The following is a 72,089-nucleotide window of genomic DNA, read 5'->3' as shown; positions in this document are numbered from 1 at the left end:
GGTTATTTGACACGACCTTGGTTAACATTTACGCCCCCTCTGGTTCTAGCAAGCGGCAGGAAAGGTCTCGTTTTTATAAAGAGGATCTGATTTACCTTTTACGAAAAAATCCTGCGACCTTGATATTGGGGGGCGATTTTAATTGTGTGTTACAAGCTAAAGACCAATCCCCTCATTTTAATTATTGTTTCGAGCTACATTCTCTTGTACGTCAATTACGACTACGCGATGCGTGGGAGGTTAAACACCCCACTTTAGTTAAATTTACATTTTTTACTGCCACCTCAAGTAGTCGACTTGACCGATTGTATATTTCTGATCCCCTTAGTGTTTCTGTTTTAGATGTAGATGTTATTCCAGCCAGTTTTACGGATCATTGTGCCCTTTCTGTTATAATTAATTTGGAGCGTCAACCTCTTAAACTTTATAGGCCGCTGTGGAAATTAAATGTCTCCTTGCTCGATGACCCTGACATCGAACCTCTAATACAGACGGCGTGGGACTTTTGTTTACGTTCTCAGCGATACTATCCGTCTAAGCTTCATTGATGGATCCACTGTGTGAAGCCAAAACTACGTCGCACTTTAATGTCCTACAGTTATAATAGAGCGCGAGATCTGAAACTGACTTTTGAATATTACTATTCGGTGCTTCGCGAACTTTATGATACTTCTACAATGACATGTGCCCACCTTTCTGAGATTCGGAAAATTAAGGCCAAGCTACTTAGTATTAAGCGGCTTCAGATGGAAGGATTGAAGATTAAATCTAAACCACCGTCCACGTTAGCACATGAAATGACTTCTATGTACCATCTGTTTCGTCACCACAAGAACCGTCGACGTGTATTGATTGACGGCCTTATGGCAGCTGATGGTCGCCGGCTTACCTTACAGAATCAAATAACCCATGAACTTACCTGCTACTATGAGACGTTATATACTGCGGCTGATTCTGATCCGAATGATGTTGACGAGATTTTAACTGCTATCCCATCAGTTTTAACAGAGGACCATAATGCGAAATTTTTAGCTCCTTTTACTGCAGACGAAATTTCAGCTTTCATTGTTTGTTCAGCATCTCACAAATCTCCTGGTCCTGATGGCCTACCTAAGGAGTTTTTTGTTCGCTTTTGGCCTATTATAGGGCCTGTTTTTACGGATATTGTGAATGAAATCTTGAATGGTGGCACAATTCCAGCCGATTTCAAGAGAGGTACGGTTGTCCTGATACCTAAATCTGCTGGTTTGAAGACAGCTAGTGACTTTCGTCCTTTAACCCTATTAAATTTTGACTATAAGACGGCCGCTAGGGCTGTTAATGCACGTCTATCCCTCTTGCTTACACCTGTGATACCTCCTTGTCAAAACTGCTTTCCAGGGCGCTCTATATTGACGTCTCTGGCGGGGTATCGTGATGTCGTGTCGATTGTCGCTGTCACCAATATTTCCTGTGCGCTTTTATTTGTTGATTTTAGTAAGGCCTTTGATCGTGTGTCCCATTCGTTTTTAGAGCTTCTGCTGCGTCGGCTCGGTTTTAATGAACAGGCGCTGCTGGTACTTAAGAATATGACGACTGGCATTTCTGCTAAGATTGACATTAATGGCCAGCTGACAAAGGTCATTGATATTCAACGTGGCTTCCCGCAAGGTAGTCCTTTATCCATGACCCTTTATGCTCTCTCCCTTCAACCAGTCCTTACACGTCTCAACTCGACACTTCGTGGTCTTACGATCTCTGGGGTTACCCAGACGGCAACAGCTTATGCTGATGATTTGGTTGTTTTGCTTCGTTCCACCGCAGAAGTGCCGCAGTTGAAAATGGAACTCGATAAATTTTCTGCGGCCTCAGGTTCTCGTATCAATCCCCGTAAAAGCAAGCTCCTGAATTTGCGGGGCTTTGAACGTGTGGTTGTTCCGTGGGTTACAGCTGTTGAACACCATACACATTTAGGTATCTATCTTGAACGTTGTCCTCTTCGGATGGCTGCAAAAAATTGGCAAGTGGCCATTTCCAAGCTGCAAGGTGTTTTATTAGAACAGTCATGGCGTTCGATACCGCTACTGCAAAAAAAGCGTGTATTAGACACTTATGTTTTATGTAAAGTATATTACGTTGCTCAGCTGTTTCCGCTTCCCCGAATGCAGGGTGCAAAAATGGTCCAGCTTATTAACAGATATATTCGGCGGGGGCATATTTTTAAATTACGTTGTGATGTTCTTACGAAGCCGCGTCTTGAGGGCGGCTTGTCGTTCACCGACGTCCGTGTCAAGGCTGCTGCCCTTTAAGCGAACCCTCCATCTTTTATTATCTGAGTCCCCGACTGTTACTTCCCGATTATTCCATGTCGTTCGTCCTGCGAGCTTGTCACCGCCCATTAACGTTGGGCCTCTAAATGCGAAGCTACGGCATGTTCGGGACTTCTACACTGAGATTAGTTACCTAGATCTCCACTTACAACGTCGTCCTGTTATTACTACGCTAACCCTGCTTGACAAATGGCGACGGTCTTCTTCTTCCAACCCGATTGTTTTGCATTATCCCAGTTTTAATTGGCGTAACATATGGACGAATATTAGCTTACCCGTTCATTCAGCAACTGTTGCCTCCCTATGGTATAAGGTAGTTAATCAGCTGATTCCTACGAACGAACGCCTTCATCGTATAGGTTTATGTGTCTCTCCGCTTTGTCAAACGTGTGGTTGTGTTGATACACTCCAACACCGATTTACCTGCGCTGACCGTCATCGCATGTGGCACTGGCTGCGCCGACAATTGGCTTTACTCACCAGGAGCTCCGAATCGGCATTTAAGACTGATATTCTCTGCTGGCCGGACACGGTTTTTTATCCTCGGACCAAGAACAACACCGTTATGTGGCTTCTTGGCCGTTACATTTTTGCAGTGGTTGATGATCATGGTATTACCGATTTCATTTCGTTTACTGGTTACATGCTTCATGAGTACTGGACGCAAAAGTCTTTCCCACACCTTAAGAGGGACTTTGCGAATATGCTTACTATTGTTTTCGAAAAGGAAGGAGTTGGTTAAGTTTCAATTTCTATTGATCGCTCCTGCGCCTGAATCATTAATGGAACCGGTATAGGGGCATACTGAGCTAACTTCATGACAGGAAAGACATTCTCGCTAGTTCTTAGGTACAATCTTGGCAGGAAGGCAAAATAACTGTTTCGATAGACAACGCTTCATAAGTCCCGTGTTCACATATAAGTATCACAAGACTCCGAACCAAAGACAATTACAACGTATTGGTGACACTGTGCTTCAGTGCAGGGAGGAGGAGACGTCATGGCCAGGCCTCGGGATACGACCCCTGCCCAATGCGCCTCCACCTACCTGCCCTGGGTCATTACAAAGGAAAAACGAAAAAACAGTGTTAAAAAAATATGAATAAAGAAAAACCTAAAAAAAAAAAAAAGTGGTAGAGCACTGGTCCAATAAACCAGGGGTCGTAAGTTCCATCCTCACAGGAGAAATATGAATTTTGGAAAAAAAAAAAAAAAAATGGATAAGGCGTCGGACTCCGGATCTGAAGATTACAGGTTCGAATGCTGTCACGCTCGTGTTTTATCAGTTCTGAAAAAGAAACATACCGTTTTAATGTAGCATTTGAGCAGTACGAAACTGTCTGAATGTTGCTGTTGACCATTTTCTGCTTGGAGATGCTCTTGAGCTTGAAACACACACTACAAGACCGGTGTTAACTAGCGAAATGGTCGGCAGAGTGCCGTCACCGCGAGTTTCCACTGGCACTTGCACATCTAAAACAACGTCGGAAAGTAACTCGTTCGCCTTTTGAGTCACATCAAGTATGAGTGTTAATTTTGACGCCACTAGCTCTGCAGGTTGTCATGCAATTCCTTACCTCTCAGAAATGATTATGAAATAAAAGTGAAGTACGTGACGAGTGTGACGTTAGGAAAACATTAGGCAGCATGGAGAGATTCTGTATTGGACCACCCAAACCCAAACGAGTACTGTGTGACGTGCCGCCCGGCAAGTATTCACCGAAGCAGCCCGGCTAGCTCAGTCGGTAGAGCATGAGCCTCTTAATCTCAGGGGCGTGGGTTCGAGCCCCACGCTGGGCGAAACGGAATTTTGTTCCGCTGCAGATGTAAATTACCGTTTTTCTGATTAACGTGATGTAATGGAAATAGCAACTTTAAACTTTGCCTACGTCTCTGTCAGTCGCAAGGAAACTGTATTTGAAGGTGAAGGTGATTTTGTAGACATGTGTGAAAGACATGTTCTGAAATGCAAGTGTTGTTGTTTGGAGAGGACATCGGTTACGTGTCAGATGTGTAGCCAAGCAGTAATGGGTCGCCATAGCTGCAAATATTAGTCGGTAATATGAAGTGTTGTCAGCTGAAGTCTGATGATCCAGACGACCGTAAGGAGGAAGTACGCAAAAGTACCGCTAGGCCGCGCCTCTTTAGCTCAGTGGTAGAGCACTGGACTAGTAAACCAAGGGTCGTGAGTTCCATCCTCAAAGGAAGAAGTCGAATTTTGGAAATCAGTTGCGCGTCGTGGCCGTATAGCAAACAGTATCTGTTATGACGAACAATTAGCGACATGCCTTTTATTAAGAATTACTCTCAGATGTGATTAAGGCGAATGGCGCAGATAAAGCCTTTGCCAAAGCGGTTCAGCATAAGGTGGGACGAGGCAGTCTGAATTACGTTTTATAGATGTATTTCTCACATATGTCAGAGCCTCTAGCGGTCGTCGTCGTCGTCGTCGTCGTCGTCGTCGTCGTCGTCGTCGTCGTCGTCGTCGTCGTCGTCGCCGCCGCCGCTTCTGCAGAAGTAGCAAATGGCCATCGTGGCAAATGCGGCGAGGCACGCCCTGCCTTCGATTCCGTATACACAAAGTGTGTGGTCTAGTTTCCCAGTCTATATTTGGTCGGTCACGTAAGAGGTTGAATGTAACGAATGGGTGGGAAAGAGCAAGGGCAGCGGCTGTGTAGAACGAAAACACAAATTATCAGGGGTGTGAGCGTTTCGAGATGAGTCATATACAAGTTGCACTTGGTCGTCAGTGACTGTGTGGCCTAATGGATAAGGCATCGGACTTCGGGTCTGAAGATTACAGGTTCGAATGCTGTCACGCTCGTGTTTTATCAGTTCTGAAAAAGAAACATACCGTTTTAATGTAGCATTTGAGCAGTACGAAACCGTCTGAATGTTGCTGTTGACCATTTTCTGCTTGGAGATGCTCTTGAGCTTGAAACACACACTACAAGACCGGTGTTAACTAGCGAAATGGTTGGCAGGGTGCCGTCACCGCGAGTTTCCACTGGCACTTGCACATCTAAAACAACGTCGGAAAGTAACTCGTTCGCCTTTTGAGTCACATCAAGTATGAGTGTTAATTTTGACGCCACTAGCTCTGCAGGTTGTCATGCAATTCCTTACCTCTCAGAAATGATTATGAAATAAAAGTGAAGTACGTGACGAGTGTGACGTTAGGAAAACATTAGGCAGCATGGAGAGATTCTGTATGGGACCACCCAACCCAAACGAGTACTGTGTGACGTGCTGCCCGGCAAGTATTCACCGAAGCAGCCCGGCTAGCTCAGTCGGTAGAGCATGAGCCTCTTAATCTCAGGGGCGTGGGTTCGAGCCCCACGCTGGGCGAAACGGAATTTTGTTCCGCTGCAGATGCAAATTACCGTTTTTCTGATTAACGTGATGTAATGGAAATAGAAACTTTAAACTTTGCCTACGTCTCTGTCAGTCGCAAGGAATCTGTATTTGAAGGTGAAGGTGATTTTGTAGACATGTGTGAAAGACATGTTCTGAAATGCAAGTGTTGCTGTTTGGAGAGGACATCGGTTACGTGTCAGATGTGTTGCCAAGCAGTAATGGGTCGCCATAGCTGCAAATATTAGTCGGTAATATGAAGTGTTGTCAGCCGAAGTCTGATGATGCAGACGACCGTAAGGACGAAGTACGCAAAGGTACCGCTAGGCCGCGCCTCTTTAGCTCAGTGGTAGAGCACTGGACTAGTAAGCCAAGGGTCGTGAGTTCCATCCTCAAAGGAAGAAGTCGAATTTTCGAAATCAGTTGCGCGTCGTGGCCGTATAGCAAACAGTATCTGTGATGACGAACAATTAGCGACATGCCTTTTATTAAGAATTACTCTCAGATGTGATTAAGGCGAATGGCGCAGATAAAGCCTTTGCCAAAGCGGTTCAGCATAAGGTGGGATGAGGCAGTCTGAATTACGTTTTATAGATGTATTTCTCACATATGTCAGAGCCTCTCGCGGTCGTGGTCGTCGTCGTCGTCGTCGTCGTCGTCGCCGCTTCTGCAGAAGTAGCAAATGGCCATCGTGGCAAATGCGGCGAGGCACGCCCTGCCTTCGATTCCGTATGCACAAAGTGTGTGGTCTTGTTTCCCAGTCTATATTTGTTCGGTCACGTAAGAGGTTGAATGTAACGAATGGGTGGGAAAGAGCAAGGGCAGCGGCTGTGTAGAACGAAAACACAAATTATCAGGGGTGTGAGCATTTCGAGATGAGTCATATACAAGTTGCACTTGGTCGTCAGTGACTGTGTGGCCTAATGGATAAGGCGTCGGACTCCGGATCTGAAGATTACAGGTTCGAATGCTGTCACGCTCGTGTTTTATCAGTTCTGAAAAAGAAACATACCGTTTTAATGTAGCATTTGAGCAGTACGAAACCGTCTGAATGTTGCTGTTGACCATTTTCTGCTTGGAGATGCTCTTGAGCTTGAAACACACACTACAAGACCGGTGTTAACTAGCGAAATGGTTGGCAGGGTGCCGTCACCGCGAGTTTCCACTGGCACTTGCACATCTAAAACAACGTCGGAAAGTAACTCGTTCGCCTTTTGAGTCACATCAAGTATGAGTGTTAATTTTGACGCCACTAGCTCTGCAGGTTGTCATGCAATTCCTTACCTCTCAGAAATGATTATGAAATAAAAGTGAAGTACGTGACGAGTGTGACGTTAGGAAAACATTAGGCAGCATGGAGAGATTCTGTATGGGACCACCCAACCCAAACGAGTACTGTGTGACGTGCTGCCCGGCAAGTATTCACCGAAGCAGCCCGGCTAGCTCAGTCGGTAGAGCATGAGCCTCTTAATCTCAGGGGCGTGGGTTCGAGCCCCACGCTGGGCGAAACGGAATTTTGTTCCGCTGCAGATGCAAATTACCGTTTTTCTGATTAACGTGATGTAATGGAAATAGAAACTTTAAACTTTGCCTACGTCTCTGTCAGTCGCAAGGAATCTGTATTTGAAGGTGAAGGTGATTTTGTAGACATGTGTGAAAGACATGTTCTGAAATGCAAGTGTTGCTGTTTGGAGAGGACATCGGTTACGTGTCAGATGTGTTGCCAAGCAGTAATGGGTCGCCATAGCTGCAAATATTAGTCGGTAATATGAAGTGTTGTCAGCCGAAGTCTGATGATGCAGACGACCGTAAGGACGAAGTACGCAAAGGTACCGCTAGGCCGCGCCTCTTTAGCTCAGTGGTAGAGCACTGGACTAGTAAGCCAAGGGTCGTGAGTTCCATCCTCAAAGGAAGAAGTCGAATTTTCGAAATCAGTTGCGCGTCGTGGCCGTATAGCAAACAGTATCTGTGATGACGAACAATTAGCGACATGCCTTTTATTAAGAATTACTCTCAGATGTGATTAAGGCGAATGGCGCAGATAAAGCCTTTGCCAAAGCGGTTCAGCATAAGGTGGGATGAGGCAGTCTGAATTACGTTTTATAGATGTATTTCTCACATATGTCAGAGCCTCTCGCGGTCGTGGTCGTCGTCGTCGTCGTCGTCGTCGTCGCCGCTTCTGCAGAAGTAGCAAATGGCCATCGTGGCAAATGCGGCGAGGCACGCCCTGCCTTCGATTCCGTATGCACAAAGTGTGTGGTCTTGTTTCCCAGTCTATATTTGTTCGGTCACGTAAGAGGTTGAATGTAACGAATGGGTGGGAAAGAGCAAGGGCAGCGGCTGTGTAGAACGAAAACACAAATTATCAGGGGTGTGAGCGTTTCGAGATGAGTCATATACAAGTTGCACTTGGTCGTCAGTGACTGTGTGGCCTAATGGATAAGTTCCGCTTCAGACGCCGTGCAGTGTGGACGTGCCTAGTCTTCCGCTCCGCCGTAGCGTTACGTATAGTGGGATATCGTTTGTTTACGTGTAGTGTTGTACCTTCTGTAAGTTTTTCTCCGTCGTTGTTTCGTTCCTTGTGTTACTTTCTGTGTGTATTTCAGTGTTTTTGTGTAGCGGTTTAGACCGCGTAGTTTTTGAAAATGTCGTCTCAGGTTATTCCTCGTCAGGCTACAGTTAGTTTTGCTTTCGACAAGTCCACCCGCCATGTGCAACCTAGTTCCCTTGAGATTCATGATTGGTTAGTAGATACCTTTGGCATTAATTCGGATCAGGTGCACACTGCTTATTTTGATACAGAACTCTATGTTTTCTTTGTTAAATTTATGGACCCCCTTCAGGTTGATAAAATTATTTCCAAATTTGGTCATCAGGTTCTCTTTCGGCATCGGGATGATTCTGTCAGTACCGTACTGCTTTCAAATGCTTCCATTACGTACACCAGTGTTCGTGTTTACAACCTTCCGCCGGAGGTGGATAATGTGTATCTTAAGGAAGGTTTACTCAAGTATGGTGATGTTAAGAGTATTCGCCTTGAACGCTGGTCCAGCCAACATCGTCTGCAGTGTTACAGTGGCATTCGTTCCGTCGAAATGCACGTGAAGCAGAATATTCCCTCGCACCTGCAGATCGGTGGATATCGTGTCCATGTAACATATAGTGGTCAGGTTGGCGCCTGTTTTTTGTGTAATGAGAGTGGCCACGTGCGTACCAACTGTCCGCGGAGGGTTTTTGAGTTAAAAAATTCTCTCGAACAGCGTCGCAAGTTAACGGTCGCTGACCTCGTTGCAGGTGGTTCTGCTCTTGGTGTCGAACAGTCCAGTGGTAGTAGCGCCCAGCCGCAGGTTTTCCACGCCCCTGACACAGAATTTCCTCCTTTACGTGCCAAATCTGATGTTGTTCCGTCGGTTCCTCAGGTGGGTGTGCCGCTTTTGAATAATAAACGGCGTCGCGCACAAGATGGAAATAGTACGGATGAGGATCTCCCCGAGATACCCCAATCCGAGAGACCGACATCCTCCGAGCCACAGAGTAGTGTAGATGCTCCCTGTTCCCCAGAAGTAGCTGTTCCGGTAGCGGCTGCTGACGCCCCTCCGGCTTCCGACACGGCTTCTCTCGAGTCGGCTCGTCGGTCGGGCCTGTTGGCGCCGCCTTCCGAACCGACTTCGTTGTCACAACAAGTTGAGTCGCAACAACTTCCTGCTTCGCTGCCCCACACCTCTGCCAGCGGAGCTGCTCCGCTTCCTTCCAACTTAGCAGTTTCTGAGCTTCCTGCTCACGTTTCGCCTCCGTGTAGTCCATGTTTGCCGGAAGCTAATACTGGTGTAGACCAGTCCGTTTCGTCGGATGATTCCCCCGCGACCCTGGACCCTGACTGTGGACCGGCGCGGGTGTTGTCAGATACAGAACTTGACCCTCCTACGTCATCGGCGGCTGCCGCTTCCTTGCCCGTCAGCCGACGCAAGTTGCGCGTTCAGCCGAACGTCAATGCTGTTCGTAAAAAACCGAAACGTAAGGGACCCGCGGTAGGGGGTAGCAGTCCCCCTCCCTCGGATGCCTCCGTCTCCCCTGCTATGGACTGTGATGTTGATGCGTCGGTGTAGGTGATTTCTTCCCTCGCTTTTCTCTCCATGGTTCAAGCATACACCTTTATTACCTTAAATGTTAACCGTATTGAGTCTCTCGTTCGCAGTGCCTCTTTGCGGCAGTTTCTCTACGACTCCTGTGCGGACGTAGTATTTTTGCAGGAAGTATTGTTTTCTGATCTCTCTCTACCTGGATTTCAAACTGTTTTTAATGTCACACCGGAGAATTCAACAGGAACTGCTCTTTTCTTTCGAGAAGGTATTCCTATTACTGACATTGAATTCCTTGACTCTGGCCGTGGGATTGGTTGTCGTCTTTTTGATCTCCACCTAGTTGTTTTGTATGCCCCCTCTGGTTCGGGTCGCACTGTGGCTCGATTGCGCTTTTATAAGGAAGAGCTTATTTATCTTTTGCGCAAGAGTCCTCGGAGTTTCCTGCTCGGAGGCGATTTTAATTGTGTTTTACGCCCTGAAGACCAGTCCCCCAATTTTAATTATTGCCGAGATTTACATGACTTGGTTCGTACGATGCACCTGCGTGATGTTTGGGAACACAAATATCCAACCCTGGTGAAATTTACGTATTTTACCGCGTCCTCATGCAGTAGACTCGACAGATTCTACTTCTCTGATTTTTTATGTGATAACATTCTTTCTGTCGATGTTATTCCTACTAGTTTTTCTGACCATTGTGCTTTTACTGCAACTGTAAATCTTCGTCACCAACCAGCAAAGCTTTATCGTTCCCAGTGGATGTTAAATGTTTCCCACCTTGCCGACAGTGCCATTGATAAAGTTGTAAGTGCCGTGTGGGAGCGATGTCTTCGCTCCGTCCCGCGTTACCCCTCCTTGCTCGTTTGGTGGACTGCGTTTGCCAAGCCCAAGATTCGTCAGACTTTGATTTTTTACTGTGCCGCAAGGGCGCGTGATTTTAAGTACACGTATGAATTTTACTACTCTGTCCTGCGTGAACTGTATGACGCGGCGGGTCCTTCTCCTCTGCGGATCCATGATGTTCGTCGTATTAAAGCCAAGCTCTTGACCCTCAAACGACGACAGTTGGATGGTCTGCGAGTAAAGTCGAAAACTCACTCTCTTGTTGAAGGTGACTGACTTCTTTGTACCACCTGCTGCGGCATCAGACTCGACGTCGTCGCTCCTTCATCTCTTCTCTTATGGTGGATGATGGACGACAGCTTATTGCACAGGAGGATATGACTCGTGCTCTTCATCAGTATTACGCTAATCTCTATTCTGCCGATGATTCTGGTGCGTCACTTTCTGATGATGTCCTTGAGGATCTTCCTGCGACGATCACGCCTGACGCGAACGGCGACTTTCTCCGGGAGTTGCAGGTAGATGATGTTTTTGATTTTATTGCTCACTCTCCGTCCGGTAAATCGCCGGGTCCAGACGGCCTGCCTAAAGAATTTTATCTCCGTTTTTGGCCTCTTTTGGGTGGCAATTTCACTCAGATTTTAAATGAGATTGTCAGGGTGATGGATGTGCCTGCCGATTTTAAAGTAGGGAAAATTGTTTTAATTCCGAAGTCCACTGGTCGTTTATCTACTGCCAATCTTCGACGGCTCACATTGCTGAACTTTGATTACAAGACAGCTGCTAGAGCACTCAATAGTCGATTGTCTTCACTGCTTCGGGGTGTGATTTATGCACATCAATGTTGTTTTCCTGGTAGATCTATTCTGACCCCAGTAGCCGAATATCGGGATGTTGTCTCGGTTGCGGCGGTTACAAACGTTCATTGTGCCTTTGCTTTCCTCGATTTTTATAAGGCTTTTGATCACGTCAGTCATGTGTTTTTAGATCATGTTTTAGATACAATAGGTTTTAACGCTTCATCACGTGGTGTTCTTGGTAATTTGTATAGGGGAATAACTGCTCGGGTGTCAGTCAATGGGCAGCTGACGCCGCCCTTTGCTATCCGCCGAGGGGTACCTCAGGGTAGTCCGCTCTCTATGTCGCTATTCATATTGTCCCTGGAACCGCTGCTTCGGACTCTCGCTTTCAAGCTTCAGGGTATGACCCTCTCTGGTGGGAAGCTCACTGTTAAGGCGTACGAGGACGATGTCGTTGTTCTCCTCCGTCAACGTGATGATATCACATTGTTGAAAGGGGCAGTCGATGCATACTGTTGTGTCTCTGGAGCGCGTCTTAATCAGGGTAAGTGTAAGTTCCTTGATATTCGAGGGTTTCGCGATGCTGATGTTCCTTGGGCCACTTTTGTCGATCGCCATACGTCATTGGGGATTACCATTGATCGGTGTCCTATAAAAATGGCGGCTCTTAATTGGAAATCTGTCACCGAGAAGATACAGGGGGCTCTAATGGTCCATGAGCAGCGCTCTGCTACCATTTTGCAAAAAAATCAGAATTTTAGACACATACGTGTTATGTAAAGCCTATTATTTTGCTCAGCTGTTCCCCCTTCCCATTATGGTGGCGAAAAGGTTGCGCCAATTGTGTAGCAGGTTTATATGGAAGGGTCATCTATTCAAGTTGCGTTACGAGGTTATGACGAAACCGCGTATCTCCGGAGGCTTGGGCCTCACTGACATTATTCGCAAGGCATCTGCCTTGTACGTCCGCCGTACGACTCTCATTGTTACGCAAGAAGTGACTTCAATTACATCCAGACTTTTTACTGTTGTGCGTCCGAAGAGCCTTGCTCCACCTGTCGACGTCAGTCGCCTCAATTTTAAGTTGAAACACGTCCGGGAATTTTATATTGCGGTTAGTTACCTCGGTGACGTCTTCTTGCGACGACCGGTGCCAACGACCAAGAGCTTGATTGCCCGTTGGGAGGGGCTGGCCGGTCCCAATCCAATCGAACTGGCGTCTCCATCAGTGTCCTGGAAGAACGTCTGGAGGAATGTTAGTCTGCCGATCCACACTATGGCTGTGGCGTCCACGTGGTGTAGGGTAGTTAATGGTTTGGTCCCCACCAACGTACGACTGCACCGTATTGGTCTTTCTGACACGGACAACTGCACTCGGTGTGGTCTCCAGGACACACTTGAGCATCGATTCACCTGCAGTGGGCACCTTGCTAATTGGATTTGGCTCAGGAAACTACTGGCTTTGTCACTAGGACAGCCGAAACCGCTTACACCATTGATATCATCGTACGGCCCGATTCTTCCTTTTATCCGCGAACGAAGCTCAATACCGTTATGTGGTTGCTTGGACACTTCGTACATTTTGTTATTAGTTGTCATGAAGAGGATGAACACCTAATGTTTCGACAGTACATTCTTACTCCTTACTGGAACCGATTGCGCATGCCAGGACTCCGTGAAGATTTAGCAAATATGCTTAGCCTGACATTTGAAAGGGAGGGTGTTGTCTAAGGTCGCCTGTGTTAGCCGATTTCCTATATACTGTTTTCGGATTTGCCACATTTCTGTAAACTACTTTTCTAAACCTGGACTGAAGTTTTGTGGATATTTAGGACGAACAAGAAAAACAAACGTGAGACCAAGAACAGCGACAGTACGGGAAAGTACGACGCCGTAGTACAGGTGCCATTCGGAAATAGGACGGTGGAGTCATCGTGGCCGGGTCTCGGGTTTCGACCCATGCCCGCTTTCTTTCCGCAGGCCTGAATCTGAGTGTCACCCCTAAACTTTAAACAATGGCATGTCAAGTAATACAAAAAAAAAAAGTGGAAGAGCACTGGTCTAGTAAACCAGGGACATGAGTTCAAAAAAAAAAAAATGGATAAGGCGTCGGACTTCTGATCTGAAGATTACAGGTTCGAATGCTGTCACGCTCGTGTTTTATCAGTTCTGGAAAAGAAACATACCGTTTTAATGTAGCATTTGAGCAGTACGAAACCGTCTGAATGTTGCTGTTGACCATTTTCTGCTTCCAGATGCTCTTGAGCTTGAAACACACACTACAAGACCGGTGTTAACTAGCGAAATGGTCGGCAGAGTGCCGTCACGGCGAGTTTTCACTGGCACTTGCACATCTAAAACAACGTCAGAAAGTAACTCGTTCGCCTTTTGTGTCACATCAAGTATGAGTGTTAATTTTGACGCCACTAGCTCTGCAGGTTGTCATGCAGTTCCTTTACCTCTCAGAAAAGATTATGAATAAAAAGTGAAGTACGTGACGAGTGTGACGTTAGGAAAACATTAGGCAGCATGGAGGGTGTCTGTATGGGACCACACAACCCAAACGAGTACTGTGTGACGTTCTACCCGTCAAGTATTCACCGAAGCAGCCTGGCTAGCTCAGTCGGTAGAGCATAAGACTCTTCATATCAGAGTCGTGTGTTCGAGCCCCACACTGGGCGGAACGGAATTTTGTTCCGCTGCAGATGTAAAAAACCGTTTTTCTGACTAACGTGATGTAATGGAAATAGCAACTTTAAACATTGCCTACGTCTCTGTCAGTCGCAAGGAAACTGTATTTGAAGGTGAAGGTGATTTTGTAGACATGTGTGAAAGACATGTTCTGAAATGCAAGTGTTGTTGTTTGGAGAGGACAATTGGTTACGAGTCAAATGTGTAGCCAAGCAGTAATGGGTCGCCATAGCTGCAAATATTAGTCGGTAATATGAAGTGATGTCAGTTGAAGTCTGATGATCCAGACGACCGTAAGGACGAAGTACGCAAAAGTACCGCTGGACGCGCCGCCTTAGCTCAGTGGTAGAGCACTGGTCTAGTAAACCAAGGGTCGTGACCTCCATCCTCAAAGGAGGAAGTCGAATTTTGGAAATCAATTGAGCGTCGTGGCCGTATAGCAAACAGTATCTGTGACGAAGAACAATTAGCGACATGCCTTTTATTAAGAATTACTCTAAGATGTGATTAAGGCGAATGGCGCAGATAAAGCTTTGTCAAAGCGGTACAGCATGAGGTGGGGCGAGGCAGTCTGGAATACATTTTATAGATGTATTTCTCGCATATATCGGAGCCTCTCGCGGTCGCCGTCGTCGTCGTCGTCGTCGTCGCCGCTTCTGCAGAAGTAGAAAAATGGCCATCGTAGCAAATGCGGCGAGGGACGCCCTGCCTTCGATTCCGTATGCACAAAGTGTGTGGTCTTGTTTCGCAGTCTATATTTGGTCGGTCACGTAAGAGGTTGAATGTAACGAATGGGTGGGAAAGAGCAAGGGGCAGCGGCTGTGTAGAACGAAAACACAAATCATCAGGGGTGTGAGCGTTTCGAGATGAGTCATATACAAGTTGCACTTGGTCGTCAGTGACCGTGTGGCCTAATGGGTAAGGCGTCGCTCTTCGGATCTGAAGATTACAGGTTCGAATACTATCACGCACGTGTTTTATCAGTTTTTAAAAAGAAACATACAGTTTTAATGTAGCAATTGAGCAGTACGAAACCGTCTGAATGTTGCTGTTGTCCATTTTCTGCTTGGAGATGCTCTTGAACTTGAAACACACACTACAAGACCGGTGTTAACTAGCGAAATGGTCGGCAGAGTGCCGTCACCGCGAGTTTTCACTGGCACTTGCACATCTAAAACAACGTCGGAAAGTAACTCGTTCGCCTTTTGAGTCACATCAAGTATGAGTGTTAATTTTGACGCCACTAGCTCTGCAGGTAGTCATGCAATTCCTTTACCTCTCAGAAATGATTATGAAATCAAAGTGAAGTACGTGACGAGTGTGACGTTAGGAAAACATTAGGCAGCATGGAGAGATTCTGTATGGGCCCACCCAACCCAAACGAGTACTGTGTGACGTTCTACCCGGCAAATATTCACTGAAGCAGCCCAGCTATCTCAGTCGGTAGAGCATGAGACTCTTAATCACAGGGTCGTGTGTTCGAGCCCCACGCTGGGCGGAACGGAATTTTGTTCCGCTGCAGATGTAAATTACCGTTTATCTGATTAACGTGATGTAATGGAAATAGCAACTTTAAATTTTGCCTACGTCTCTGTCAGTCGCAAGGAAACTGTATTTGAAGGTGAAGGTGATTTTGTAGACATGTGTGAAAGACATGTTCTGAAATGCATGTGTTGTCGTTTGGAGAGCACATCGGCTACGTGTCAGATGTGTAGCCAAGCAGTAAAGGGTCGCCATAGCTGCAAATAGTAGTCGGTAATATGAAGTGTTGTCAGCTGAAGTCTGATGATCCAGACGACCGTAACGACGAAGTACGCAAAAGCACCGCTAGTCCGCGCCTCTTTAGCTCAGTGGTAGAGCACTGGTCTAGTAAACCAAGGATCGTGAGTTCCATACTCAAAGGAGGAAGTCGAATTTTGGAAATCAGTTGCGCGTCGTGGCCGTATAGCAAACAGTATCTGTGATGACGAACAATTAGCGACATGCCTTTTATTAAGAATTACTCTCAGATGTGATTAAGGCGAATGGCGCAGATAAAGCCTTTGCCAAAGCGGTACAGCATAAGGTGGGACGAGGCAGTCCGAATTACATTTTATAGATGTATTTCTCACATACGTCAGAGCCTCTCGAGTTCGTCGTCGTCGTCGTCGTCGTCGCCGCTTCTGTAGAAGTAGCAAATAGCCATCGTGGCAAATGCGGCGAGGCACGCCCTGCCTTAGATTCCGTATGCACAAAGCGTGTGGTCTTGTTTCGCAGTCTATATTTGGTCGGTCACGTAAGAGGTTGAATGTAACGAATGGGTGGGAACGAGCAAGGGGCAGCGGCTGTGTAGAACGAAAACACAAATTATCAGGGGTGTGAGCGTTTCGAGATGAGTCATACACAAGTTGCCCTTGGTCGTCAGTGACTTTGTGGCCTAATGGATAAGGCGTCGGACTTCGGATCTGAAAATTACAGGTTCGAATGCTGTCACGCTCGTGTTTTATCAGTTCTGAAAAAGAAACATACCGTTTTAATTAGCAATTGAGCAGTACGAAACCGTCTGAATGTTGCTGTTGACCATTTTCTGCTTGGAGATGCTCTTGAGCTTGAAACACACACAACAAGACCGGTGTTAACTAGCGAAATGGTCGGCAGAGTGCCGTCACCGCGAGTTTTCACTGGCACTTGCACATCTAAAACAATGTTGGAAAGTAACTCGTTCGCCTTTTGAGTCACATCAAGTATGAGTGTTAATTTTGACGCCAGCAGCTCTGCAGGTTGTCATGCAATTCCTTTACCTCTCAGAAATGATTATGAAATAAAAGTGAAGTACGTGACGAGTGTGACGTTAGGAAAACATTAGGCAACATGGAGAGATTCTGTACGGGACCACCCAACCCAAACGAGTACTGCGTGACGTGCTGCCCGGCAAGTATTCACCGAAGCAGCCCGGCTAGCTCAGTCGGTAGAGCATAGGACTCTTAATCTCAGGGTGGTGGGTTCGAGCACCACGCTGGGCGGAACGGAATTTTGTTCCGCTGCAGATGTAAATTGCCGTTTTTCTGATTAACGTGATGTAATGGAAATAGCAACTTTAAACTTTGCGTACGTCTCTGTCAGTCGCAAGGAAACTGTATTTGAAGGTGAAGGTGATTTTGTAGACATGTGTGAAAGACATGTTCTGAAATGCAAGTGTTGTTGTTTGGAGAGCACATCGGTTATGTGTCAGATGTGTAGCCAAGCACTAATGGGTCGCCATAGCTGCAAATATTAGTCGGTAATATGAAGTGTTGTCAGCTGAAGTCTGATGATCCAGAAGACCGTAAGGACGAAGTACGCAAAAGTACCGCTAGGACGCGCCTCTTTAGCTCAGTGGTAGAGCACTGGTCTAGCAAACAAAATGTCGTGAGTTCCATCCTCAAAGGAGGAAGTCGAATTTTGAAAATCAGTTGCGCGTCGTCTCCGTATAGCAAACAGTATCTGTGATGACGAACAATTAGCGACATGCCTTTTATTAAGAATTACTCTCAGATGTGATTAAGGCGAATGGCGCAGATAAAGCCTTTGCCAAAGCGGTACAGCTCACATCTTCGGCGTAACTCGAGAGGGTTGCGCCCTTCGATATTATTGTCGTTAATATCGAAGTGCTAGGAGTTTCAGTGATCGCTGCAGCTGCCGTTGTCCCGAGCCTTTGCCGCCATTGGTCCCAGCCGCCGCTGCCGCCGCCGCCGCCGCCGGTCTCCCGCCGACGCCGGTTGCCGCCATCGTATCCGGTTCCTGCCGCTGCTGCTGTTGCCGACCGCCGCCGACGCCGCCGCCGCCGCCGCCGGCGCCGCATCTGGTTCTTGCCGCCGCTGCCGCTGCTCGCCGCCGACGCCGCCGCCGGTTCCCGCCGCCCTGCCGGTTCCCGCCGCCGCCGCCGGTTTCCGCCGCCGCCGCCGTTTCCCGCCGCCGCCGCCGCCGCCGCCGCCGCCGCCGCCGCCGCCGCCGCCGCCGGTCTCCCGCCGCCGCCGCCGCCGCCGCCATATCCGGTTCCTGCCGCTGCTGCTTTTGCCGACCGCTGCCGCCGCCGCCGCCGCCGCTCCCTGCCCGTCTTTCGTTCTGTCGTCTCTGCTTACGTCTTACCCTTCCTCTTCGTCAATCTCTTGTCCTTGTCCTTTGACTGTCCCCTGTTATTTTCCCTCTTTTCCCCTCTCCCACTTATCCTCTCACCATGACAACCCCCACAACTACCGCCACTACCACTGCAATCGTGTACACGTCCCCCTCACTTGCTGCCACCACCATCACGTGGTGTGCTCAACCACCGCCTACCCCATATATTCCCCCCCTCCTCACTCTTCCCACCCCCGCTCCTTTTGTTGCTCCCTCCCCTGTTCCTACCCCCCATGCCTCACGTGACCCATTCCCTCCCCTCCCACATGTAACTCATGCCACCCCCGCCAGGGTTGTTGCCCGTCGGGCCACCACCCACGCCAAACCATCATCATCGTCATCACCATCACCATCACCATCGCCCTCGCCATCGCCAGTGCCAACCACTGCCACTGCATCTTCTGTGGCGCCAGCTCCAGATCCAGCGCCAGCACCAGCACCACCACCAGTGCCTGCACCGCCGGTGGGACCTGCCATCTCCCGCCATCTCCCGGTCGTCCCCATCCCCCACACCTCTTCCCATCCCTCTCCTGCTGTGAAACGTCCCAGCGGCACCCCAGCCTCTTCTGCTCCCAAGAAGTCGCAGACTCTCCCCCCTCCAACCCCCCAGGATGCCATGGATACCACCCCACCTGCCCTATCTACTCCCTCCTCTACCTCCCCCTCCTACAGGTACCTCCTTTCTCACCCTGATCCCTCTCTCCTGGAGGCCCGCAATCTTACCCTTCTCCTCCGCCAGCACTTCCCCGGAGCCCCGATCTCCCTTCTCACCCCCCGTCGGGACTCCGTCCTGATCACATTCCCCAGCCCCACCCTCCACTCCGACATCCTCTCCCGCATTCCCCTCACCCGGTTTGGTCCCCATGCCTCCCTTGCCCCTGCTCCCTCCCCCTTCTCATCCCGACAACCCCAGCCGCCCCGTCGCCCACCGACCCTCACTGCCGTGATCACTCGGCTTAGCCCGATGATCACGGAGGAGGAGGTGTTGGCGGAGCTGAAGGCCCATCCCTATCTAGAGGTTCGAGCTGTCCGCCGGATTCACAATCCAGCCGGCCTCACCCGCCTCATGCGGGTGTTCTCCGAGCATGCTCCCTCCATAGACCTCCTCCTCAAGGAGGGTGCCCTCCTTTTCAACCGCCGTTATAAGGTCGACCCCTCCCGCTCCCTTCCACTGTCCATCCGCTGCCAGAGGTGCTTGCGCTATAATGCACATCCTACATCTGAGTGCCGCGAGGCCCCCGTCTGCCCGCACTGCAAAGAAGCACACTTCCTCCGGCAGTGCCCCAACCTTCAGTCCCCCCCCTCCTGTAACACCTGTAACCTCCAACACCCAACCTACTCCCAAAAGTGCAAGGCCCGACCCCCTCCCTCCGCTCCTGAACTCACTGTCCCTGTCCGCCCCTTGGATGCCCCCACCCCTCCCGGCAATTCCCTCCGTCCCCCCCCCACAGCTGAGGACATCATCCGCTTTGTAACCGTTGTCCTTCAGAACATCCACCCCTTTCAGCGCCCCCACACCCTCCAGCAGATATCCCTTGCCGCTCGTTCCGTCTTCCAGCTCAACACTTACGCCACCTACTCCCATAACCAGGCCCATTTTACCTTCTCCCGTCTCGACACCCTCGTCTAAATTCCCACTATGGCGCGACAGCAACGTATCCTGTTTAACAACATCCGTTCCCTTCCTGTCAACAAGAATCTCCTTATGCATACCCTCACCACCCACCGCGTGGATGCCTTCCTCCTAAACGAAACATTTCTCCAGCCCCACCATACTGTCCATACCTCGACCTACCTCCTTCACCGCTCTGACAACCCCCTCCCGATAGCGCGTGGCGGAGTTGCCATTGGCCACCATCGCCAGATCCCTGTTCGGCTCCAACCCCTCCTTCCCAACCCCACGGAACACCTGATCCTTAGTCTATTCTTCCCCGGCCTCACCGTTACCTGCGCCACCATCTATGTCCTCCCCTCTGCCCCTATTCCTTTTGACTTCCTTTCCCACATCGACCGTACCTTCTCCTCCTACGTGATTGCCGCAGATCTCAATATCCATAGTCGCTCCGCCACCCAGTTACGGCGGTGGCATCGGTTCCTCGCCACCATCCAAGGAGATGTCCTTCCTCTTCCCCAACACACCCGCCCTGAATCCAATACCACACCCGATGTCGTCCTAGCCTCCCCCAACCTCCTTGGCCGCATAGCGGTGGACGTCCTCGACCCTATTGGCAGTGACCATCTCCCTGTCCTTCTTACCATATCAGACGGTCGTCGCCCCCGTCCCGATCCTCGCCTTGACCCTCCCCCCAAGTATGTCCATGATTACTCCCGTGCCGACTGGAATGCATACCGGGATACCCTTACTACCCGAGTCGATAGCCACCCCCTCACCTACCACCGCCCACATGACATAACCCATGCCGCATCCTTTCTCCAGCAGACCTTGTCTGAGGCCGTGGAGGCCCACATCCCTACCGTCGCCATCCACCCGCACCGTCCCACTTTACCCCCACAGGCCGTCCTCCTCCTTCGAGAATCCCGTCGTCTCTACCGTGCCTTCCTCCACACGCGTGACCGGGACACACTACAAAGCCACCGGCAACTCCAGAGACACATCCGGAACTTGCTCGCGGCTAAGAAACGCCGGGACTGGCGACAGACATGCACCCGTCTTAATGCTACCCTACCTATTAACTCGTCCAAATACTGGTCAGCCTTCCGCCGCCTTACTGGATCAAAACCCCCCCTTACTATCCTCTCCTTCATAATGACAATCCCTTTCCTGACAACCTTAGTAAGGCCAACCATTTTGCCTCCTACCTCACCGATGTCTTTACCATCCCTGACGATCCCCAGTTCGATTATTCCCTCTTCCCCGATGTCCGCGATCGAACTGACACCTCTATCCCTCCACTAGCTCCTGGCTTCCAGTACTTGGACAACATTACACACACTGAACTCAATAACCCTATAACTACTCAAGACATCATCGCTATACTCCGCACCAAACGCAACACTGCTCCTGGTCACGACCGTGTTACTTACCGTCACCTCCGTGAAGCTCCCGCCCCCTTCCTCTCCACCCTGGCCAGGCTGTACAATGTGGTCTTGTCCACCGGCTTCTACCCCGACCTGTGGAAAACCTCCCGGATCCTGATGTTCCTCAAACCCGATAAACCACCTTCCGCTGTCTCCTCCTACCGTCCTATAAGCCTTACCTCGGTCTTCAGCAAGGTCCTGGAATCCATTGTAACCCGCCGCATCCACCAGCATCTCCACCGGCACCGCTTCCTTCCCTCCACCCAATGTGGCTTTCGACCATCCTTCTCTGCCGATGACCTTCTCCTTCACCTCACTCACCTCCTCTCCGAACAACTCAACTCCCGTCGCTCCGCCATATTCCTCTCCCTTGACCTTGAACGCGCCTATGACCGTGTGTGGCATTCTGGTCTCCTCTTCAAGCTCCAAACCTTTGCTCTTCCTATTAACTACGTCCGTCTGATCGCCTCCTTCATTTCCCACCGCCCTTCCTATGTCACTATCCACAACACTGATTCCTACACCTTCTACCCCTCTGCCGGTGTGCCCCAAGGTTCCGTCCTTTCCCCTCTTCTTTACCTTCTTTATACGGCGGACATGCCTCCACCTGCAACCCCCCCTTCACCTTCTCCAGTACGCCGATGACACCGCCTTCCTTGCCCTTGCCCCCACCCTGCAACGCTCCCAACACCTTCTCCAATCCCATCTGGACCGGTTCACCTCTTGGTGTAACCAGTGGTTGCTCAAGGTCAATCCTTCCAAGACCCAGGCAATCATCGTTGGCAAAACCACCCCTTCCTTCCGTCTCCTTGATTTCTATCTTACCATTTATGGCCGTCCTATTAACCTCACATCCACCCTCAAGTACCTTGGCGTCACCCTTGACCGTCGCCTCTCCTGGACCCCTCATCTCCGGACATCCAAGCCAAGGCACGCTCCCGCCTCCACCTCCTGAAGCTCCTTTCTGGCCGCACATGGGGTCTGGACCCCTCCACCGTCCTCCACACCTATAAATCTCTCATCCGCCCTATCCTCTGTTATGCCCATCCCGCCTGGATCTCTGCCCCGCCTACCTTTTACAAATCCCTTCAAATCCTTGAACGGCATGCACTCCGCCTCGCCTATCGCATCTGCCTCCCTTCCCCCACGCGGCTCCTCTATGACCTCATCCCCTTCCCACACCTCCTCCTCTTCCTCCAACGGATACGGATCCTCTACACCTCCCGCAAGCTTGATCCTCCCCACCCGCTTGTCTCTTCCATCCTCTCCCAACCCAACCCACTGCCGCGCCTGTACTCCTGTATCCCACCTGCTCTCCATATTCACACTCTCCACACCCTCTCCCAAGGTGGCTTCCGCCGACTCCCCCTCCCGGATGATGCCCTCCTCCCCTCCATCTACCCCTCCTACCAACTTTGAGCCTTGCCTTCCCCTCTCCTCTCATTTTCCTGTGGGCACCCTCTCTCCCTTCTCTACCTCCCTCTCTCCCTCCTTCCATCCTTACCTCCCCTCCCCCTCTCCCTGGGCTTCCACCCCCTTCTTTTCGTTTTCTCCCCTCCTCCTCCCTGGCATCCTATCTCCTCCTCCCTCCTTCCCTCCCCCTGCTTTTCCCTTGGCAGGCCCCCAGCTTTTCGGTGTGGACAGTGCCCCTGCAAGCGCCGAAGCCCATCTCCGCAGTGTCCGTGTCTTTCGTCCCGTCTGTACCTCGAGTGTTTCTTCGTTTTCTGCTCCACCGTTCACCTGTGCTAGTGTTCTCTGTTCCGTGCTGTGCTGCCCGTTTTTTTTTTAAACTGAAACAGTGCTGCGTCGGTGAACGACTTCAATTATTTTTATTCTCTGTTGTCTTCTGATTTTTGTCCTCCATGTCTGTGTTTTGAGATTATGGCTTCCTGTTTTTATCTCTTGTATGTTTCTTGTGGCCGAAGAGCGGAATATTAGGCCGCTGCCGGCCTACCTTTGTAGGTATAAAATGACAATAAAGGAAAAAAAAAAAGGTACATCATGAGGTGGGACGAGGCACTCTGAATTACATTTTATAGATGTATTTCTCACATATCTCAGAGACTTTCGCTGTCGTCGTCGTCGTCGTTGTCGTCGTCGTCGTCGTGGGCGCTTCTGCAGAGTAAGCAAATGGCCATCGTAGCAAATGCGGCGAGGGACGCCCTGCCTTCGATTCCGTATGCACAAAGTGTGTGGTCTTGATTCCCAGTCCATATTTGGTCGATCACGTAAGAGGTTGAATGTAACGAATGGGTGGGAAATAGCAAGGGGCAGCGGCTGTGTAGAACGAAAACACAAATCATCAGGGGTGTGAGCGTTTCGAGATGAGTCATATACAAGTTGCACTTGGTCGTCAGTGACTGTGTGGCCTAATGGATAAGGCGTCGGACTTCGGATCTGAAGATTACAGGTTCGAATGCTGTCACGCTCGTCTTTTATCAGTTCTGAAAAAGAAACATTCCGTTTTAATGCAGCAATTGAGCAGTACGCAACCTTCTGAATGTGGCTGTTGACCATTTTCTGCTTGGAGATGCTCTTGAGCTTGAAACACACACAACAAGACCGGTGATAACTAGCGAAATGGTCGGCAGAGTGCAGTCACCGCGAGTTTTCACTGGCACTTGAACATCTAAAACTACGTCGGAAAGTAACTCGCTCGCCTTTTGAGTCACATCAAGTATGAGTGTTAATTTTGACGCCACTAGCTCTGCAGGTTGTGATGCAATTCCTTTACCTCTCAGAAATGATTATGAAATAAAAATGAAGTACGTGACGAGTGTGACGTTAGGAAAACATTAGGCAGCATGGAGAGATTCTGTATTGGACCACCCAACCCAAACGAGTACTGTGTGACATGCTACCCGACAAGTATTCGCCGAAGTAGCCCGGCTAGCTCAGTCGGTAGAGCATGGGACTCTTAATCTCAGGGTCGTGGGTTCGAGCCCCACGCTGGGCGGAACGGAATTTTGTTCCGCTGCAGATGTAAATTACCGTTTTTCTGATTAACGTGATGTAATGGAAATAGCAACTTTAAACTTTGCCTACCTCTCTGTCAGTCGCAAGGAAACTGTATATGAAGGTGAAGGTGATTTTGTAGACATGTGTGAAAGACATGTTCTGAAATGCAAGTGTTGTTGTTTGGAGAGGACATCGGTTACGTGTCACATGTGTAGCCAAGCAGTAATGGGTCGCCATAGCTGCAAATATTAGTCGGTAATATGAAGTGTTGTCAGCTGAAGTCTGATGATCCAGACTACCGTAAGGCTGAAGTACGCAAAAGTACCGCTAGGCCGCGCCCCTTGAGCTCAGTGGTAGAGCACTGGACTAGTAAACCAAGGGTCGTGAGTTCCATCCTCAAAGGAAGAAGTCGAATTTTGGAAATCAGTTGCACGTCGTGGCCGTATAGCAAACAGTATCTGTGATGACGAACAATTAGCGACATGCCTTTTATTAAGAATTACTCTCACATGTGATTAAGGCGAATGGCGCAGATAAAGCCTTTGCCAAAGCGGTACAGCATGAGGTGGGACGAGGCACTCTGAATTACATTTTATAGACGTATTTCTCACATATCTCAAAGACTCTCGCGGTCGTCGTCGTCGTCGTCGTCGCTTCTGCAGAAGTAGCAAATGGCCATCGTAGCAAATGCGGCGAGGTACGCCCTGCCTTCGATTCCGTATGCACATAGTGTGTGGTCTTGATTCCCAGTCTATATTTGGTCGGTCACGTAAGAGGTTGAATGTAACGAATGGGTGGGAGATAGCAAGGGGCAGCGGCTGTGTAGAACGAAAACACAAATCATCAGGGGTGTGAGCGTTTCGAGATGAGTCATATACAAGTTGCACTTGGTCGTCGGTGACTTTGTGGCCTAATGGGTAAGGCGTCGGACTTCGGATCTGAAGATTACAGGTTCGAATGCTGCCACGCTCGTGTTTTATCAGTTCTTAAAAAGAAACATACCGTTTTAATGTAGCAATTGAGCAGTTCGAAACCGTCTGAATGTTGCTGTTGACCATTTTCTGCTTGGAGATGCTCTTGAGCTTGAAACACACACAACAAGACCGGTGATAACTAGCGAAATGGTCGGCAGAGTGCCGTCACCACGAGTTTTCACTGGCACTTGCACATCTAAAACAACGTCGGAAAGTAACTCGTTCGCCTTTTGAGTCACATCAAGTATGAGTGTTAATTTTGACGCCACTAGCTCTGCAGGTTGTGATGCAATTCCTCTACCTCTCAGAAATGGTTATGAAATAAAAGTGAAGTACGTGACGAGTGTGACGTTAGGAAAACATTAGGCAGCATTGAGAGATTCTGTATTGGACAACCCAACATACACGAGTACTGTGTGACGTGCTACTCGGCAAGTATTCACCGAAGCAGCCCGGCTAGATCAGTCGGTAGAGCATGAGACTCTTAATCTCAGGGTGGTGTGTTCGAGCCCCACGCTGGGCGGAACGGAATTTTGTTCCGCTGCAGATGTAAATTACCGTTTTTCTGATTAACGTGATGTAATGGAAATAGCAACTTTAAACTTTGCCTACGTCTCTGTCAGTCGCAAGGAAACTGTATTTGAAGGTGAAGGTGATTTTGTAGACATGTGTGAAAGACATGTTCTGAAATGCAAGTGTTGTTGTTTGGAGAGGACATCGGTTACGTGTCAGATGTGTGGCCAAGCAGTAATGGGTCGCCATAGCTGCAAATATTAGTCGGTAATATGAAGTGTTGTCAGCTGAAGTCTGATGATCCAGACGACCGTAAGGACGAAGTACGCAAAAGTACCGCTAGGCCGCGACTCTTTAGCTCAGTGGTAGAGCACTGGTCTAGCAAACGAAATGTCGTGAGTTCCATTCTCAAAGGAGGAATTCGAATTTTGGAAATCAGTTGCGCGTTGTGGCCGTATAGCAAACAGTATCTGTGATGACGAACAATTAGCGACACGCCTTTTGTTAAAAATTACTCTCAGATGTGATTAAGGCAAATGGCGCAGATAAAGCCTTTGCCGAAGCGGTACAGCATAAGGTGGGACGAGTCAGTCTGAATTAGATTTTATAGATGTATTTCTCACATATCTCAGAGCCTCTCGCGGTCGTCGTCGTCGTCGTCGTCGTCGTCGTCGTCGTCGTCGTCGTCGTCATCGTCGTCGCCGCTTCTGCAGAAGTAACAAATTTCCATAGTAGCAAATGCGGCGAGGGACGCCCGCCTTCGATTCCCAATGCACAAAGTGTGTGGTCTTGTTTCCCAGTCTATATTTGGTCGGTCACGTAAGAGGTTGAATGTGTGGGAAAGAGCAAGGGGCAGCGGCTGTGTAGAACGAAAACACAAATCATCAGGGGTGTGAGCGTTTCGAGATGAGTCGTATACAAGTTGCACTTGGTCGTCAGTGACCGTGTGGCCTAATGGATATCGCAGTCAGACGGCAGCGGCCTTGGCGGTCGGACGCAGGTTGTTTTCGCTCTCGCCTGTGGCGGTCGCGTGCTGTTTGGTGAGTGTGCGCATTGCTACGTTTGTTTTATTGTGGCGTGATGAATTGCATTCGACTATAATGGATCAACGTATACGGACAGACACGTTGAAATTGAGTTTTGACCCTCATTATGGACGACCCAAATCCTTTGTGGTTGAGTTATTTATTAGAGACGTCATGAAAATAACTATTGATGATATGATTGGCATTCACCTATCTATCGTTAGCAGTACGGTGTACCTCAAATTGTTGAATCCCGAGAAATGCGAGCAGGTCGTTCAATCTTGTGGAGGAGTGTTGAAGTTCAACCATTCTGACGGCAATGTTGGTGATGTCAGAATTTCGCTTGCTGGTCTCGGAGTGAGAACTGTTCGCATATTTGAATTACCCTTTGAAATTTCTGCTGACCAGATTAATGCCAAATTGAGGGAATATGGAACAGTTATCAGCAATACGGCAGAAAAGTGGTCGACTATGCATATTTTCCCGGTGCTAAACGGTGTCCGTCAGGTGAAGATAGGTATGTTAAAGCACATTCCGTCCTACATCAATGTGTGAGGCTACAGGGCCATAGTGATTTATGACGGGCAGCCTAGAACTTGTGCGGGATGTGAGTCCACAGAACATATCCGTGCTCAGTGTGTCCAACGACACGTGGCGCTAATACCGGCCGGTGAGCGTGAGTTGCGCGGCCCGACGTCTACGTTGCCATTATCATACGTCGCCGCCGCTCGGGCTAATGTCACCTCGGAACCTAGTTTAGATGTTTCGCTAGAGGGTTTGCGCGCAGTGCACGAAGGCGCTACACCGATGGAAGCGAACGATGTACCGAATGTTCCTTCTTCACACACCCAGAAGGAGGGCAATACTCACTCGCAGATGGGGCACCCACCGGACACCGAAAGTATTCCGGCGGGCGTACCGGTTCGAGACGACAAGTCCGACGTGGACCGGATGGAGTCGAACGAGATGGCTGGCCACCAGCCCCCGCGGTCTCCCAAATCTCAGAAGAAACGCCGGCTAGCACATCAAGGGGCAGAAGCAAAGGCGCCAATATTGCGTGAAAAGGCGAACCACGTCAGACAGAAACTGAGTGAAGTAACTGACCCATCGTCGTCGGCAACCAGCAAAACGGCAAAAAAATCTCGGACGGACGAATCGGACACTGATCACGGACGATCGCCCTCAGGGGACCCTGCGGTGGCCGATTCATTGGATCCGAACCCTATGCCTGAATGTTCCAAGCTCTCGGATTGCGATATGAACGCAGACAAGTTCGTGTGCGATTGGTCAGATGACGCTGAAGAGGTTGGTCGGGAAGAAGATTTAGTACGGGATCGGCGCGGTATAGAGAATCCGTCATCAGAAGCTCAAGCAGATGTGTCCCACCAGCAACAAACGGCTACCGCCGGCGTCGGTGCAGTGGCTGATGACGCGGACTTCTTTTAGATGATGTTCGCCATGAACATCAATAGTAGGCATATTGTCACCTAGACCTCTGTTCTCATGACGTCCTTGCAAGCTTACCGCATTGCGACATTGAACATCAATAAGATCAGTAGCCCACTCAACTTAAAAAACCTTCAAGATTTTCTCTATGCCGCTGATATTGATCTCATTATGCTGCAGGAAGTGACCAATATTAACCTTGACCGTATCACAGGTTACAATGCCGTCGTTAATCCTGGAAATTGTACTGAACTAGGGACCGCGATCATGGCCAAGGAAGGGATAGTGATGTCACATATCGAACGCCTGGCGAATAGCAGAGGTATAGCGACTACTATCGATACTACCAGATTTATTAATCTCTACGCCCCTTCCGGTTCTGGGAGACGACGACAGAGAGCAGAGTTTTTAAAGATGGCATTGTGCCACTTTTCACACCACCTTCAGATCAACTTATATTCGCTGGTGATTTTAACTGTGTACTCAGTCCCAAAGACCAGACACCAAATTTCAATCCGTCCGCCGACCTTCGTGCCATCATTGAAGAGTTAAATTTAATAGACACATGGGAGGATAGACACGGTGACAGGCCCGGATTCAAATTCGTTACTGGTCACTCAGCTAGCCGCGTCGATAGAATCTACGCATCAGCAAATATGAGGGAACATGTTTTGCAGGCAGAGCTATGGCCGACTGCCTTTACAGATCATGTGGCATATATATGTACCGTCTATTTAGCCAAACAAGGGACGTACAGGGCAAGGGGACCCTGGAAACTCAATGTAGCGCATTTAACAGAACCCGAGTGTCACAGAGTCTTCCGCAACACGTGGGCAGAATGCGAACGAAAGTTTCCCGCGTACGACTCTGCCATTACGTGGTGGGTAAAATGTGCAAAACCCGCCTTAACAAAAGCGATGAAGAATTATTCCAGAGATCGATGTGCCTGGCAGAAGCAAACCCTGGAATTCTACTTTCAGTGTTTAAGGGATTTATATCGAGAAGATGCAACGGTAATACCAAATCGTATGCATATTAAACGAATACAGGCTACGATTTTAACCCTCAAACGGAAGCAATTGGAAGGCTGTAAAGTCAGGACACGTCTGCAAAACGCCGTACAGGACGAAACGACATCAATGTATCATGTTATTCTCGAACACAAAAGGGGGCACAGAAAGATATTGACAGAACTGCACACTGCAGATGGTCGACACTTACACCACCAGCGCAACATACGAGACGAGATTTATAAACATTTCACAGCACAGTTAACGGAACACCCGGTGGATATAGCGGCGCAGCAAGCCCTCATGGCACGCCGTTTTGCGACATTGAGCACGGAAGAAGCAGACGGCCTCGCTGCAGTAATAACTGACGATGAAGTAGCGGACGCCATTCGAGGGAGCCCACAGAATAAATCGCCTGGCCCCGACGGATTACCGGCCGAGTTTTATAGAACTTTTCGACACCATTTAGTTCCAAAGATGACCATGGTCTGTAATGATATCCTAAACGCTGGAGATGATATCCTAAGGGAATACTGTGAGGGCATAGTGGTATTGGTCCCCAAAACCCCAGCGGGCAAGACAGTCGACAATCTCCGACCGATTACATTACTTAATACGGATTATAAGATATTCGCGCGGGTCATGATGCAGCGGTTCAGTACGGTACTCAGTACTGTCACGGGGGCCTATCAAACGAGCGTTGGGAAAACTAGAAACATCCAGCAGACGTTAAGCGAATATAGAGATATCATAGCTACAGCCGCCGCTTGTGACATCCGATGCGCTCTAGTCTCGCTAGATTTTGAAAAACATTCGATAAAGTCAGTCACTCATATCTTCTGTGCGCGATGGCAGCAATGAATTTTCCACGGAAAGTTATTGACACTGTTACACTCCTGCTGAGAAACGGAACATCCAAGATATGTCACAACGGACAACTAAGTAAACCTATTTCCATCACTTGGTCGGTCCGACAAGGTTGCCCGATGTCAATGGCTTTGTTTGCAGTTGCTCTTAAACCCTTGCTGTTCTCCCTGACGCAAAACCTTCCGGGATTACGTATACATGGCCAGAAGATTGTCTGCCAGGCATTTGCGGATGACGTCAGTTTCGTGGTGACGAAAGATGAAGACTTAGAACGCGCGTTTCAGCTGATAAACACTTATGAAGCCGCCTCAGGAGCGAAAGTCAACTGTAAAAAGTCTGGCGTTATGGCACTTGGTAGGGGACTAGAACTTGTACACTAAAAAGGATGGCAACTTTTAAATGTCTCGGCATTGAATACACGCACAGCATCCGCTGCACGGCTGCTCTTAACTATAGGAGATTGTTGGCACAAATTCGGGCCGGCATACGGCAACATCATTTGCGAAATCTCAACGCCGTACAAAGAGTGCTTTTAGTCAATACTTACATCGTTTCAAAAGTCAATTATGTCGCGCAAATCCTCCCAATACCAAAAGTCATAGCACAACGCATGCTTGCGGCGCTCGGCCACTTTGTCAGTAGGGGACAAATTTTCAAAGTCGCATTTGAAACCTTGACGCTCCCCATGGGAAAGGGCGGCCTCAATCTGACTGATGTTTACCACAAAGCGAAAGCATTATATATCAGCAACGTGTATAAACAATGGCAACGAACACCACATTCCTTAACGGCCCTTCTTCTCCATGAAATCGCACCAGCCAGCATGACGCCTCCTGTCAACGTAAGTCACATCCCGACTGCATTATGCCACTTTAGTAATTTTTTCCTAGACTACAGCTATGTTCAATGCACCATACCTGAGAATGATCTTTACAGGGTCAGAGCGCTTTACAGCTGCCTGACGGACAGTAAATCGCGGAACAGAATAGAAGTAAAGTATAAAGACTGCAGTTGGGCAAAGATCTGGGAAAACATTCACGACGCACACTTACCATCGCAGGTGCGGTCTACGTGGTACATGGTGGTCAATAGGATCATACCGACAAATTCAAAGCTACACATGATTCACTTGTCCGACACTCCGAATTGCGTTCACTGTACTTTACTAGATACCATTGAACATCGCTTTCTATGCGACGATGTGAAGGATATCTGGATTCTCTTTGCACGGAAGCTCTCAAGTATGCTGCGTACTGCACCTAGGATGATTACTCCAGCTGGACTCCTCACTCCCGATGCCGTTCCATACCCCCCCCCCCCCCCCCCCGCAAAACGACGAGCAGTCAATTGGCTTCAAGGTCAGACGGTGTATTATATATTATCGGCGCCAGAAAAAAATAAAGAAGACTATTGGTTATACCTACTAACTCAACACCAGAAACTTCAACGAATAGACAAATATAGAGAAAAGTATGCGTCTTTCCTACTCCGAACATTAACGTAGAGAGATATTCATCCAGGGCTACGTTTGCAGTACGAAAATACTGCTGGATGGCCCCTTCAGAATTATAATGGCCGCAATTAGGATTCGGATTGCGGGAATCGAACGGTCACGAATTAGCGACGGACCGCCCCGACAGTGGTGACACTTTGGGGGGCGATGCCTCTCCTGTCGACAGCAATACGAGACTGTTCTACAGGAACCCCGTGGAATTTCGGAGATCTAATACTCACATTACAATTATTCTTTTCTTACTTATTTAAGAAGATTCGTTTATTTGCACAGAAGACGTGTTTCTTTTATGTTTGAATCTCCCATAAAAGAGGAGGAGAAGATTTGTTCCTTCATGCTGCGTAAGACTCCAGCACCCTCCAGTTTATTTGCACATATGCAGTCTTCCTTGTACGTTGTGATGAGTTACTCACATTCTCGCAGAAGAGTTAATTTGTTTAATCCCCATATGCAATATAGTGGTTTAACCAACTATCCAAATGCATACTGAAGAGCATTAAACTGTCACACGAATATTATTTAATATAAACCGTGACTTTCTTTTATGGCGGAGAAGCCGAGCCGATGAAGGCAATTTTGGCGAGCGTGAGGACGGGCTAGAAGGGGTGGATGGAGACCCGACAAAATAAAAAAAAAAAAAAATGGATAAGGTTGGTAGAGCATGAGACTCTTAATCTCATGGTCGTGGGTTCGAGCCCCACGCTGGGCTGAACGGAATTTCATTCCGCTGCAGATGCAACTTACCGTTTTTCTGATTAACGTGATGTAAAGGAAATAGCAACTTTAAACTTTGCCTAAGTCTCTGTCAGTCACAAGGAAACTGTATTTGAAGGTGAAGGTGATTTTGTAGACATGTGTGAAAGACATGTTCTGAAATGCAAGTGTTGTTGTTTGGAGAGCACATCGGTTTCGTGTCAGATGTGTAGCCAAGCAGTAATGGGTCGCCATAGCTGCAAATATTAGTCGGTAATACGAAGTGTTGTCAGCTGAAGTCTGATGATCCAGACGACCGTAAGGACAAAGTACGCAAAAGTTCCGATAGGCCGCGCCTCTTTAGCTCAGTGGTAGAGCACTGGTCTAGTAAACCAAGGGTCGTGAGTTCCATCCTCAAAGGAGGAAGTCGAATTTTGGAAATCAGTTGCGCGTCGTGGCCGTATAGCAAACAGTATCTGTGATGACGAACTATTAGCGACAGGCGTTTTATTAAGAATTACTCCCAGATGTGATTAAGGCGAATGGCGCAGATAAAGCATTTGCCAAAGCGGTACAGCATAAGGTGGTACGAGGCAGTCTGAATTACATTTTATAGATATATTTTTCACATATATCAGAGCTTCTCGTCGTCGTCGTCGTCGTCGTCGTCGTCGTCGTCGTCGTCGTCGTCGTCGTCGCCGCCGCCGCTTCTGCAGCAGTAGCAAATGCGGCGAGGGACGCCCTGCCTTCGATTCCGAATGCACAAAGTGTGTGGTCTTGTTTCTCAGTCTATATTTGGTCTGTCTCGTAAGAGGTTGAATGTAACGAGTGGGTGGGAAAGAGCAAGAGGCAGCGGCTGTGTAGAACGAAAACACAAATCATCAGGGGTGTGAGCGTTTCGAGATGAGTCGTATAAATGTCATAGTTGGTCGTCAGTGACCGTGTGTCCTAATGGATAAGGCGTCGGACTTCGGATCTGAAGATTACAGGTTCGAATGCTATCACGCTCGTGTTTTTCCAGTTCTGAAAAAGAAACATACCGTTTTAATGTAGCAATTTAGCAGTACGAAACCGTCTGAAAGTTGCTGTTGACCATTTTCTGCTTGGAGATGGTCTTGAGCTTCAAACACACACAACAAGACCGGTGTTAACTAGCGAAATGGTCAGCAGAGTGCCGTCACCGCGAGTTTTGACTGGCACTTGCACATCTAAAACAACGTCGGAAAGTAACTCGTTCGCCTCAGTCGGTAGAGCATGAGACTCTTAATCTCAGGGTCGTGGGTTCGAGCCCCACGCTGGGCCGAACGGAATTTTGTTCCGCTGCAGATGTAAATTACCGTTTTTCTGATTAACGTGATGTAATGGAAATAGCAACTTTAAACTTTGCCTACGTCTCTGTCAGTCGCAAGGAAACTGTATTTGAAGGTGAAGTTGATTTTGTAGACATGTGTGAAAGACATGTTCTGAAATGCAAGTTATGTTGTTTGGAAAGGCCATCGGTTACATGTCAGATGTGTAGCCAAGCAGTAATGGGTGGCCATAGCTGCAAATATTAGTCGGTAATATGAAGTGTTGTCAGCTGAAGTCTGATGATCCAGACGACCGTAAGGACCGGATACAGAACCGCGCCCTGAAGACTGCTATGCATCTTCCAAGGCGCTTTTCGACGCGCCAACTCCACGAGGACACCCGAATCCTGCCTCTTCGAGAAAGGTTCCGCGCCATCGCCAGGAAATTCTACGAGAGGACGGAACACTCCCGTAACCGGCTCATCCGTGGACTGGGCCAACAACCACATCACAGGCCAAGCACGCGCTGGCCTGACCTGCTGAGGGATTAAGTTTTACTAATCCCCCAGCAGAGTGTGTTACTTTTTCTCTTACAGGTCACACCAGCATGGAAAAATCGACAAGTGTGTTAATATATTTTTCTTTTCTCTTCCACAGGAACCGCAGGAATGACAAATCTGTCTAGACTGCACCATTCTCGAGCCAAGGATCGGCTCGTCTTTACAGCGTCAGCGTCAGCGTCAGCGACCGTAAGGACGAAGTACGCAAGAGTACCGCTAGACCTCTCCTCTTTAGCTCAGTGACAGTTCCGCTTCAGACGCCGTGCAGTGTGGACGTGCCTAGTCTTCCGGTCCGCCGTAGCGTTACGTATAGTGGGATATCGTTTGTTTACGTGTAGTGTTGTACCTTCTGTAAGTTTTTCTCCGTCGTTGTTTCGTTCCTTGTGTTACTTTCTGTGTGTATTTCAGTGTTTTTTTTGTGTAGCGGTTTAGACCGCGTTGTTTTTGAAAATGTCGTCTCAGGGTATTCCTCGTCAGGCTACAGTTAGTTTTGCTTTTGACAAGGCCACCCGCCATGTGCAACCTAGTTCCCTTGAGATTCATGATTGGTTAGTAGATACCTTTGGCATTCATTCCGATCAGGTGCACACTGCTTATTTTGATACAGAACTCTATGTTTTCTTTGTTAAATTTATGGCCCCCCTTCAGGTTGATAAAATTATTTCCAAATTTGGTCATCAGGTTCTCTTTCGGCATCGGGATGGTTCTGTCAGTACCGTACTGCTTTCAAATGCTTCCATTACGTACACCAGTGTTCGTGTTTACAACCTTCCGCCGGAGGTTGATAATGTGTATCTTAAGGAGGGTTTACTCAAGTATGGTGATGTTAAGAGTATTCGCCTTGAACGCTGATCCAGCTAACATCGCCTGCAGTGTTACTGTGGCATTCGTTCCGTCGAAATGCACTTGAAGCAGAATATTCCCTCGCACCTACAGATCGGTGGATATCGTGTCCATGTAACATATAGTGGTCAGGTTGGCACCTGTTTTTTGTGTAATGAGAGTGGCCACGTGCGTACCGACTGTCCGCGGAGGTTTTTTGTGTTAAAAAATTCTCTCGAACAGCGTCGCAAGTTAACGGTCGCTGACCTCGTTGCAGGTGGTTCTGCTCTTGGTGTCGAACAGTCCAGTGGTAGTAGCGCCCAGCCGCAGGTTTTGCACGCCCCTGACACAGAATTTCCTCCTTTACGTGCCAAATCTGATGTTGTTCCGTCGGTTCCTCAGGTGGGTGTGCCGCTTTTAAATAATAAACGGCGTCGCGCACAAGATGGAAATAGTACGGATGAGGATCTCCCCGAGATGCCCCAATCCGAGAGACCGACATCCTCCGAGCCACAGAGTAGTGTAGATGCTCCCTGTTCCCCAGAAGTAGCTGTTCCGGTAGCGGCTGCTGACGCCCCTCCGCCTTCCGACACGGCTTCTCTCGAGTCGGCTCGTCGGTCGGGCCTGTTGGCGCCGCCTTCCGAACCGACTTAGTTGTCACAACAATTTGAGTCGCAACAACTTCCTGCTTCGCTGCCCCACACCTGTGCCAGCGGAGCTGCTCCGCTTCCTTCCAACTTAGCAGTTTCTGAGCTTCCTGCTCACGTTTCGCCTCCGTGTAGTCCATGTTTGCCGGAAGCTAATACTGGTGTAGACCAGTCCGTTTCGTCGGATGTTTCCCCCGCGACCCCGGACCCTGACTGTGGACCGGCGCGGGTGGTGTCGGATACAGAACTTGACCCTCCTACGTCACCTGCGGCTGCCGCTTCCTTGCCCGTCAGCCGACGCAAGTTGCGCGTTCAGCCGAACGTCAATGCTGTTCTTAAAAAACCGAAACGTAAGGGATCCGCGGAAGGGGGTAGCAGTCCCCCTCCCTCGGATGCCTCCGTCTCCCCTGATATGGACTGTGATGTTGATGCGTCGGTGTAGGTGGTTTCTTCTCTCGCTTTTCTCTCCATGGTTCAAGCATACACCTTTATTACCTTAAATGTTAACCGTATTGAGTCTCTCGTTCGCAGTGCCTCTTTGCGGCAGTTTCTCTACGACTCCTGTGCGGACGTAGTATTTTTGCAGGAAGTATTGTTTTCTGATCTCTCTCTACCTGGATTTCAAACTGTTTTTAATGTCGCACCGGAAAATTCAACAGGAACTGCTCTTTTCTTTCGAGAAGGTATTCCTGTTACTGACATTGAATTCCTTGACTCTGGCCGTGGGATTGGTTGTCGTCTTTTTGATATCTGCCTAGTTGTTTTGTATGCCCCCTCTGGTTCGGGTCGCACTGTGGCTCGATTGCGCTTTTATAAGGAAGAGCTTATTTATCTTTTGCGCAAGAGTCCTCGGAGTCTTCTGCTCGGAGGCGATTTTAATTGTGTTTTACGCCCTGAAGACCAGTCCCCCAATTTTAATTATTGCCGAGATTTACATGACTTGGTACGTACGATGCACCTGCGTGATGTTTGGGAACACAAATATCCAACCCTGGTGAAATTTACGTATTTTACCGCGTCCTCATGCAGTAGACTCGACAGATTCTACTTCTCTGATTTTTTATGTGATAACATTCTTTCTGTCGATGTTATTCCTACTAGTTTTTCTGACCATTGTGCTTTTACTGCAACTGTAAATCTTAGTCACCAACCAGCAAAACTTTATCGTTCCCAGTGGATGTTAAATGTTTCCCACCTTGCCGACAGTGCCATTGATGAAGTTGTAAGTGCCGTGTGGGAGCGATGTCTTCGCTCTGTCCCGCGTTACCCCTCCTTGCTCGTTTGGTGGACTGCGTTTGCCAAGCCCAAGATTCGTCAGACTTTGATTTTTTACTGTGCCGCAAGGGCGCGTGATTTTAAGAACACGTATGAATTTTACTACTCTGTCCTGCGTGAACTGTATGACGCGGCGGGTCCTTCTCTTCTGCGGATCCATGATGTTCGTCGTATTAAAGCCAAGCTCTTGACCCTCAAACGACGACAGTTGGATGGTCTGCGAGTAAAGTCGAAAACTCACTCTCTTGTTGAAGGTGAACTGACTTCTTTGTACCACCTGCTGCGGCATCAGACTCGACGTCGTCGCTCCTTCATCTCTTCTCTTATGGTGGATGATGGACGACAGCTTATTGCACAGGAGGATATGACTCGTGCTCTTCATCAGTATTACGCTAATCTCTATTCTGCCGATGATTCTGGTGCGTCACTTTCTGATGATGTCCTTGAGGATCTTCCTGCGACGATCACGCCTGACGCGAACGGCGACTTTCTCCGGGAGTTGCAGGTAGATGATGTTTTTGATTTTATTGCTCACTCTCCGTCCGGTAAATCGCCGGGTCCAGACGGCCTGCCTAAAGAATTTTATCTCCGTTTTTGGCCTCTTTTGGGTGGCAATTTCACTCAGATTTTAAATTAGATTGTCAGGGGGATGGATGTGCCAGCCGATTTTAATAGGGAAAATTGTTTTAATTCCGAAGTCCACTGGTCGTTTATCTGCTGCCAATCTTCGTCCGCTCACATTGCTGAACTTTGATTACAAGACATCTGCTAGAGCGTTCAATAGTCGATTGTCTTCACTGCTTCGGGGTGTGATTTATGCACATCAATGTTGTTTTCCTGGTAGATCTATTCTGACCCCAGTAGCCGAATATCGGTATGTTGTCTCGGTTGCGGCGGTTACAAATGTTCATTGTGCCTTTGCTTTCCTCGATTTTTATAAGGCTTTTGATCACGTCAGTCATGTGTTTTTAGATCGTGTTTTAGATACAATAGGTTTTAACGCTTCATCACGTGGTGTTCTTGGCAATTTGTATAGGGGAATAACTGCTCGGGTGTCAGTCAATGGGCAGCTGACGCCGCCCATTGCTATCCGCCGAGGGGTACCTCTGGGTAGTCCGCTCTCTATGTCTCTATTCATATTGTCCCTGGAACCGCTGCTTCGGACTCTTGCTTTCAAGCTTCAGGGTATGACCCTCTCTGGTGGGAAGCTCACTGTTAAGGCGTACGCGGACGATGTCGTTGTTCTCCTCCGTCAACGTGATGATAGCACATTGTTGAAAGGGGCAGTTGATGCATACTGTTGTGTCTCTGGAGTGCGTCTCAATCAGGGTAAATTTAAGTTCCTTGACATTCGAGGGTTTCGCGATGCTGGTGTCCCTTGGGCCACTTTTGTCGATCGCCATACGTTATTGGGGATTACCATTGATCGGTGTCCTATAAAAATGGCGGCTCTTAATTGGAAATCTGTCACCGAGAAGATACAGGGGGCTCTGATGGTCCATGAGCAGCGCTCTGCTACCATTTTGCAAAAAGTCAGAATTTTAGACACATACGTGTTATGTAAAGCCTATTATGTTGCTCAGCTGTTCCAACTTCCCATTATGGTGGCGAAAAGGTTGCGCCAATTATCTCGCAGGTTTATATGGAAGGGTCATCTATTCAAGTTGCGTTACGAGGTTATGACGAAACCGCGTATCTCCGGAGGCTTGGACCTCACTGACATTACTCGCAAGGCATCTGCCTTGTACGTCCGCCGTACGACTCTAATTGTTACGCAAGAAGTGACTTCAATTACATCCAGACTTTTTACTGTTCTGCGTCCGAAGAGCCTTGCTCCACCTGTCGACGTCGGTCGCCTCAATTTTAAGTTGAAACACGTCCGGGAATTTTATATTGCGGTTAGTTACCTCGGTGACGTCTTCTTGCGACGACCGGTGCCAACGACCAAGAGCTTGATTGCCCGTTGTGAGTGGCTGGCTGGTCCCAATCGAATCGAACTGGCGTCTCCATCAGTGTCCTGGAGGAACGTCTGGAAGAATGTTAGTCTGCCGATCCACTCTATGGCTGTGGCGTCCACGTGGTATAGGGTACTTAATGGTTTGGTCCCCACCAACGTACGACTGCACCGTATTGGTTTTTCCGACACGGACAACTGCACTCGGTGTGGTCTCCTGGACACACTTGAGCATCGATTCACCTGCAGTGGGCACCTTGCTAATTGGCTTTGGCTCAGGAAACAACTGGCTTTTGTCACTAGGACTGCTGAAACCGCTTATACCATTGACATCATCGTACGGCCCGAATCTTCCTTTTATCCGCGAACGAAGCTCAATACCGTTATGTGGTTGCTTGGACACTTCATACATTTTGTCAATAGTTGTCATGAAGAGGATGAACACCTAACGTTTCGGCAGTACATCGTTACTGCTTACTGGAACCGATTGCGCTTGCCAGGACTCCGTAAAAATTTTGCAAATATGCTTAGCCTGACATTTGAAGGGGTGGGGGGGGGGGGGGGGGTGTTGGCTAAGATCGCCTGTGTGAGCCGATTTCTTTTATACTGTAGCTGGTTTTGTCGCCTTTATGTAAAATTCTTCTCTACACCTGGACTGAAGTTTACGTGGACCTTTAGGGCGAACAAGAGAAACAAACGCAAGACCAAGAACCGAGACAGTAGGGGAAAGTACGACGCCGTTGTAGAGGTGCCATTCGGAAACAGGACGGTGGAATCATCGTGGCCAGGCCTCGGGTTTCGACCCCTGCCCGCTTTGTTTCCGTAGGCCTGAATCTGATTGTCACCCCTAACTTTTAAACAATGGCAGACGAAAACGACACAAAATAATGGTAAAAAAAAAGAAAAGAAAAACGGGGCAGAGCACTGGTCTTGTAAACCAGGGGTCAATAAAAAAAAACTGGCTAGGATACCTGCCTCTCACCCAGTATTAAAAAAAAAAAAAAAAGTGGTAGAGCACTGGTCTAGTAAACCAGGGGTCGTGGGTTCCATCCTCACAGGAGGAAGACGAATTTTGGAAATCAGTTGCTCATCGTGGCCGTATAGCAAACAGTATCTGTGATGACGAACAATTAGCGACAGGCGTTTTATTAAGAATTACTCTCAGATGTGATTAAGGCGAATAAAAAAAAAAGTGGCTAGGATTACTGGCTCTCACCCAGGAGGCCCGGGTTCGATTCTCGGTACCGGAAATGCGCATTTTGTTGCTCCCCTTATGCGACTTGTCCCGACTTAGCTCGACTGACGCTCCGCTGACGCTTGCAGAAAATATGTTTCGCGGCCTCAAGTGACGGCACAAAAAAAAAAAAGTGGTAGAGCACTAGTCTAGTAAACTAGGGTCGTGAGTTTCATCCTAACAGGAGGAAGACGAATTTTGGAAATCAGTTGCGCAACGTGGCCGTATAGCAAACAGTATCTGTGATGACGAACAGTTAGCGAAAGGCGTTTTATTAAGAATTACTCTCAGATGTGATTAAGACGAATGGCGCAGATAAAGCATTTGCGAAAGCGGTACAGCATAAGGTGGGACGAGGCAGTCTGAATTACATTTTGTAGATGTATTTCTCACATATATCAGAGCCTCTCGCGGTCGTACGTCGTCGTCGTCGGTCGTCGGTCGTCGCCGCCGCCGCTTCTGCAGAAGTAGCAAATGGCCATCGTAGCAAATGCGGCTAGGGACGCCCTGCCTTCGATTCCGAATGCACAAAGTGTGTGGTCTTGTTTCCCAGACTATATTTGGTCGGTCTCGTAAGAGGTTGAATGTAACGAATGGGTGGGAAAGAGCAAGGGGCAGCGGCTGTGTAGGACGAAAACACAAATCCTCAGGGGTGTGAGCGTTTCAAGATGAGTCGTATACAAGTTATACTTGGTCGTCAGAGACCGTGTGGCCTAATGGATAAGGCGTCGGACTTCGGATCTGAAGATTACAGGTTCGTATCCTGTCACGCTCGTGTTTTTCCAGTTCTGAAAAAGAAACATAGAGTTTTAATGTAGCAATTGAGCAGTACGAAACCGTCTGAATGTTGCTGTTGACCATTTTCTGCTTGGAGATGCTCTTGAGTTTGAGACACACACAACAAGACCGGTGTTAACTAGCGAAATGGTCGGCAGAGTGCTGTCACCGCGAGTTTTCACTGGCACTTGCACATCTAAAACAACGTCGGAAAGTAACTCGTTCGGCTTTTGAGTCACATCAAGTATGTGTGTTAATTTTGACGCCACTAGCTCTGCAGGTTGTCATGCAATTCTTTTTCCTCTCAGAAATGATTATGAAATAAAAGTGAAGTACGTGACGAGTGTGACGTTAGGAAAACATTAGGCAGCATGGAGAGATTCTGTATCGGACCACCCAACCCAAACGAGTACTATGTGACGTGCTACCCGCCAGGAATTCACCGAGGGAACCGGCTAGCTCAGTCGGTACAGCATGAGACTCTTAATCCCAGGGTCGTAGGTTCGAGCCCCACGCTGGGCGGAGCGGAATTTTGTTCCGCTGCAGATGTAAATTGCCGTTTTTCTGATTAACGTGATGTAATGGAAATAGCAACTTTAAAGTTTGCCTACGTCTCTGTCAGTCGCCAGGACATCTTTCGATTGTCAGTAGCACCGTTTTCGTTAAATTAGCGAGATCCGACATGTGCGAGAAAATTGTTGCATCTTGTGGTGGTATCCTAACGTTTAAACATAGCGATGGAAATGTGGGAGAAGTTGTTGTTTCGCATGCCGGCCTAGGAATACGGACTGTTCGAATTTTTGAACTTCCATTTGAAATAACCAGTGAACAGATAAACGCAGTGCTTTGTCCTTACGGTAAAATCATAAGCAATATTGCGGAACGCTGGTCTAGTGCACATAAATTCCCAGTTCTTAACGGGGTGCGGCAATTAAGAATCGAGCTGCAGAAGCACATCCCGTCTTATGTTCACGTTTGCGGGTATCGTGCGATAGTAATGTACGATGACCAGCCTCGAACATGTCCAGCATGCAACTCGACAGGTCACGTGCAAGCCGAATGCATGCAGAGGCGAGTGGCGCAGCTGCCTATCGGCGGGGCTGCCACGCCCCCCTGAATGACAACACTGTCTGTAACGTATGTGGCCGTGGCGCGTGGGCTTTCGGCTACACCCACGGTCCCAGAAGTTAGTGAAACCACTGAACTGCCTGCGACTGTGAGACGAATAGAGACTGCTGAAACGCCTGATCAGAGTCAACCTAAACCAGTAGAAATATCGACGTCTATCGTAGTCACCGAAGAACGGGCATCTGCGTTGCAAACGGCTGCGTCTCCACCGGCCTATGCTACTCCACGGGGGGAATCTCAAGTAGGTGATGATAAAAGCCCACAAAAGTGTGCATCTCCCAGAAAAACTAAAAAACGGAGAGTTGCCCGCCAGGGTGCCGAACTGATTGCACCGGTTCTGCGCGAAAAGGCTAAACAGATCGGTGAACAAATCAGTGCAAAAGCATCTGATAGCACAAACCATGATCATAACTCAGCTAGTTTACCATCAGTCCTTGACAATGTCTCAGATGCTCTACCTCTGAACCCCGAACAGTCAGCTACACTTCGAGCCGACCGTGATAACCACATGATCGACCTCTATCCTGTTGAAGCGTCAATAACCACCTCGACAGGCCCACAGCCAACTAGTTGGGCAGACGATACAGAATCCAATGTCGAAGTAGACAGTATGGATACTTCAGAAACGGTGACAGCCATAACTTAGGTCCCCAAGGACGACGATGTTAATGAGAAAGATAACGCCTCGACAGAAACTACTGTGCAAAAAGAACTCGCGACTGATCCATTTTCAAACGGAGAATATTTTTAACTGTGCCTTTACAGTGACTGTCCATAGATGTTTTTAAATTGCTTGCACAGTGCATTTTCGACGTGGTTTGCTTTTCCAGCGCTATTTATGATTGATATTGGACGGATTTTAGGCATTGCTTCTGTTTAGTCACCCACAATTCAGCCACAGGCCTATCGACTTGCTACTCTAAATATTAATACGTAGCGCTTGTAAATTACAACATTTAAAGGACTTTTTATATGCAGCTGATGTAGACATTTTATTTGTCCAAGAAGTGACAGAGGTCGGACTTGATTGCATACCAGGTTATAATGTGATTACTAATCCTGGAGCCGGTTGTGAACTAGGTACAGCTTTTATTGCCAAGGAAAGTATTATTATCACTGACGTCACAGAATTGCCGAACAGTAGGGGCATTGCGGGCACTTTTTATAACAACAGACTAATTAATGCATATGCCCCATCCGGTTCCAGTAATAGACGTCAAAGAGCAGATTTTTTTAAAGGAGAAATAGTTCCTCTCTTTGGCGTCCGCCATGACAATGTTATCTTCGGAGGTGACTTTAACTGTGTCATCAGTGCAAAGGACCTGACTCCCAATCTTAACAGATCACTTGAACTGGAACGAATTGTACGAGACTTACGCTTAATTGACTCTTGGGAGCTCAAGCATGGGGCTGCACCTGGGTTTACCCATATTACGACCCATTCGGCAAGCCGTCTCGATCGAATTTATGTCACACCTAATTTGAGGAATAACATTCTGCAGTGAGAAGTATGGCCAGTGGCGTTCTCAGATCATGCTGCATACATCTGTACTATCACTCTAGACCGACAACGAACGTACCGATACAGGGGCCTGTGGAAATTAAATATTTCACATCTTCAAGACTCGGCGTGTCAAGAAGCCTTCCTCCAAACCTGGCGAGAATGTGAACAAAGATTTGCCTCTTACAATACAGCCATTGATTGGTGGCTCAGGTGCGCCAAACCTAAAATTAGGTGGTGTATCATGAACTACGCACGGGAAAAGAGCTTTTGGCTTCACAGGACGATCCATTTCTATTTTCATTGTCTGCGGGAACTGTATGCGCTCGGCACTTCGGCCGTCGAGCAATGTAAACGAATTAAGAAAATCCAGGCCAAAATCCTAACCCTAAGGAGGACGCAGCTAGAAGGCTACAAAGTCAGGTCGCGGTTCCAGACTACTGCACACCAAGAATTCACCTCAGTCTACCATATGATCCAAGAAAGTAGGAAAGGATCCCGTAAAATTCTGACGGAGTTAACTGCTGAGGATGGCGCAACGCTGACTACACACAATGAGATTAAGGCGGCGGTGCTAAACTACTTCACCGCCTTGATGTCAAAAATAGAAGTTAACGTGCAAGTGCGGGACGATCTTTTGAATAATTTGCACAACAGAGTCAGTCTCGCGAACGCGGAACAGCTATTAGCCGTGGCAACCGAAGACGACGTGGAATATGTCATCTGGGAAAGTGCTAAGAATAAATCCCCCGGACCTGACGGAATTCCCGCCGAATTCTATCAAAAATTCTGGAACACCATAAAGGCGAAGATCACTTGCATGTGTAACGAACTTCTAGACCACAACAACGTGATCCCCACCAGCTTCTGTGAAGGCGCAATCGTTCTAATTAAAAAAAACTCAGGCGGTGCCAACGTAAAAAATCTAAGACCGATAACGCTGCTCAACAGCGACTATAAAATCTTTGCGAGACTATTGGCCCAAAGGCTGAAATCCACGATGACCAGCATCAATTGACCTTACCAGACCAGTGTGGGCAAGGATCGGAAAATTCAACAGACTTTATGCGACTACCGTGATTTAATCTCCATTGCGGAAGTCTGTAAACTGAAATGTGCCATCATGTCCTTAGATTTCGACAAAGCCTTTGACAGGGTAAACCACCAGTATCTCTTTCGTACCATGTCTGCCATGGGTTTTCCACCTGGGTTCGTTGCCATTATACAACAGATGGTAGCGACTAATTCATCCAGAATCTTCATCAATGGCCAGCCTACACGAGCAATAGAGATAGTCAGTTCCGTCAGGCAGGGCTGCCCAATGTCCATGGCGCTTTTTGCGATTGCCATTGAGCCTTTGTTAGCTACCCTGACGAAAAGTTTACAGGGCATCGTCATACATGGATCCCGAGTTGTGTGCAAGGCGTATGCAGACGATGTCGGTTTCCTTATCATAAATAGAACTGAAGTGGAAACCGCACTACAGACAGTCAGGCAATATGAGCAAGCGTCCGCTGCACAACTAAACTGGACAAAGTCTGGAATATTCAATATTGGCCGCGGCCTAGGATCGCGCCCTCACAGGCAACTACGTCAGCTGAAGATCTTCAAGTGTCTTGGAATTGATTTTCAGCGTAGTATCCGGCACACAATTGCAACCAACTATAGAAAGCTTCTACAGACTATTCGTGCCGGCATACGGGAACACAGTGTACGAAAACTAAATGAAATTCAGAAAGTCACGGTCGCAAATGTATATCTCACCTCAAAACTTAATTATATCGCTCAAATTTTACCAATGTCTGCACTCACTGCAAAACGAATTATGTCAGCATTAGGACAGTTTGTCAGCCATCGTCACATTTTTAAAGTTCAGTTTGACACCTTAACGCTGGCCACAAAAAATGGTGGCTTAAAGCTTGTCGATGTTGGAAAGAAGGCGCAAGCTTTATACACATCAAAAACTTTCCACCAATGGAAACACTCAGCTGATAGTCTCGCTGCTCACCTGCTTACTGAGATAGCTCCGGCCGACCTCAGTCCACCCATCACGGTGCAACATATTCCAAACGGACTTTATCATTTAAAACGGTTTTTATTGGAGTACAGTTATGCACAGACAAGAATCGCCGTACAAGCAATGACGGCAGTGAAACGCGTGTACCAGGAACTCATTAAAGATAAGAAGCCAAATAACGTCGAAGACAAATACAATTTTTACGACTGGAAGGTAATCTGGGTGAACATCCATTGTCCACAATAGCCGTCAGCAATGCAAGCCACTTGGTATTTCGCAGTTAACAGAAAATTGGCCATTAACTCCAAACTACATAACATACACCTCGCAGAATCACCTTTATGCATCACGTGTAATTTAATAGATACTGATGAACACAGATTTGTGTGCGACAAAGTAAAAGATATATGGGCATATATCACGAACAAGTTGGCGCTCATCAGCAGAACATCTCCCAGATATATAACGCCTGCTGCCTTTCTAACGCCGGATGATACTCCGTACCCACGGACGAGAAGGAACGCACTAAACTGGTTAAAATCCGCTACAGTACACTACTTATTTACAAAAGAAGAAAAGAGTAAAGAAGACTTCTGGGTCTATCTTACAACTCAGCACCATCTGCTAATGAAAACACAAAACTACAAGGATCACTTCGCCAACTACCTGCTCAAAACTGTGACGTAAAATAAAGAAACTAACAGGTCAACTGATTGAATTTCATGTTACAGAACGTTCAGCAGATATTCACTGCAAAAAGGCGGACCATCTATAAGGCGAATAATATATCATGTTGACCGACTCCCAAGTTACAACCATATTGAAGGATTCGATTGGCAAGATTTTCAAGCTTCATCTCGTAAGCAGAAGAAAAATAATAATAATAAAAAAAATGGATAAGGCGGCGGTCTTCGGATCCAAAGATTGCAGGTTCAAATCCTGTCACGGTCGTTTTTTTCCAGTTCTGAAAAAGAAACATACCGTTTTAGTGTAGCAATTGTGCTGTACAAAAACCGTCTGAATGTTGCTGTTGACCATTTCCTGCTTGTAGATGCTCTTGAGCTTGAAACACACACAACAAGACCGGTGTTAACTAGCGAAATGGTCGGCAGAGTTCCGTCGCCGCGAGTTTTGACTGGCACTTGCACATCTAAGACAACGTCGGAAAGTAACTCGTTCGGCTTATGAGCCACATCAAGTATGAGTGTTAATGTTGACGCCACTAGCTCTGCAGGTTTTCATTCAATTCCTTTACCTCTCAGAAATGATTATGAAATAAAAGTGAAGTACGTGACGAGTGTGACGTTAGGAAAACATTAGGCAACATGGAGAGATTCTGTATGGGACCACCCAACCCAAACGAGTACTGTGTGACGTGCTGCCCAGCACATATTTACCGAGGCAGCCCGGCTAGGTCAGTCGCTAGAGCATGAGACTCTTAATTTCAGGGTCGTGGGTTCGAGCCCCACACTGGGCGAAACGGAATTTTGTTCCGTTGCAGATGTAAATAACCGTTTTTCTGATGAACGTGATGTAATGGAAATAGCAACTTTAAACTTTGCCTACGTCTCTGTCAGTCGCAAGGAAACTGTATTTGAAGGTGAAGGTGATTTTGTAGACATGTGAGAAAGACATTTTCTGAAATGCAAGTGGTGTTGGTTAGAGAGTACATCGGTTACGTGTCAGATGTGTAGCCAAGCAGTAATGGTTCGGCAAAGCTGCAAATATAAGTCGGTGATATGAAGTGTTGTCAGCTTAAGACTGATGATCGAGACGACCGTAAGGACGAAGTACACAAAAGAACCGCTAGGCCGCGCCTCTTTAGCTCAGTGGAAGTCGCGCCTGTGACACCGTGCTGATCGGACGTGTAAAGTGCTCCACTCCGCCACGTGTTTACAAGTCGTGATAACAACTTAAGTTTTCTCTTTATCGTGAAGTACTTTTATTTAGTGTATATTGTTCTTGAGTTTGATTTTCATTCTTGTGTTCTTCTAGCGGTTCCTTTGCTAGTTATCGTTTTGCAATGTCCAGGTTATTTCCGAGAAAGTGTACACTCTGATTTGAATTTGACAAGTCTACCCGTTCTGTGCAGCCTAGTTCCTTGGAAATACCAGATTGGGTTGTGGATGTCACTGGAATTACCTCTGATCAAGTGCACACGGCGTATTATGATACCGAGCAATATTGCTTCTTTGTAAAATTGCTGAATCCTGTATTACTGGAAAAGATTCTGACGAAACACGGAGGGAGAGCTGTTTTTCGACACCGGGACGAGTCTGTAAGTACTGTGCTCATTTCCAATGCCGATGTGGAGTATACCAATGTGCGTATCTTTAACCTACCCCTTGAAGTAGAAAATTGTTATCTGAAGGAAGTTCTGTCCAAATTCGGGGATATTAAGCAGATTCGTAACGAACGGTGGTCAAACCAGCACAGGTTACAATGTTACAGTGGCGTCCGATCAGTAGAAATGCATATAAAGCAGAATATACCCTCGCATGTTACCGTTTGTGACTATAGGGCTCATGTTACTTACAGTGGCCAAACTCCCACATGCCATATATGTAATGAGAGTGGTCACCTGCGTCATGACTGTCCCAGGCGAATGTTTGTGCTAAAAAATTCGCTACAGAAGCGTAAAAGTCTTACGTTGGCTGATGTAGTTTCGGATAACCCTATCGTAGAGGGTGAGGTCCCTAGTTCTGCCGTACCTTCGGAAGAGCTAAAAGAATTTCGCCCTGAAGAGTTTCCAGCTCTGGTTAGGAGAGACAATGGTGCTAAGCCACCCGCGAAGGTCGATGCCACGACTAATAAGAGGCGTTGAACTTGTGACAGCCGTGACTCTGATGATAAAACCTTCAGTGCGCACGAGACCGCGGAATCGGTCGTACGGGGGATCGCTTCGGATACTAAAGTTATAACCGGTGCAGCGATTGTGGACGATTCTTCTACCGCAATTTCAAGCGTCGATACTTCCGTCGACGCCGTTCAGTTACCACAGGCTCATGTCTCAGAACTTCCGTAACAGCACACTCAGGAAAGTCAACAAGTAGATGTGGCTCACGTATCTACTGGAAGTACTCACATCGCGGCTCGCCGTGATGGTATACAAACAATGTCTCCGGGAGCGGACGGTACACAACACGTGGCAACTGCTCCGACCCTAGCCTCAGAACAACATGAATGTCAGCAACTCCGCGACGGTATACAAACACAGCAGCCTGGGACTGTCAGTGACAACAAACAACTTCGGGCAGCGAGTGTTGCCAAACAAGCTGATAGTGAAAGTGGTGGCTCAGCTGATCGCTCGCCAGCGGTTTCGGCGCATACGCTCCCGGCGCAAGATGTGTCGGGAGAGACGATTGACATCACCCAAGACCCTCCCACACCTCCAACTGCAGCGGTGCTGCAGAGTGTCCGTCACAGGATCCGAGTACCACCCAATGTTAATGCTGTCCGGAAAAAGAGTAAAAACAAAGATGCAAGAGATCAACTCAGTGACGTTCCAGACAGGAATTCCGCGGCCGCTACTCACATGGAATGGCATGGAGATGTGGGCAATTAACGGCAGTTGATCCCTCCTTCTCTCAGACGTCCTGTTATTATGTCACAGGCCTATACGATCACGACCCTCAATATTAATAAAATCAGATCAGAAGAGAAACTGCATGCAATAAAACAATATCTATATGAGCCCGGTACTGATATACCACTTTTGCAGGAGGTGTCGATGCCACAATTTACTCTTCCTGGGTTTGTCGGCATTGCAAATTTTTCCCTGGAAACGACCGTGGGCACCGCAGTCTTAATTAGAGAAGGGATTCCAGTTACTCAGATCGACAAATTGGAATCGGGTAGAAGGATCGGGATCACCGTTTTCGGCGTCACCATCATCAACTTGTACGCACCTTCTGGTAATACCTATAGAGCGGAACGAGCTACTTTTTTTCTTTCGGAAAAATCCCCGACACATTATCATTGGTGGTGATTTTAATTGTGTCTTATCCAGGAAAGATCAGTCCCCAACTTTTAATTATTCGTCTGAATTAAAGCGCCTCGTGACCGACCTCAAACTTAAAGATGCTTGGGAAATTAGGTACCCGACATTGGTACGCTTCACTCACATCGTCGCAAATTCCTGTAGCAGAATCGACCGGATTTATGTTTCCGATGTTATCGAGAATGATTTATTAAAAGTAGAGACGATCCCCTCCAGTTTCTCCTATCACAGTGGTGTCATCGCGTGCTTGAAACTACTTCCCCAGCCCACGCGATGGTATAAAGATCAATGGAACCTGAATGTGTCTTTGTTATCGGATGTTGAGCTGGAGGAGGGGGTGCGTCGTGCTTGGGAGCAGTGCTTGCGCGCTACTCACAAGTTTCGCAGCACTATAGAGTGGTGGACTCCGCAGGCAAAGCCGAAACTGCGAAAAGTTATCATGTCATTCGGAATTGAAAGGGCGGCGGAAATCAAAAAGACGATGGAATTTTATTACACAATCTTACGGGACCTGTACGATCGTGCAGACGCGACGGCCACCAGAATTGACGACATTCAGAAAATAAAGGCAAAATTAATCAGTCTGAAGAGGTTGCAAATCTAAAGTGACGTCGGTCAGAGATGATGAAGCAGCGGCTCTGTACCACCTAGTCAAACATACAAGGAACAGGAGGCGGACTTTTATTGACGCCCAGCAACTCGAGGATGGAACAACGGTTGACACACAACGAGAGATTGTCACAGCACTGCACAACTATTTTGTCAACACCTACGCATCAGTGACTCTACACAATGACTGCTATGATGGACTGTTTAGTGCCATTTCATCTACCGTAACTAGGGAAGACAATGACTCTATCTCGTTGGCCTTCAGTAATAAAGATGTTTTGGGGGTTGTCTGCAGTTCGCCGATTGGGAAATCGCCGGACCCTGATGGCTTACCAATTGAATTTTACAAGCAATATTGGCACATCATCGGGGACAAAATCACTCACGTCGTGAACGAAGTCTTGCAAGGAACGTCTGTCCCACCCTTCTTTAAGGAATGTAAAATTGTGCTTCTCCCTAAAAACAGAGGTACTAAAACTATCACCAATTTCCGGCCAATATCGTAGTTAAACTCGTATTATAAGATCGTGGCTCGCGCAATTAACATGAGACTCACGCCACTCACTGCTAAAATCATTGGCCAACAGCAGACATGCGCCTTCAGGAGAACAATTCTGCAAACGGCTGCTTTTTACCGCGACGTCATTGCGTTAACGAACGCTAGTAACATGAAATGTGGGCTGATCTTTCTTGATTTTTTTAAAGCTTTTGATCTCGTAAATCATGCTTACCTTCTCGAGACTATGCAAAGATTGGGCTACTCTCGGAACACGATTGACATGATTAAAAACGCGGCCATGGGAATCACTGCAAAACTTTCTGTCAACTCACAACTGACGCGACCAATACCAACCAACCGAGGGGTTCCACAAGGGATCCCTCTGTCTATGTTGCTTTTTGTACTTTTCCTTGAACCTCTGTTACAACAGTTGCAGACGAAACTCACTGGGATTACAATTTCTGGGGTAAAAAGTGTAATCGGAGCTTATGCCGACGATGTGGGTGTGGTGATTCGCGATGTCGATGATGTCACCGTATTAGAGGCTGAACTTCGGAAATACTGTCTGGTGTCAGGGGCGCAGTTAAATGAACACAAAAGCAAATTTCTGAACCTCTGTGGCCTCCAGCATTTGCGTGTTGATTATGCTAAACAAGTCAGAGAACACAAGGCTCTGGGGATCATGTTGACGGCGTCCTCTCTACAGATGATAGCGGCTAACTGGCGAGATGTAGCACGTAAAATAAATGGAGCCCTAATTGATAATTACCATCGCAGCCTCAACCAATTTGATCGCATTCAACTTATCAATGCCTGTATCTTATCAAAAGCCTACTACATGGCGCAGCTTCTGCCGCTCCCTGCTGTCACTGCTAGAAATATTATGTCGACGATAACAAATTTTATTTAGCGCGTGGAAATTTTTCGTGTATCTGCCAAAACTGCTACACTCCACCCCCTGAACGGAGGGATGGGCTTAGTCGACATCAAGAAAAAGGCAGCGGCTCTCTATGTCACAAGGACGGTCTCTATCCTTACCAACTGCCCTTCGGGCATTACGGCGCAATTATTCTATGCTGTCAGGCCGCAAAGTCTTGACCCCCCGCTGAACATTCAGACCATCAGTTACAAGCTCAAATACATCCGCGACTATTTCCTTGCATGCAGCTACATCAGTCAAGAGCTTAAATTCTCGACATTTAGCAGCTACAGCAATATTGGCATACTGGCGACAACATGAAGGATCAAATCCAATTGTTACGAAGTGCAGTGGCATCAACTGGGATATAGTGTGGCGTAATTTCAGTTCCAGGATCCTTACTTCAGCCGCTCGAACTGCATGGTACAAAGCAATCAATGAAGTGATTAGTACAAGTGAGAGGCTATATAAAATCGGACTCAGTGATACAACTCTGTGCCATAGCCGTCAACTGGTGGATACCGTTATGCACCGTTATACCTGCGGAGAACGTGCACGAAATTGGGGTTGGCTGAGAGAAAAACTAGCCATTATTACGAGGACCACAACCACCAACATACCTTCAACTATGTTGTCTCGACCCGACGTGCGATTTTATCCGCCGTCGAAAAATAATGTAGTTATGTGGTTGCTGGGCACTTATTCCAGCTATGTTTTTAATAAACTTGGTGGTGACGATCACTTAGAATTCAAGCTGTTTATGGACATCGAATTCGCAAAAACCTGCAGATATCCTAATCATGGCAACATTTTCGGCAATATGCTTAAATTAACATTTAATAGAATGGGTATAGGGTGAGACATGTGAGTGTAAGTGGGTGGGCCCGGGCCGCAGGACACCAGTGGTACCACGAAGAGGCCCCACTGCTCCTGTCACGCGTCCTGGTTCCCACCCCCGCTACTCGCAGACTCCAGTACGAAGGAAAATGAGGACAATTCTTGTGTTAGCAACGGAGCTATTTTTTTTTCTATACTTCTCCAGAAGCAATCAGAGACAAGCAAAGAAGAGTGTTTTAGTTGTTGATAAAAACAAAAGCTCAGTTGGGAGAGCGTTAGACTGAAGATCTAAAGGTCCCTAGTTCGAACCCGGGTATCGGCATGCGAACTTTTTGAAGCTGACACCTATGGAATTGCTCTGCCTTTGTGACAATGCAATTACCGCTGAGGATGTGAATTACTCCGCCCTGTAGCTGTTCCGATTGTCTAGTGCTTACAACAAGAGGGACATAGTACACACAGCCTGCAAAAAAATAAAAATAAAAAAAAAAGTGGCGGAGCGCTGGTCTAGTAAACCAGGGGTCGTGAGTTCGATCCTCACAGGAGGCAGACGAATTTTGGAAATCAGTTGTGCGTCGTGGCCGTATAGCAAATAGTATCTGGGATGACGAACAATTAGCGACAGGCGTTTTATTAAGAATTACTCTCAGATGTTATTAAGGCGAATAGCGCAGATAAAGCATTTGCCAAAGCGGTACAGCATAATGTGGGACGAGGCAGTCTGAATTATATTTTATAGATGTATTTTTCACATATCTCAGAGCCACTCGCGGTCGTCGTCGTCGGCGGCGGCGGCGCCGCCGCTTCTACAGAAGTATCAAATGACCATCGTAGCAAATGCGGCGAGGGACGCCCCGCCTTCGATTCCGAATGCACAAAATGTGTGGTCTTGTTTCCCAGTCTATATTTGGTCAGTCTCGTAAGAGGTTGAATGTAACGAATGGGTGGGAAACAGCAAGAGGCAGTGGCTGTGTAGAACGAAAAAACAATTCCTCAGGGGCGTGAGCGTTTCGAGATGAGTCGTATATAAGTTATACTTGGTCGTCAGTGACCGTGTGGCCTAATGGATAAGGCGTCGGACTTCGGATCCGAAGATTGGAGGTTCGAATCCTGTCACGGTCGTTTTTTCCAGTTCTGAAAAAGAAATATACTGTTTTAGTGTAGCAATTGAGCAGTACGAAACCGTCTGAATGTTGCTGTTGACCATTTCCTGCTTGGATATGTTCTTCAGCTTGAAACACACACAACAAGACCGGTGTTAACTAGCGAAATGGTCGGCAGAGTGCCGTCGCCGCGAGTTTTGACTGGCACTTGCACATCTAAGACAACGTCGGAAAGTAACTCGTTCGGCTTATGAGTCACATCAAGTATGTGTGTTAATATTGACGCCACCAGCTCTGCAGGTTTTCATGCTATTCGTTTACCTCTCAGAAATGATTATGAAATAAAAGTGAAGTACGTGACGAGTGTGACGTTAGGAAAACATTAGGCAGCATGGAGAGATTCTGTATGGGACCACCCAACCCAAACGAGTACTGTGTGACGTGCTACCCGGCACATATTCACCTAGGCAGATAGTTCCGCCGCGGCCGCGGCCGTGAGCAGACGTGCGGTAGTGGTCGCTTCGCCTGAGCTTGGCGTCGCCCGCAGCTGTTGGTACTGTAAGTAGTACCTCAAGAAAGTGATGGAAGATGAGTTGAGAGGTTACACTCTACGATTTTTATTTCCGTATGGATATGCTTGACCTCAGGTTCACGAACTCGTTGACTGGTTTTACGATCGTTTAGGACTGCGAGATGAAGAAGTTCTTGGCTTTTCATACGATTTTCTTGCGAACGCTGTGTATGTAAAATTTGTTAGTGACGATCCTTGCGTTCGTATTATGACCCTCACGGAGGGCACAGCGGATTTTGTGAATTCTAAAGGCGAAATATGCAAAGTGTCTGTTAGTCATGCTGGCCTAGGGCTACGAACCGTCCGGATATTTAATTTGCCTTTCGAAGTTAGCTTCGATAGAATTCGGCAAGCTTTGTCTCGCTACAGTAATGTCCTGCAAAATCATGCCGAGCAGTGGAGGGGTTACAGACATTTCAATGTAGATAATGGCTTTAGGAATGCGAAAATTGATTTGACGAAGCACATCCCGTTCAACATTTTGGTGCAGGGTTTTCGAGCGGTGGTGATGTACGAAGGACAACCGAGAACTTGTGTAATTTGTGGTTCTACCGACCATTTAAAATCTGCTTGTCCCCGTGTCCGGGCGGGTCGACGAAGAATGCAACATTGTCTTACGCCTCTCGATGGGCAAGATGACAATCGGTTGTCTTACGCCCAGACTCTCATGGAGTCGCCTGTGACACACCCGACGCTCCACCAACCGGCTGCGGTGACCCCAGACGCCGGCGCAGTTATTGTCAACAACTCTGTGACATCCCCCCAATGTCCCGTTCGTAGTGATGTCACCGATGCCGACAGCCACGCTGCACACCTGCAGGTTTCCACGACTGTCGGCCGTCGTGCCGACCATGCAGGACCGACTCCCGTCATTACTCCAACCATGTTCGCTGAGCTGAAACAGTTGTCGGATGGTGGCGACAGGTCGCACGTTTCTTGCACCCCTGACGTTGCGCCCCCCTCACCCCTCCCTCCCGGCAGTGACCAATCTGAGGAAGGCTCTACGCACAGCCTCTTGACGGATACCAAAACCGTTTCTGACGCCGACGCACCTCCCCAAAGAACGGGGAAATCTAAGCGGGCGGCACGGAAGCAGAGTGAGGGGGAGATACGCACTCTGGAAAAGAAACTGCAGCGCACCATAAAGCAGATCCGAAAAGACGGCAGTGACCGCGGCAGCACAGATGAAATGGGTTCCGTCGCCCGCCACGTGGGGGAGGCCGATATGGACATGCATGTCGACCGTCCGAGTCCTGAGCTCATGGATACTGGCCATCAGCATACGCCATCCGAAAAGTCTTGGGCTGACGACAGTGAATAAAACGGACCCTTCCTATCCCCACCATGCAAGATTACACACTTGCCACAGTTAATTTAAATCGGATCGCATCCGATGTCAAACTTAAATGTTTGACCGACTCTCTACATGCAGCAGATATCGATATAGTTTTTTTCCAAAAAGTTGTGTCACCCAAGGTTAGAGAAATACCTGGGTATGATGCCATATTAAATCTAGGCACTGAGACGGGAACTGCGATTTTATTCAAAGCTGGCATCGCTTACCAACCTACAGCGATCTTAGAAACGGGACGCGGCATTGCCGCCCAATTACAGGATTTGCTTCTCCTGAACGTGTACGCCCCGACAGGGTCCGCTGGCAGACGGGACAGAAGTGATTTTTTTAGGGCTGAAGTTGTGCCATTATTGACAAACGTTCGTCTGAAGATCATCCTGGGTGGGGATTTTAACTGCGTTTTGCGCAAAGCAGATCAACGTCCGAATTTTAATTTTTGTCCCGAGCTACTAATGTTAACAGATGGACTGCATTTAAAAGATAGTTGGTGTCACCATCGACCACACACGATGGGATATACCTATGTGAGCGCTGCCTCTTCCAGCCGTCTGGATAGGTTTTATGTTTCTCAAGATCTTTTAAATACCATTCGTGATTGTGAACTATGGCCGCTCAGTTTTAGTGACCACTCCGCATACCACGTAACGTTACGGCATTTGCGACAGAAGACATTTTTGGGACGCGGCACGTGGCAGCTGAATGTCTCGCTGCTAGAAGAAGCGGACTTAAGGCGTTGCCTCGTTGCCACGTGGCAGCAGTGCCTCCAGAGGCAAGCTCGGTATAGGGAGCGCATTCTTTGGTGGACGGATTTTGTTAAGCCGCGGATTAGGAAATGTCTTTGCCAGTTTGCCAGGACGAGGGCTTACTGGAGGAAACAGTCTCTAGAATTTTATTTCCTCGGTTTACGCCAGCTGTACAGCGATCCCTCCGCATTGTCCGACAACCTGATCCGCATCAAGCGTATCAAAGCAAAACTTACAGCTTTAGTTCGTGAAGCACTTGTTGGTAATCGGGTACGATCGCGGTCTTCTGATGACGTTTCCCACGAGTCCACATCGTTATTCCATATCATAAGGGAAAAGAAAAGTGGTAAACAAAAACTTATTGCTCATCTTACGGATGCTGGGGGGCATCTGTACAATGAGCAGGGTGCTATCAAGGCGTATGTCTTCAATTATTTTCGAGAACATTATTCCGAGTCAGATACCGATCTATCGGCGGAGGATGATTTTTAACCGACATCGCCTCCACAGTGGATCAGGATGATAACGCTGATCTCTTGGCCAATGTCACCAACTCTGAAGTTAAGTCCATTATTGCGTGCGCTGCCAAGAACAAAGCTGCCGGCGTAGACGGCTTACCGGTCGAATTTTATTCACGGTATTGGGATGTGATCGGCGACGAATTGACCCGAATGTACCATGAATTGCTCTCGCATGCTGCCTTCCCCCCGCAGTTCACGCAAGGAATGGTTGTCCTGGTTCCTAAGACATCAAATCCGTCTATGTTAAATGATTTTCGGCCCATTACGTTGTTTAACTCCGATTTCAAGATCTTGACTAGGATTATAAGCAACAGGCTTAAAAGTGCTTCTTGGCAAAGTACTTGGCCCTTATCAGACGAGTGCAGTCAGTGGTCGATCTATGTTAAATGCCCTGTGTGAATATCGTGACCTGGCTTATTTAACTTGGATTACCAACACTGATTTGGCGTTACTGTTTCTCGCCTTCGATAAGGCGTTTGACAGAATTAATCACGGATTTTTATTGCGCACAATGAGTAAAATGGGATTCAGTCAGCGTTTTCGACAGCTTATTAAGAAATGTATCTGCGGAACGTCTTCACGCGTGAAGGTTAACGGCCAGTTAACCGCCCCTGTGCCTATACGACAAGCAGTACGACAAGGGTGCCCCCTTTCCATGACTTTATTCTCGATTGCTATAGAGCCACTTCTTAAAAAGTTTTACATAACTTTACATGGGTTGCAAACGTTAAACAACAAAACGGTCTGCCACGCCTATGCCGCCGATATCAGTGTGATTATTACTACCACCGAAGAGCTGGGGTCAGTTCGTCGGATTGTCCATCAGTACTCTGTCGCTTGTGGCGCCAGACTTAATGAGCGAAAGTCCAAAATCACGCCGTTGGGTCGTAATCCAAACGCCATCGATATTTCTTGGTTGGAGAAGACCGAACATCTGTGGCATTTAGGCCTGGTTATATCACCACATCCCCAGGCAATGCTCAACGCGAATTGGGAACGCAAGCTTACCATCTTACGTGCGGTGATCAAAGAACATAACATGCGGTCTTTAGACCGGATGCAGAGGGCACAGTTTATTAATAGTTACGTTTTCAGTAAGCTCTATCATACTGCCGCTGTTTTACCAATCCCAACAGCCATTGCGAAAAAATTTTTAGCACTTGCTTGCTGGTATGTCTGGGGAGGGAACATCTTTAAAGTTTCCTTTAAAGCTACCTCGTTACTTCGTTCCCGAGGTGGCTTAGGCGTCAAAGACGTTGAATCCCATTTGTGGCTACTTTTTTAACTCGTACTTCCCGCATACTACACAGTAACCAAAATAGCCTTACGGAACAGCTTTTCAAGACCTTACGTCCAAAGGAGTTGTCTGCGCCAACGTATGTGGGACACATTCATCCTGAGCTCAGCTATGTCTGGCGATATTATGTGGAGCTCAGCTATGTTCAGGATAACCCGCATCCTTTCCACACGACGGAGATCTATCGTGCTCTTACTGAACGGCAGCTGAATAACCCAATTCAGAAGAAACATTTAGGCATAAACTATAGAAATATATGGAAGAACATTAGTTATCCGTTCCTTCGTTCCAGAGTTCGATCTGTTTGGTATGACGCTGTCAATAAGGTGATTCCCACTGGAGAGAAATTGCACAAAATCAAGCTGCGGCCCACCCCGTTTTGTGCCAAGTGTAACCTAGTGGAAACCCTGCCGCATCTCTTTCACTGCAGGGATCAAACACAGATATGGCAGTGGACACGAAAGAAACTCGCTGTCATTAATAGGACGTCGGATACTTCCATTCAACTTCAAGACGCGCTCCGACCAGACTGGCAGCTTTATCCTCAATCTAAGAATAATAGTTATGTCTGGCTCATGGGCCAGTTCGTCTATTACATGCTCGTCCATACAACGGCAACGCTACACGATTATCAGATGTACCTCATCGAAGAGTACTATGCGATTAAGAAATTGCGACAGTATAAAGACCAGTTCCAATATTTTCTCACTATTGCTTTAAGTGATGGAAGAATTTAAGTTTCTAAATCCATTGGGCGGAGTTTTTCTTTTTTTTCACTACTTTGTTATTATTGTTATTGTTTCCATGGATTGGTCTGCTCCGCACCGTCAGATGTGGGTGATTTGCATCATGGATCAATAGACGGTACAGAGTACATCGTGCACTCGGCCTCCAACATTTAATTGTATTTTGGTGTTCCTTTTCGTTTTGCAATGAAAGCACTTTACTTTTGGTTCCGCAGTGCGACACCCAGAAGAGGATCCTCATTTGTTTACTTTCATTTCGCATTATCTTTCATCAAAGCTGCACAAAGATTTAGTAAGAACCAGAAGTTTTCTGCATCTTCTATTATTCCTATCAAGAGGACTTATAATACGGGAAATGGTTGTTTGGCATGTCCCTGCTCTATGGTGCCCCCACGTTACCAGCGCGCATCTTCAAACGCATAGCATGCTCAAGGTACGTTCGATTCCGAATGCACAAAGAGTGTGGTCTTGTTTCCCAGTTTATATTTGGTCGTTCTCGTAAGAGGTTGAAAGTAACGAATGGGTGGGAAAGAGCAAGGGGCAGCGGCTGTGTAGAACGAAAACACAATTCCTCAGGGGTGTGAGCGTTTCGAGATGAGTCGTATATAAGTTATACTAAGTCGTCAGTGACCGTGTGGCCTAATGGATAAGGCGTCGGACTTCGGATCCGAAAATTGCACTTTCGAATCCTGTCACGGTTGTGTTTTTCCAGTTCTGAAAAAGAAACATACCGTTTTAGTGTAGCAATTGTGCTGTACAAAAACCGTCTGAATGTTGCTGTTGACCATTTCCTGCTTGGAGATGTTCTTGAGCTTGAAACACACACAACAAGACCGATGTTAACTAGCGAAATGGTCTTGCCAGCACGGTAGCTCAGCGTGTTCGGTCAGTGTTAGCTGCCCTCTGTAATAAAAAAACAGCTGAGTTAAGGGGTCAACGACGAACTAAAACGGACGTCTTACGACGGCCGCCACTAGCAGATGAAACGAACAATATGAGATTTTTGCCGGCACGTTAGCTCAGAGTGTTCGGTCAGAGGGTTACGTACCCTCTGTCATAAAAAAAAAAAAAAACTGAATTGATCGATCATCAATGAACTTCATCGGATGTCTTACAACGTCCGCCCCGAGCAGATACAACAAAGAAAAGCGCACAAAATGAGATTTAAAAAAAAAAAAAGAGGATAAGGCGTCGGACTTCGGATCCGAAGGCTGCAGGTTTGAATTCTGTCACGGTCGTGTTTTTCCAGTTGTGAAAAAGAAACATACCGTTTTAATGTAGCAATTGAGCAGTACGAAACCGTCTGAATGTTGCTGTTGACCATTTCCTGCTTGGAGATGTTCTTCAGCTTGAAACACACACAACAAGACCGGTGTTAACTAGCGAAATGGTCGGCAGAGTGCCGTCGCCGCGAGTTTTGACTGGCACTTGTACATCTAAGACAACGTCGGAAAGTAACTCGTTCGGCTTATGAGTCACATCCAGTATGTGTGTTAATTTTGACGCCACTAGCTCTGCAGGTTTTCATGCAATTCCTTTACCTCTCAGAAATGATTATGAAATAAAATTGAAGAACGTGACGAGTGTGACGTTAGGAACACATTAGGCAGCATGGAGAGATTCTGTATGGGACCACCCAACCCAAACGAGTACTGTGTGACGTGGTACCCGGCATGTATTCACAGAGGCAGCCCGGCTAGCTCAGTCGCTAGAGTATGAGGCTTTTAATCTCAGGGTCGTGGGTTCGAGCCCCACGCTGGGCGGAACGGAATTTTGTTCCGCTGCAGATGTAAATTACCATTTTTCTGATTAACGTGAATTAATGGAAATAGCAACTTTAAACTTTGCCTAGGTCTCCGTCAGTCGCAAGGAAACTGTATTTGAAGGTGAAGGTGATTTTGTAGACATGTTTGAAAGACATGTTCTGAAATGCAAGTGGTGTTGGTTGGAGATCACAGCGGTTACGTGTCAGATGTGTAGCCAAGCAGTAATGGGTAGCCATAGCTGCAAATATTAGTCGGTAATATGAAGTGTTGTTAGCTGAAGACTGATTATCCAGACGACCGTAAGGACGAAGTACGCAAAAGTACCGCTAGCCCGCGCATCTTTAGCTCAGTGGATTAATTTTCCCTTTTCCTTTCACTTCTTTGTCGTTTTTCTGTTACCACAAGGCAATGGAGCCACGATAATTTTCAGTTATAATCTCCTTCATATAGATGATTGTAGATTTAAAAAAAAGTGGCAGAGCACTGGTGTGGTAAACCAGGGGTCGTGAGTTCAATCCTCAGAGGAGGGGAAAAAAAGATAAAAAGAAAAAAAAGTGGCTAGGATACCTGGCTCCCACCCAGGAGGCCCGGGTTCGATTCCCGGTACCGGAAATTCGCGTTGAAGAAAATGGATAAGGCATCGGTCTCCTAAACTGGGGATTGTGGGTTCGAGTCCCACCAGAGGTACACGTTTTACTCACTGGGGCAAAATCATTCTCACCACATCAAAAAAAAAAAAAAAAATAAAAATAAAAAAAAAAAAGTTGCAGAACACTGGTCTAGTAAACCAGGGGTCATGAGTTCGATTCTCACAGGAGGCAGACGAATTTTGGATATCAGTTGTGCGTCGTGGCCGTATAGCAAACAGTAATTGGGATGACGAACAATTAGCGACAGGCGTTTTATTAAGAATTACTCTCAGATGTGATTAAGGCGAATGGCGCAGATAAAGCATTTGTCAAAGCGGTACAGCATAATGTGGGACGAGGCAGTAGATGTATTTTTCATATATCTCAGAGTGTCTCTCGGTCGTCGTCGTCGCCGCCGCTTCTGCAGAAGTAGCAAATGGCCATCGTAGCAAATGCGGCGAGAGACGCCCTGTCTTCGATTGCGAATGCACAAAGTGTGTGGTTTTGTTTCCCAGTCTATATTTGGTCGGTCTCGTAAGAGGTTGAATGTGACGAAAGGGTGGGAAACAGCAAGGGGCAGCGTCTGTGTAGAACGAAAACACAATTCCTCTGGGGTGTGAGCGTTTCGAGATGAGTCGTATATAAGTTATACTTGGTCGTCAGTGACCGTGTGGCCTAATGGTCAGTCTGCTTTCCGCAGCGCTGCGGCGAGGACGTCTTGTTTACGTCCCGTCCGCGTGGTCGCGAGTGCTCGTAGTTGTTTACTACTGCGTTGTCACTACCGACGCACCATGGCACATTCATACAGACAAACCACCATCAATATCAGTTTTCAACCCGATCATGCACGACCGCGAGCTTTTGAAGTGCAACGTTTCTTACGTGACGACGTTAAAATTGACCCGCGAGACATAATTGTTATCCATCTCTCTATCACCAGCAGTGTTGTCTACGTCAAGCTAGTAAATGACGAGGTGTGCAACAGAATCGTGAGCGCACATGCGAACGGTCTTAAATTCAAACATTCTGATGGCCATATTGGGGCGGTCTCTATCGATCACGCGGGGCTTGGCCTACGTACGATACGCGTCTTCGAACTCCCTTTTGAAGTACCACCGGACGTAGTCGGCGCGGCTTTCCAGCCCTACGGCGGAGTGATCAGCCATATGGCAGAAAAATGGACCACCTTTACAACGTACCCCGTTAAGAACGGGGTGCGACAGATTAAAATTGAATTGACCAAACATGTTCCGTCCTGTCTTGTCATCGGCGGATGTAGGGCGATCATTATGTATGACGGTCAGCCACGCACTTGCTCTGGTTGTGGCCAAGTATGGCACGTCCGTTCGGATTGTCCCCGACGACGGCTTACTCAAATCCCGACAGGTGAATCTATGACTCCTTCTACGGTGACGACCCTTCCTCTCAATTACGCCGAAGTTACATGGGCAGCAACCTTTACCGATACTGACGAAATTAGTCCGATAGCCGCCCCCGACGTCGAGAACATAATGGCTTCTACAGTACAGGATCCGGTCTCTACAACGGCACCCCCACCTGATGATAATCGCCGACCGACCTTGCAAGAAGGCGTGGATGCCAGGATGGACATTGACCCACGGGTTGTGCCGACAGCGGCTTTTCTTCCAGACACCGGAGCAGCTGAAGAAATCCACCCACATTCAGATACTGAAGCACACGATCGTAAACAGCGTTCCCCGCGAAAACACAAGAGACAGCGGCGTGCTCCATCGGACGAGTGTTTGCAGCAATCGTCTGCCATGGACTGTGGAAATTCCGACGACGGTACCGGCGGTACAGAGGCCGCTGTAACTTCAAACTCAACAGATAGCCGTGGTGACGGCTTCAGCCCCTCCGACCCCACAGAACAGCAGGATAACAAGCAGGCAGCCGCTACCGATTCCCAGCCAGAAGAGCCGATGGAGTCAGCGCCGAGTGCCGCAGCAGCCACTAACAGCCACTAACAGCCGATGGTATTTCATGGCGACTGGGCAGACGACTGTGAGGCACACTCCTTGCCCATCGTGTCGGACGACACGGGGGGAAATTTATCCCACCAGTGCTGACCCTTTCCCGCCATCAGTTAGAGTGACGAGACAGCCTTACAGGGGTACTGATGGCCAACACGGATGCTGTGGATAGACCTCAAACTTATCGCATTGCAACTATAAACATCAACACTATACGGACGCGCGCTAAGTTATCCTTGCTTCAGGATATGTTGAACTCTGTTTCCATCGACATAGCCCTCCTCCAGGAAGTGTACGTCAACGACTTCCCAGGCATGTACGGTTATGATGCTTGCGTCTCTCCAGCTTCCCCAACATGCAGCGGTGTCGCTGTACTTCTTCGGGAAGGGATAGTGGCGGACGATTTGATGTTTCTGCCTGGGGCAAGAGGAATGGCACTCACAGTACTGGGTGTCCGCCTTATCAATATCTACGCACCTTCCGGGACGGACAAACGTCGCGAACGTTCACGATTCTTTGCGGAAGACGTCGCCCCGCTCTTCCAAGGCCCCCACGACCGTCTGTTGTTTGGAGGTGACTACAATTGCGTCCTGGCGCCCAGAGACCAACTACCACGTCATAATCCGTGCCCGGTACTCGAGACGCTAATTCGAGACCTGCAGATGGTGGACACTTGGGAACATCTTCACGGCCACCGACCGGGATTCACGCACTTCACGAGTCACTCTTCCAGTCGTATCGAGAGGATTTATGTCTTACGCTCTCTCGCCGCTGGAACACAGGATGTGGAACTGTGGCCTGCAGCATTCTCGGACCACTCAGCTTACATTTGTGCCGTCACCCTGCGGCGGCAACAAATGTGGAGAAGCCGCAGCCCGTGGAAATTAAAAATCGCTCACCTGTCGTACCCGGATTGCCGCCAAGCCGTTGAGGATACGTGGCATTCGTGTGAAAATCGCCTCCGTGCGTATCCCACAACGATCCGCTGGTGGTTGGACTGCGCCAAACCGGCACTGAGGCGAACGTTGATAACCTACGGTCGCGACCATGCTACTTGGCGAAGACATACACTCGACTTTTACTTCCGGGTCTTGCGCACCTGCGATGCTATGGCGCCGTCTCCGGAACGACAAACGGCGGTCCACCGTGCCAAGGCTCAGATCCTCTCTCATATGCGACGCCACCTAGAGGGGGTAGTCATCCGCTCGAGGACGCAGGATCGGATACCTAGCGAACACCCGTCAATGTTCCACGTCCTTCGTGAACGTAAACGACGCCAACAGGCGATGATACGCTTCATCGATACGGAGGACGGTCATCGCCTCACCACGCAACAAGACATAAACACAGCGTTCTACAATCATTATGCCCAGCTCTATTCCGCTCAGACCCGTGATCCGACAGCACTGGAGGACGTCTCTCAGACGGTTTACGGCACCGTCACCCCGGTAATAAAAGCGGCCTTGATGGAAGAAATTACAGAAGAAGAAGTGACCAACGCCATTAGAAAAGGAGCTGTCAACAAGTCTCCGGGTCCTGATGGCCTCCCCTTGGAATTTTACTTGACTTTTAAATATTTATTAGCCTCCCGATGGACGGACATCTGTCGCGAACTACTACCCCGGACGTGCCGCTCCCTGCGGCCCTTGTGGAAGGGATGATTATTCCTATTCACAAACCGTCTGGTGGCTGACGACTGCAGGACTACCGCCCGTTGACGCTATTGAACTGCGACTTTAAGATCTTTTCTCGACTGTTGGCGGCGCGGATACGCCAGACCCTACGCAATGTTATCTCACCCGATCAGACGTCATTGGGAGGCGACAATAATATTCAAACGGCACTCAGCGAATATCGTGACTTGATCTCACTGGCGAGGGCATGTCGTCTGAAGGGTGCACTGGCGGCCATCGATTTTAGTCAAGCTTTCGACCGAGTGGACCACAACTATTTGGAAGCGGTCCTCCAACATATGCGGTACCCACAGCCATTCGTCACTGTCGTCATGCGACTACTCCGTGGCGCGACGTCCAAGGTGATCGTCAACGGCCGACCTTCGCAGCCCGTCACAATTTCTCGATCGATACGCCAAGGCTGCTACTTTATGCTGTGGCCATGGAACCTCTCCTCTGCGGCCTGCGCCAACGACTAACGGGTATGACGTTACGAGGCCACACTTTCCGATGTAAAGCGTACACTGACGACCTGCTGATTGTCATCCGCAACGGTGACGACACCGCTAGCGCACTAACTTGGATAGTGAAATATGGCATGGCCACTGGTAGTCGTATCAACGTCGCAAAATCTGTGGCGATGAACATCGGGGTCGGATTGTCTGCGAACAGTGTCACCCCCTTACAGCTCAGTGATAGTTTGAAATGTCTCGGCATTGATTTTACAGACGATATACGACGGACTGCTGCTCACAACTTTCGACGGCTTTTACGAAATGTTCGGACTGGAATTGCCAACAACCGCCTACGAGCCCTGGATATCGTCCAACGGTCTCAGTATGTCAACACACATTTAGCGTCACACATTCCGCACTACGCCCAGATATTACCTATACCGGTGATGTTAGCTCGCCGTATACTTGCGGCTTTTGGGTCCTTCGTGAGTTCTAGAATGCTTTTCAAGATCAAATGTGAGACTCTAACCCTTCCCCCGGATCGGAGAGGGCTTGGCCTTTATCACGTTTATGACAGAGCGGTTGCCCTATTTATGAGCACATTAGTCAAACTATGGCACCGCCGTCCGGACAGTCTGACAAGTTTGTCAATAGAAGAACTAGCACCGCCCTCCCTGTTGCCGCCTGTGCCGATACACCACGTCCCCTCTTCGCTCTTCTACATCGGTGTCTTTTACCTCGAACTCAGTTACGTTCGACTTGCCTTACCAGCGACTCAACTGGCGTCGGCAAAGACGGTTTGTAGGGTCCTGCAACGTGGACGACCCGACAACGTAGTGGAGAGGAAGCACCCGAACGTCAACTGGAGGGTAGTGTGGAGGACAATTCACCACGTAACACTAGACACTGACGTCACGACGATGTGGTATATCACTGTCAACGGTAAGCAGGTGACCAGATCAAGGCTACATGCGATCCACATGGTAGACTCACCCACGTGCACGAGCTGTGGCGTTCAATACGATGAACACCGTCTTAGCTGTGGCGAGTCTACAGCAGTGTGGCACTTAGTGAGGCAAATGTCAGCATACTTCCTTCCGGTAACGCCAAATCATATCGCCCCTAAGACTACCTTATACCCGGATGAAACGTATTACCCACGGACTAAAACTAATGCAATGACGTGGCTTCGTGGACATGCAGTGCATTATTTGTTTCAAGACGGCACTAAGGACACTTTAGACTTTTGGAACTATTTGCAGGAAAGACATTGCAAGATCCTCCGTAACCCAAAGTAGCGACAATATTTTTCCAATTTTTTGTGGAGTGCGTTCCACGACCCTCCACGTAGCTGGAACGTCACGGGTAAGAGAAGCTAAAATTACTATACGATAATAGAACACTACACGGTACAACGTGGGATCTACTATCATCATTACGAGAAGTCATACCTGGATGATACAGCAGATGGAGAGTTTCGTTGTGAACCCTCACACTCTGTAGTAGTATTTGTCCCGTTTCCTCTTTTTGTCCCCGGTGCGAAAAGGTCTTCGCAGTTTTAGTTATCCCATCCGGCGCAAGATGTAGCACTGGTTAATGGTGGTATGGATTCCACCCTTCAGTTTTGTTTCATGGTTTCCTTAGCCCCGCACTTTGCTCTCTTTATTTATGCCTTTTTCTACAACTATTAGCATGGTTTTAGTTACGTGCGTCCCCAACTCGACGCAAGGAGTGCACTTACTAGTTTTCTGTTCCTCACTGTTAAAAAAAAAATTAAAAATAAATAAATGAATAAATAAAAAAAATCACAATAATACACCAACTGTATCCTTTGTACCACATCACATCCGCAGGATGGGAGGGGGCAGGCATCGTGGACAGGCCTTGGGTCGCGACCCCTGCCCACCTTGCCTCCGCCAGCCCCCTCCCTGCTCCATCAAAAAAAAAATAAATAAATAAATAAATATAAATAAAAATAAATAAAAAAATAAAATGGGTAAGGCGTCGGACTTGAAGGTTCGAATCCTGTCACGGTCGTGTTTTTCCAGTTATGAAAAAGAAACATACCGTTTTAGTGTAGCAATTGAGCAGTACGAAACCGTCTGAATAATGCTGTCGACCATTTCCTGCTTGGAGATGCTCTTGAGCTTGAGACACACACAACAAGACCGGTGTTAACTAGCGAAATGGTCTCGACAGCTCGGTAGCTCAGCGTGTCCGGTCACAGTGTTAGCTGCCCTCTGCAATAAAAAAAAACTGAGTTAATGGATCAACGACGAACTGAAATGGACGTCTTACGACGTGCACAACGAGCAGATGAAACGAACAATACGATATTTTTGCCTGCACGGTAGCTCAGCGTGTTCGGTCAGAGGGTTACGTACCCTCTGTCATAAAAAAAAAAAAAACTGAGTTAATCGGTCATCAATGAACTTCATCGGATGTCTTACAACGTCAGCCCCGAGCAAATACAACGGAGAAAAGCACACAAAATGAGAGCTAAAAAAAAAAAAAAAATCTGGATAAGGCGTCGAACATCGGATGCGAAGATTGAAGGTTCGAATCCTGTCACTGTCGTGTTTTTCCAGTTCTGAAAAAGAAACATACCGTTTTAGTGTAGCAATTGAGCAGTACGAAACCGTCTGAATATTGCTGTTGACCATTTCCTGCTTGGAGATGCTCTTGAGCTCGAAACACACACAACAAGACCGGTGTTAACTGGCGAAATGGTCGGCAGAGTGCCGTCGCCGCGTGTTTTGACTGGCACTTGCACATCTAAGACAACGTCGGGGAATAACTCGTTCCGCTTATGAGTCACATCAAGTATATGTGTTAATTTTGACGCCACTAGCTCTGCAGGTTTTCATGCAATTCCTTTACCTCTCAGAAATGATTATGAAATAAAAGTGAAGTACGTGACGAGTGTGACGTTAGGAAAACATTAGGCAGCATGGAGAGATTCTGTATGGGACCACCCAATGCAAACGAGTACTGTGTGACGTGCTACCCGGCACGTATTCACCGAGGCTGAGAGAATGTGGGTTTGGTGATATATTCATATACATACGGCCTGGGAAATCAATAAAAAAATTTCAATGTTCCTTTACAATCAATGTGACTGGTGACGGGTATGAAGGCGGCATTCAGTCCAGGCCTAGAACTATCTGCCCTTGAACCCCTTGCCGCCATCTGCCTGCCCCGCTCGATATATGTATAAAGAGAGCGTTCGATGGTGATATGTTCATATACATATGGTCTGTGAAATCAATAAAGGAAATTCAATGTTCCCTTACAATCAATGTGAGTGGTGACAGGTATGAGGGCAGCACTTGAACCAGGTCTAGAAATATCTGCTCCAGAAATCCTTGCCGCCACCTGCCTGGCCAGCTCGATATATGTAGAAAGAGAGTGTTGGTTTGGTGATATGTTCATATACATATGGTCTGGGAAATCAATAATGAAAATGGAATGTTCCTTTGCAATCAATGTGTGTGGTGACGGGTATGAGGGCGGCACTCGCAAGAGCAGTTGAACTCTCTGCCCCTGAAATCCTTACCGCCATCTGCCTGGCCCGCTTGATATATGTATAAAGAGAATGTTGGTTTGGTGATATGTTCATATACATAGGGTTCGGGAAATCAATAAAGAAAATTTAATGTTCCTTTACAATCAATGTGAGTGGTGACGGGTATGAGGGTGGCACTCGCACCAGGCCTACAACTATATGCCCCTGAACTCCTTGCCGCCATCTGCCTGGCCCGCACGACATACGTGAAAAGGGAATGTTGGTTTGGTGATATGTTCATATACATATGGTCTGGGAAATCAATAAAGAAAATTCAATGTTCCTTTACAATCAATGTGAGTGGTGACAGGTATGAGGGCAGCTCAGGATTTAGGCCTAGAACAATCTGCCCCTTAACTCCATGCCACCATCTGCCTGGACAACTTGATTTATGTATAAAGAGAGTGATGGTTTGGTGATATGTTCATATATATATGGTCTGGGAAACCAATAAAGAAAATTCAATGTTCCTTTACAATCAAAGTGTGTGGTGACGGTTATGAAGGCGGCACTCGCAAGACGCATAAAACTATCTGCCCCTGAAATTCTTGCCGCCATCTGCCTGGCCAGCCCGATATATGTATAAAGAGAATGTTGGTTTGGTGATATGTTCATGTACATATGGTCTGGGAAATCAATAAAGAAAATTCAATGTTCCTTTACAATCAATGAGAGTGGTGACAGGTATGAGGGCAGCACTGGAACCAGGCCTAGAACTATCTACCCCTGAACTCCTTGCCGCCATCTGCCTGGCCCGCTCGATATGTGTATAAAGAGAATGTTGGTTTGGTGATATGTTCATATATATATGGTCTGGGAAATCAATAAAAAAAATTCAATGTACCTTTATAATCAATGTGAGTGGTGACAGGTATGAGGGCAGCACAGGATCTAGGCCTAGAACTATCTGGCCCTTAACTCCATGCTACCATCTGCCTGGCCCACTTGATTTATGTATAAAGAGAGTGTTGGTTTGGTGATATGTTCATATACATATGGTCTGGGAAACCAATAAAGAAAATTCAATGTTCCTTCACAATCAATGTGAGTGGTGACGGGTATGAGGGCAGCACTGGAAATAGGCCTAGCAATATCTGCCCCTTAACTCCATGCCGCCATCTGTATGTCCCGCTCAATATATGTATAAAGAGAATGTTGGTATGGTGATATGTTCATATACATATCGTTTGGGAAATCAATAAAGAAAATTCATTGTTCCTTTACAATCAAAGTGAGTGGTGACAGGTATGAGGGTTGCACTCGCACCAGACCTAGAACTATATGCCACTGAAATCCTTGCCGCCATCTGCCTGGACTGCTCGATATATGTAAAAAGAGAGTGTTGGTTTGGAGATATGTTTATATGCATATGGTCTGGGAAATCAATAAGGAATATTAAATGTTTCTTTACAATCAATGTGAGTGGTGACCGGTATGAGGGCAGCTCTGGAACCAGGCCTAGAACTATCTGCCCCTGAAATACTTGCCGCCATCAGCCTGGGCCTCTCGATATACGTAAAAATAGAATGTTGGTTTGGTTATATGTTCATATTCATGTGGTTTGAGAAATCAATAAAGAAAATTCAATATTCCACTACAATCAATGTGAGTGGTGACGGGTATGAGGGCAGAACTGGAACCAGGCCTAGAACTATCTGCCCTTAACTCCGTGCCGCCATCTGCCTGGCCCGCTTGATATATGTATAAATAAAAAGTTGGTTTGGTGATATGTTCATATATATATATGGCCTGAGAAATCAGTGTAAAAACTTCCATGTTCCTTTACAATCAATGGGAGTGGTGTTGGGTATTAGGGAGGCACTCATACCAGGCCTAGAACTATCTCCCCCTGAACTCCTTGCCGCCATCTGCCTGGACTGCTCGATAAATGTAAAAAGAGAATTTTGGTTTGCTGACATGTTCACATACATATGGTGTGGGAAATTAGTAAAGAAAACTCAATGTTCCTTTACAATCAATTTGAGTGAAGACATATGCGAGGGAGGCACTCGGTCCAGGCCTAGAAGTATCTGCCCCTGAACTCCTCTCCGCAATCTGCCTGGCCTGCTCAATATTTGTATAAAGAGAATGTTGGTTTAGTGATGTGTTCATATACATATGGTCTGGAAAACAATAAAGGAAATTCATTGTTCCTTTACAATCAATGTGAGTGGTGAAGTGTATGAGGGCAGCACTTGACCAGGCCTAGAACTATCTGCCCCTAAAATTCTTGCCGCCATCTGCATGGCCCGCTCGATACATGTATAAGGAAAATCTTGGTTTAGTGATAGGTTCATATACATATGGTCAGGGAAATCAATAAAGAAAATTCAATGTTCCTTTACAATGAATGTGAGTGGTAACAGGTATGAGTGTAGCATTGGAACCAGGCCTCAAACTATCTGCCCCTTAACTCCGTGCCGCAATCAGCCTGGCCCGCTTGATATATGAATAAAGAAAATGTTCGTTTGGTGATATGTTCATATACATATGGTCTGGGAAATCAAAAAAGAAAATTCAATGTTGCTTTTCAATCAATGTGAGTGGTGACGGGTATGAGGGTGGCACTCGCACCAGGCCTAGAAATATATGCCCATGAAAACCTTGCCGCCATCTGCCTGGCCCACTCGATATACGTAAAAAGAGATTGTTGGTTTGGTGATATGTTCATATACATATATTCTGGGAAATCAGTAAAGAAAATTCAATGTTCCTTAACAATCGATGTACGTGGTGGCAGGTATGAGGGCAGCACTGGAACCAGGCCTAGAACTATCTACCCCTGAACTCTTTGCCGCCATCTGCCTGGCCCGCTCGATATATGTATAAAGATAATGTTGGTTTGGTGATATGTTCCTATTTATATGGTCTGGGAAATCAAAAAAAGGAAGTTCAATGTTCCTTTACAATCAATGTGAGTGGTGACGAGTATGAGGGCGGCACTGGAACCAGGTCTAGCACTTTCTGCCCCTTAAATCCATGAGACCATCTGCCTGGCCCGCTCGAAACATGTATAAAGATAATGTTGGTTTGGTGATATGTTCATGTACATATGGTCTGGGAAATCAATAATGAAAATTCAATGTTCCTTTACAATCAATGTGAGTGGTGACACATACGAGGGCAGCACTGGAACCAGGCCTTGAACTATCTGTCCCTGAAATCCTTGCTGCCATCTGCCTGGCGCGCTCGAAACATGTATAAAGAAAATGTTGGTTTGGTGATATGTTCATATACATATGATGTGGGAAATTAGTAAAGAAAATTCAATGTTCCTTTACAATCAATTTGAGTGAAGACATATGCGAGGGAGGCACTCGGACCAGGCCTAGAAGTATCTGCCCCTGAACTCC

General features: G+C 47.6%; 10 non-coding genes across 10 annotated transcripts; all 10 read left to right on the top strand.

The window, feature by feature from the left end:
• Nucleotides 1-4,036: 4,036 nt before the first annotated feature.
• On the top strand, nt 4,037-4,109 carry Trnak-cuu (transfer RNA lysine (anticodon CUU)). The gene has a single exon. It is a non-coding gene; the product is annotated as a tRNA-Lys (tRNA).
• Nucleotides 4,110-5,584: 1,475 nt separating this feature from the next.
• On the top strand, nt 5,585-5,657 carry Trnak-cuu (transfer RNA lysine (anticodon CUU)). The gene has a single exon. It is a non-coding gene; the product is annotated as a tRNA-Lys (tRNA).
• Nucleotides 5,658-7,096: 1,439 nt separating this feature from the next.
• Trnak-cuu (transfer RNA lysine (anticodon CUU)) lies at nt 7,097-7,169 on the top strand. Its single transcript has one exon. It is a non-coding gene; the product is annotated as a tRNA-Lys (tRNA).
• Nucleotides 7,170-15,504: 8,335 nt separating this feature from the next.
• Trnak-cuu (transfer RNA lysine (anticodon CUU)) lies at nt 15,505-15,577 on the top strand. The gene has a single exon. It is a non-coding gene; the product is annotated as a tRNA-Lys (tRNA).
• A 1,431-nt stretch (nt 15,578-17,008) lies between these two features.
• Trnak-cuu (transfer RNA lysine (anticodon CUU)) lies at nt 17,009-17,081 on the top strand. Its single transcript has one exon. It is a non-coding gene; the product is annotated as a tRNA-Lys (tRNA).
• A 7,057-nt stretch (nt 17,082-24,138) lies between these two features.
• On the top strand, nt 24,139-24,211 carry Trnak-cuu (transfer RNA lysine (anticodon CUU)). Its single transcript has one exon. It is a non-coding gene; the product is annotated as a tRNA-Lys (tRNA).
• A 1,426-nt stretch (nt 24,212-25,637) lies between these two features.
• Nucleotides 25,638-25,710, top strand: Trnak-cuu (transfer RNA lysine (anticodon CUU)). Its single transcript has one exon. It is a non-coding gene; the product is annotated as a tRNA-Lys (tRNA).
• Nucleotides 25,711-46,862: 21,152 nt separating this feature from the next.
• On the top strand, nt 46,863-46,935 carry Trnak-cuu (transfer RNA lysine (anticodon CUU)). Its single transcript has one exon. It is a non-coding gene; the product is annotated as a tRNA-Lys (tRNA).
• A 6,436-nt stretch (nt 46,936-53,371) lies between these two features.
• Nucleotides 53,372-53,444, top strand: Trnar-ucg (transfer RNA arginine (anticodon UCG)). The gene has a single exon. It is a non-coding gene; the product is annotated as a tRNA-Arg (tRNA).
• Nucleotides 53,445-60,347: 6,903 nt separating this feature from the next.
• On the top strand, nt 60,348-60,420 carry Trnak-uuu (transfer RNA lysine (anticodon UUU)). The gene has a single exon. It is a non-coding gene; the product is annotated as a tRNA-Lys (tRNA).
• Nucleotides 60,421-72,089: the final 11,669 nt, after the last annotated feature.

Source organism: Schistocerca gregaria, chromosome 8 (genome assembly GCF_023897955.1).
Source record: "Schistocerca gregaria isolate iqSchGreg1 chromosome 8, iqSchGreg1.2, whole genome shotgun sequence".
NCBI classification, from domain to species: Eukaryota; Metazoa; Arthropoda; class Insecta; order Orthoptera; family Acrididae; genus Schistocerca; species Schistocerca gregaria.
This window is presented reverse-complemented; position numbering and strand designations above follow the sequence as displayed.